The 72,089-nt window shown below is 48.3% G+C and overlaps 1 protein-coding gene and 1 pseudogene across 1 annotated transcript; one reads left to right on the forward strand and one right to left on the reverse strand.

The window, feature by feature from the left end:
* Window positions 1-25,371: 25,371 nt before the first annotated feature.
* Window positions 25,372-51,899, reverse strand: LOC119406650 (myristoylated alanine-rich C-kinase substrate-like). Its single transcript, XM_037673381.2, has 6 exons — window positions 51,739-51,899; window positions 48,051-48,252; window positions 42,228-42,413; window positions 34,014-34,084; window positions 33,231-33,432; window positions 25,372-25,446 (listed from the first exon to the last, which is right to left on the reverse strand). The coding sequence occupies exons 1-6, from the start codon at window positions 51,897-51,899 to the stop codon at window positions 25,372-25,374; spliced, it is 897 nt and encodes a 298-aa protein (XP_037529309.2).
* A 1,772-nt stretch (window positions 51,900-53,671) lies between these two features.
* LOC125760290 (uncharacterized) lies at window positions 53,672-54,611 on the forward strand (annotated as a pseudogene).
* The last annotated feature ends 17,478 nt before the right edge of the window (window positions 54,612-72,089 follow it).

A 72,089-nucleotide genomic window follows, 5' to 3' on the forward strand; every position in this document is an offset into this window, starting at 1 on the left:
CCTCAAGCCAGCGCTCGCACGGGTTCGCGACGACTGACGGTGCCTCTGCACGTATGTTCGTGCTGATGGTTTCGCTTTTGCTACGAGCGTGTTTTGGCACCGCGCTGTGAACTTTAGGCCGCAAAATATGAGAATTTGTGAGTACACAAACAACTAATGTTGCGCGGACGCTATCAGAGCTGTTCAAAAACAATTTCGTTACAACTACGGCTTCGGTGCGCATGGCAACTTTGTGATGTGCCGTCTCGACGATTCACTGTTTTTTTTGTCTAAATTCGTGTGCGTTTCAACGTCATTTGACAAGTTGTCTTGCACTGCGTATTGATCGGTCTTCTCAGCGTGCAAATGCCGCTGCTTCTGTTTCTTTATTCAGTGCATTCGTTTCGTATCGTGCTCACACAAAACCTGAGCAAATGCGACTCTTTTTTTTAATGCTCCTTAATTATTGTTCCCTTTGCATGTGTTTGCGTCAGGGGAACGCAAGCTTGACTGAAAAATGCTATTGCCAACATAAATGGAGCACACCGCCGCAGCATTTCACTCTTTCGTTAGGTGCGTCCACCAGCAAACGTCGCGTAGCTTATGAAGGCGAAAGCCTTAGATGCCTCTTCCAACGGGAAGATTGACCGTCGGCGGCGTCAAGACGAGTGACGCAAAATATAATCGTCACGTGATGACGTCACCATATGACGTCACAGATCTCGTAAATTGGTAACTTCATTATGGCATCACCATGACGTGACATAACGTGATGTCACATGACGTATTCACACGATACGGTCCCTTTGCATTGCCTCCGTGATCGGTGGGCCGATCACTGAGGCAATGCAAAACGTCGTGTAGCTTATGAAGGCGAAAGCCCTAGATGCCTCATCAAACGGGAAGATTGCTCGTCGGCGTCCCGCGTCGGCGGCGTCAACACGAATGATGCAAAAAATAATCGTCACGCGACCATATGACGTCATAATGACGTCACAGGTCACCAAAACATGTAGCGTCATTATGATGTCACATAACGTGATGTCACATGATGACATATTCACATGTCATGGTCGCTTTGCATTACCTCCGTGATCGGTCACGGAGGCCGTGCAAAACCGCGTTAGGTGCAGAACGCTTTTGGAGGGGGGCGCGTGGGAATCAATGCATCGAGTGATAAGAAGATGGCTTTCGCCTTCTAGTCCTCTTTGGCGAATGCATAAGGGACCCTGTGAGTTTTTTCACTGAACGTATCTAAACAATGACTCGCGCATCTGCAGCCGATTTTGTGGACGCTGAGCACGGGGCCGACGATCAAGAGGTCACACGGGAATGTTCTGAGATGGTATCGCACGTGGTAAAAGGTAGCGTCTTTTCCATCCTGTGGTAGATAAGCATCATTTGCCGGCAGGAAGCGCGCGTGAACCATCGTCTCAGTGCACGCTGTCAGCTACTCACCGAACATCGCAGACCCGACGCAGTAACGAAAGTCTTCGTCGCGGAAGTGCTTGTTGCACACAAGACTCGTAGCCGATGGCTACTTGCCGGTTCTTAGCTTTACAAGCCATGCTTCACGCAGTTTCTTGTCCCGCGGTTACCGGGGCAGGCTGACACTGGGCTCCGTTGCGTTAGACCGGCACTGCGGCACGACCGAGCGGTAGAGCCCCATGTTCGTCGCCTTCGGAGGCAGCCACTCTATTACAATGGTTTCAATTGAGCAGAAAATGCGAGAAAACTTCCGTATTTGAACAGACCGCAGCGCATGTGAAGCTTGAAACTCGTTTTCAAAGCACGCGGCAGCGCTCCACAAGCAGCCGACGCGGCCGCTGAGACCACGTGATCCTGCCAGGCACGTCACGCCGACGGTGGCGCCGGCGTTTCCAGTGGTGGGCCTCGAGGCCAATATATGGCTCCGATCTCGAGTAGGGTGCCTCGATGGTATCGTTCCGGCGTTCCTTCGTACAGGGTGGTGACAGCGTCCAGTGTTTTACCCAATAAGGAGCAACATCACACATCGCCATAACTCCACGTTTTGACCCAATATGACGGCGACGCGGTCAATGGGTACCGCCCTGTGCGAAGGAATGGTGTAATCGAGATGCCCTACTCATGTCCACTGTTACACCCAATATGACAACATTACACAAAGCGCTAGCTCCACTGTTTGACCCAATATGGCGGCCAGATGGACAATGGGTGTCACCACCCTGTTCGAAGGAACGCTGGCATTGAGGCGCCCTAATCTCGAGGCGAATAGCGTCTGCTGTCCACAAGGCAATGATCGTGTGTGGCGGCGACATGGACAATGGGTGTCACCACCCTGTACGAAGGAACGCTGGCATTGAGGCGCCCTAATCTCGAGGCGAATAACGTCTGCTGTCCACAAGGCAATGATCGTGTGTGGCCAGCACTTGGTTGGTTGAACGTGTGATGGGTGGCAAGTGGTGTTGCCAACCATCGTGGCCCTGCACACGATTCGCCATATACCTAGAGTAACAGTCACGAAACACCCTCAGCTAACGATTACCCTGTATCGATATTAGAAGTGCTTCGCTAGCAATACCGGTTTACCGCAGTGAATGTGCGGTAATACCATACCGGCTGAAGAGTGCACATGGGCGAACATTACCGCACGGAAACACTTTCCGTAATGTATACATGGTCCACAGTGACCGGGTTTATCCTATACGGTAGGCTGCCCGTCGTGCGATAGGTAACTTGTACTTGGCTTATAGTAAATTTCATCGACCCTACCGACACAATGTCAAACGCCGCTGTCCACGAACTTTTGCACTCTTCCTATGGCAATACTAAAAATTTTAGTTTGTCCGCAAGCTTCTTAGCGTTAGCATTTTACGCGATCGCGGCGGCCACTAACTTCAGCCAACTGGACAGGTGGTACCATCTAGTGGTGGAATGCGCGACCAGGCGAGCATATAACTAAAACAGGTGTGTTCTACTTCATCGAATATGAATGGCGATACTAGTTAGCCTCCAAAATCGTCCCAATCGCAGCTGTCGTTGTCCGACAAATCGGAGGAGCTTGTGCACGTGCCATGGTCAGTCACCGACACGGTACGGCTGTGGCGACGTAGTCACCTTTCCGCTGAGCGTCTGCTCTTCGCCGCTCTCTCAGTTTTCAAACTCGGCGCTGGCGGGACTGGCATGTTTAGCACATTTTCCGGTACTTATCGGCTTATACGTCACGTGAGGACAGTACTGCTGGTAATTAGAGTTGCTTGTAATAGGTGTTATACATATATATATATATATATATATATATATATATATATATATATATATATATATATATATATATATCTGCTACCAAACTCTTTAGGCCAGGTTTTCCTATTCTTTTCATAAGTAGAGATACCCTGGCGAATCTTTCAATGTTCACGTGTTCCCTTCTATTCTTCAGCAATGTACATGAAACGAGGAGACCCTACTCACCTCTTCGGTTTCCCGTGTTCGCTGACAGGAACGGATGGCGTCTCGTGCGATGCTACGGGCTGTGGCATGGCCTGCGAGCATGCCGGTTCGAATGAAGTACGAAGATTGCAGCATGCGCGCTGAGCTATGGTTTTCTACTCTTAAAATATAGGTGTGCGCGTGCGTGCATGTGTTGGGCGTCGTAGTAATCGCGACATTGTTAGGTGAACCAGCTCGTACAGGTACGCTGCAACGAGCTGAATTAATACCAAGCAACATTGTGCTAAACAAAACAACCACGCCATGCGATAAGTTCATGTCACTAGGAGTAGCAGTGCTCCTACACACTCAATGTCATACTCAACCCAAGAAGTTTATTTAGACATGACCGAGAGGACCTCCAGGCGTAAGTTGGCAAAGCTGTAAATAATGAAGAGTTTGGTAGCCTCTTTGGACAGAAAAATGAGGCATCGGACATCTGAAAGTTACAACATTTATTGCCGCAATCCTACCAGTTCTTACAGATTCTCCTACACATAGGTTATATATTTTGAATGAGGTTAAAACTGTGTGCAAAAACGAGCACAGGTGAAAGGAACGAGCAAGACACAACTGTCGCAGTTCTTCCCATCTGCCATTACTTCATTTTGTATACAACTGTACAGTCTCAGTGAAAATCTGCTAAAGCAAAGCGTATCACAGTACCAGCACTTTGCAGACTTGAAATTGAATTTTGTTGCATAGTGCATTAAAGGCAAAAGCGTGGCACTTTCACTATAAATGAATGCGGAAACTCCCAAAATCATGATTTTTTTAAAATGCAGCATCTGGGAAAGCATAGGAGTGCGCAAAGGGGGGGAGGGGGGGCAGGAAGGCGGCCACCCCCCACCCTCCTAGTCGCCTAAGAAGAGGGGGGGGGGCAAAGTCTGCCCCATACATTGACTTAATAGAGAGGGAGGCGCCGCGATGGACCTTCGCCCCCCCCCCCTTGAAGGGGAATCTGCGTACGCCTATGTGGAAAAGCGTTTCTCTCTCTCTCTCTCTCTCCGTGTGTGTGTGTGTGTGTGTGTGTGTGTGTGTGTGTGTGTGTGTGTGTGTGTGTGTGTGTGTGTGTGTGTGTGTGTGGTGTGTGTGTGTGTGTGTGTGTGTGTGTGTGTGTGTGTGTGTGTGTGTGTGTGTGTGTGTGTGTGTGTGGGTGTGTGTGTGTGTGTGTGTGTGTGTGTGTGTGTGTGTGTGTGTGTGTGTGTGTGTGTGTGTGTGTGTGTGTGTGTGTGTGTGTGTGTGTGTGTGTGTGTGTGTGTGTGTGTGTGTGTGTGTGTGTGTGTGTGTGTGTGTGTGTGTGTGTGTGTGTGTGTGTGTGTGTGTGTGTGTGTGTGTGTGTGTGTGTGTGTGTGTGTGTGTGTGTGTGTGTGTGTGTGTGTGTGTGTGTGTGTGTGTGTGTGTGTGTGTGTGTGTGTGTGTGTGTGTGTGTGTGTGTGTGTGTGTGTGTGTGTGTGTTCCTAATGTCGCCTTTCCATATCTATTGCGGTTTACTGCGTAGTAGTTACCTTAGTACTACATTGCATAACACATCAATCCTGATAAATGGCCGCAGGCATGGACCGGCGACTGCCAGTTATCTTTTCGTCCGCTTTACTTTCTTCACATTTGTATCTTCATTACTACAAATAACATCCCGTACACTTTCCTTGGCATTTATGTCAGTTAGTTCTGATTAATTTTGTGTTTCACAAAGAAAAACGGAGCCCTTAAAAGTCCTCTTGTTTACTTCATTCATAGCGAGGGTCTCGTTCTGGCAGACTTGGTGCCTTCAGGTAATATGCAAGGGATTATTGGTCATCTGCCAGCTCGTAAAAAGATTGCGTGCTACGTGACGCCAACAGGCAGAAAAAGAGTGTAGCACACTCGCCGCCATGGCTGCGATCGACGTGACTAGCACTCCCAGGTTTAAATGCACATATATACCCCATAAAGAGGACGGGAGGATGACCGCCGTAGCTCAGTGGTGGAGCATCGGACGCGTTATTCAAAGGTCGCAGGTTCGGTCCCTACCGGCGGCCAGTTATCTATTCGTCCTCTTTACTTTCTTCACATTTATATCCTAATTACTACAAATAACATCCCCTATACTTTCCTTGGCATTATTTTCTGTCAGCTCTGCATATCTTGGTATTCTGACAAAGGCTAATTACTCCCATATCCCACCATTACTAACGGTGAAATGCAGAGCTGTTCGTGGTATCAATGCAAATTCGTCAAAAGTTCTGCTTACCTTGTCCGAACGAGGGGACTTGGAAGGAGCTGCATTCGGATCCGAGCCTTTCCTCGGTGTCGAAACCTTCCCGGCCGATGGCTCAATTCCACCAGCTTTATCGTCAGATGGTGTCGCCTTAGTAGTGCTGCCGTGAGCGCTAACCTCGCCAATAGACTTCTGAGGCATGGAGTGGTAGGATTCAGCCTCACTGCCTGGTGCACTGCGACACAAGTGTTTTGCGTGAACGGTAACGGTACCGTGCGTCCGAGGCATCTGATGTTCTGCCGCGAACGGTAGAGCATCGCACGTGGGTTCAGATCCAACGTCCGATGCACCACCGATGCTTTGCGGATTGTGGGTTCAGATACCAACGACGAAGAGGGTGATTTTTCGTCGACTTTAATCCACTTCAATTTACGTCATAATTATGACACTACAGGAAAAGACAACAAATCATTTGTCCTATGCTTTCCCTGGCCTAATTTCCTGTTGGATCCATTTGCTTAAGCGTGACACATGGGTACGGGCAGGTTCCACTATTGATCCGTTAAATCAACGCAACAGGATAAGGCTGACAGAAGAGATCGAACGCCTATCTTTCGTTGTGTCCATCTTTTGATGCGCTGATTTACTTATTCAGTAATTCGAAACAAACTAGCCCAACAATTATCTATTCGAGACCACTAAAACGCATGCAGGCGTGATACAGTGGTCGCTTTCTGCACTGAGTGGTTTGCGCAATCCAACAGAGGCAACCACATGGAAACAGACACAAGTCGCGTAATCAGGAACACGCTGCCTCAGACAATATGGTATATGGTGCTGGAGGCCTGGTCAGGTGACGTTTTTGTAACGTCACCTTTTGCCGCAAGCACCATGACAATCTTGTATTGTTGCACAAATGAAGAAATAAAAAAAAATAATCATATGCATGACACTTATGGGAAGGGAGTCGTGGCTGAAGTCGTCCATTTCAGGCAACCTGACAACGCTGCTTCTAAAGAAACTAGAGATACTGTATCGATACGGCAAATCCACGCGATAGCGGACGCCATAATCGGCTTAAAAATGTAGATTTTTATGCTATGTTATAGACTCGTGAAATCCGACCTATTTTTGCGTGTTTGCCCTTTCTGTTTTGTTGCCACGCCACGGTGGTCTGGTGGTTATGGTGCTCGACTGCTGACTCAAAGGTCGCGGGATCGAATCCTGGCCGTGGCGGCTGCATTTTCGATGGAGGTGAAAATGTTTGAGACTCGTGTACTAAGATTTAGGTGCACGTTAAATAACCTCAGGTGGTCGAAATTTCCGGAGGCCTCCACTACGGCGTCTCTCATAGTCATATTGTGGTTTTGGGGCGTTAAGCCCCATATATTATTACTATTTCTGTTTTTTTCACGATGAAGCACTATTTACTCCAAACACTGCTGTCTCACCTGTTCGGTTTCTTCTTCTCGTTGTCGGCAGTGGCTGGTGACTCGTTCAAGGACGCCGGCCTTAGGTTTCCCTGGGAACAAGGGGTTCTAATTAAGCCCAAATTTTGCAAGGAGCAAGGTCCGCGCGCTTTCAAATGCGGCCCGGCGTACAGCCTCACTTGTGTGCTTACACTGAACTGCACCATAGACGAATGCAAAGAGAACAAAACAACCAGGATTGTATTTAAACGAAATAACGAATCATTAGCTGTCAGTGTAAGAAATGTTTTTTAATGAACCTTAATATCGGTGTACTAATAAAGAGAACACGAGCGGTGGTCGCACCCTTCCTACTCTCTCGTATTTTATTTACTAACACGTTAACCCACAAGCTAGTTCAACGTGTTTTTACCTTATTCGCGCAGTAAATCCTGATATCATAATGTTTATAAGGTTCAATTGCATACATCGGCATACGCCCAATGCCAGACATTCCACAAACCTTTGCGACAGTAGAAGCCCACACGCGCAAGCGGTTCAGGACCTGGCGGCCTGAGACTTTTCTGTAAATGTAACGTCCTTACATTCTTTTAAGATGGTTTTTACAAGTTTATAGCACTGTAAATGAAGTAGGGCGGCGCGCGATCACGAAGCGTCAGTTGTGTCCGTAATAGACGGCACGGCTGCGAGGTGCGAAAACAGTCGATATCTTTACCTCTCCGTTACGTGCCTGTCCTCTTGAGCAACTAGGCCTTCGAGCGAGAGCGCACCGTCCCTGCGCAACTAATGCGGCTGGAAGCGTCCCTGCTCACGGCATGTGACTCCGGCTAATTATTTGATCCGGAACGTGAAATACCTGCCTTTGTAAATGCGCGGCGAAATGAAATATAAATCAAATGAAGACGATTCATGGGAAGGAGCGCGCTCTTTTTTGTCTTGCTCGGGTGTGTTGCCTTATCAATAGAACAGAAATGGGCCTTCCTGTTGCAGTGTCAGGCCACCCTGTCATATGACGTCCACTACTCCCGCAGCAGCTGTGAAACACCTGACCATGGCTGCGATCACGTTTGCAAGGCAGCGAAGGGTAAAGAAAGGACAGGCTGCTACTGGAAACGGAACTAGCCAACGTTAGTCACGCACACACTCTCCCATGGAGCTAGGCTAGCAGAGCTACTTGAGGAGTTAGGAGGCGTTAAGTGGGAAGGGGGCACCCAGAAGTCACCGGAATAGCACGGCGTCAGGCGGAGTACGCAGTTATTCCGCTGGGCGTTGCCTTTCTGCAGCGCCTATTACAGCAGTTTTATTAGTCGATGCTATCGCACTCGAAGCAATCGGCGGCGGAGAAACACTGCAGCGGAGAAACACTGCCGCTACGCTAACACGAAGCGAAAGGAGGAGAACGTAACGGCGTCTAGGGCGACTCTCCGGTGGCAGTGCGGCCAGTGTTCCTCGCTGGTTTCGAGACGCTTTAGGCATGACCTCCGCGATTGCGTACCATCTCGGAGGCCATGATTTAACTGCGTCGTCGCCAAATCGTTCCCTATCGGTGCTAGTAAGTGTCGTGACGCATTACTTCACATCACCACTCACAGTCGGCGGCACCGCCTCACTCCGCCTAGCCCCGCCAACAGAGAGCACCGTACGAGAGAGAATGTATGAGCGATATAAGGCGCGTTTGTGAAGTGTTGTGCGTGTGCCTCTGTAGCTTAGTCGGTAGAGCGCCGGGCGTTAATCATCGCAGTCCCGAGAGGTCATAGTTTCGATTCCCGGCGGCTGAACTTTTTCCTATACATTTTCCTTCTCATCCGTTAGTGTCCATTTTATCAACGTCGTACCCGTGACGGAAATACGTCACTGAAATCTTGGTGGACTTTCCCACAAAACACTTTCGTGTTAAAAAAAGTGTGCTCATTAATCGTGACTTTTTCTATACAAATTTCAGCTGGCGTTGTAAGGTGGCCTCCAGCTATCCGGATATTGGGGCCGTCCCAAACGTACTTCGCGGTGAACGGCCCACTGACGATTGAGTGGTTGGCTCCGGTGTCCACAATAGCGGTGAAAACTGTGGCATCGAAGAGCACGTCGAGGTGGTGGTTCGTCGTCTTGCATTTCACCTTCGTCGCGGCGCCGGATCACGGCTGCGTTGGCTGGCTCCGCTGTAGTGACGCTTAGTCACCAGGTCTCGTAATTGCAGAGAAGTTTTCCCATGAAAGCTTTGTTTGGCTTGCGGCGTGTTCAAACGTTGTAGGGATCGTTCGCTTATCATTATTGTCGGTGGCGGAGGATCTTCGGCCCAGCGACGAGCACCAACCGCACCTCCGTCGGTTGCTCTTTTTAGTTTTCCGGATATGGGCTGACAGACTGGCCCCAGGTGGAGTCATTGTATTGTCGATCCTGAGGCGTTCAGACGCGTCCTGGCGAAAGCCAACGCGACGGACGTCGATGCCGCCTTTGAGTTGGGGCCAGGTAGTCAGTGATGCACCGTGGCGGTTCACGGCGCCGCAGACACGGCGCTACGACGGCGAAACTATGTAGTCCCATGGCGGTAGGTGCGGCCGGCTTCCCCACCGTGGTGGCAGAACGGGCTGCGTTCAGGGTCGCGCGAAATGTCGGTTTTTCTTGGACGGTAGCGCTGGCTGACAGGTGGACGATGTCACGTCGGCGTGGGCGGCGTCAGACGACGAAACTGCGGCGGTACGGCGCCTTGACGCGGCTGTGGAAGAGCGTTGCGGCGAACCGCTTGTAGCTCAGGCGGCGTTGGTTCGGCTACGCCCAATCACTTGCCGAATTTCCAAGTGTACGACGGGAGCAATTGAATACACTTGACTCTGCGATGAAGGCAACACTTTTCGCAGCTTCTCCTGCGCGATCTGTCTGATGGTCTAGCGCAGGTCGTCGCTTGCCAGCGCTTGAATATCCCCGTAGCTCGCCATGGGCATGCGGCGGTTGTATTGCCTGATGCCCATTTCTAGCGCCTTTGCGATCTTTGTGGCCTCCGAAACAGATTCCGTGACCGTCTTGGGTGGTTTGCGTACGTGTCCGGCGAAGAGTTCTTGCTTCACTTCTGGCATGAGGATGCGAACCTTCTTTTCCTTGTGAATAGCAGAGTCGGCATGCCAGAATAGTCGGGAATACTCGAGTCAAGAAAAACATGCCGATGTTTTTGTTCAGAAGCCGTATGCGCGTTTCCAGCAGGTTTTCGGCTCGTTCGTTAGACACTGCACCCGTGATGTGGTCCAGGAATGGGACGCAAAAAAGGTCCCTGGTCTTTAGCGGGGCCTCTCAGTTTTCAAACCATGCCCTAGCGGTGTCTTCCGAAGCAAGCTAAACATGGCGTAGCCTGTCCTTGCTGGTCCAGTTATTGAAAACGGCAGTCCGGTCGTACCCTTCAAGTCAGGTTTCCGGGTTTTCGAGTAATGACCCACGGAAGGTCGGGGGATCCCTGGGTTGCTGTAGCAGGATTGATGTCGAGGGCACTGGAGCGTTCATCGTCGCTGCAGTAGAGTTCAAGGCCATGGGTTGCTCTGTGTTATTCGGAAGGGGCCCGCACCGCGGTGGTAGTTCCTGGCAGTGTTGCGGAGTTACCACTGCGGAATTGGAATGATTCCGGAATAATTCCACGTTTTCGAGAGCCCGGAATGGAATGGGGCCAACGCTTGGAGGAATGAAATGGGAATGGAATTAAGCGCATTTCGCACGGAATGGAATGGGAAAGGAATTACGTCTTTTTCCTAAAAGTAGAGCACGTTTTCGTCTACGCGCTGTTTTTCAAACTTCAAACGTTAGTAAGTTAGAGTCTCGAATTCAACAATAAAGCAAAGAGGGCATTGGGGAGGAAAGTATTTTCCTACATCCTTAATTGCTTCTACTATATATGATGCTCATATTAGTCATGTACGCCTGATTGCATGTTTTTTCGAAGTCGAAGGCCACAACGCATTCTCTAGGTCCACCTTTAGTTAGCCAGCGCCAAGGGTAGGCGTGGTGTAAAAGCGTGAACGATCTGCCAATTTGTAAAAGAGAAACCGAGGCATAAGTTAGTGTACCTAGGAACCTGCGCGTTCGTTCCCATTGATACCCCCAGACGATAGTGGCGAATACTATATGCACAGCCGAATCTTTATCTCCCGAGCAGTGTAGTACCAGACGCACGTAAATAACCTTTGCGACAAGGAAGACATTACATACGTGTGCACACGCGAACATAGAAAGTTCTCACCCCATCCATGCTTGCGAGGCGTGCTTTACAAACGTGAGTGCTGACGAGCAGTGCGGACCAGTGTTCCGTATTCGATGCAAAGGCACAAGGTGCCTGAGCGGTGCAGTGTTCCAACTAATACCAGCAGATCTAGAAGGTTTTGTTCCCCATCAATCAAATTTTAGTTTACTCCATGTTCACGACCGCTCCAGACGCGTGGCAAAACTGCTTAGTCTTCTTGAACACTATACTTTTGTCAGCAGAAAAATACGCTATGTCGTCATTTTAGCATTAACACGTTTAAGCTTAAACAATAATAAAACATCACCATTCGTTCAAACATGCTGACCATACAAATACTATAGGTAGCGGGCGAACTGCCCCTATGGGAATTACAGTAAAACCTCAGTAATACGATCACGGCTCGTACGAATTTCGGGGTGATACGAATTTTTCTGTGGTCGTGACCAAGGCTCTTTAGCCTGCAATGTATCGGAGTACGGTTGCTGCGAACCGACTTGCACCCCGCGACGTTTGATACGAACGTACGCTAGCGCACAGGTACGAACAGGTGCTGCCCGCGCTGTCGCGGAAGACGCGGTGCGCGAATCTTGGAGACCTTTAGGCGCCTTCGCGTTTAGATTACAGATGACGTTGACGTCGCGCTTTTTTTTTCCGACGCATTGACACGTGCTCCTGTGCTCGAGGCAGCAGTCCCATGAAAGTTGGACGAAAACCAAAAGAGACGAAGCGGACGGTCTTGGCGAAGGAGCTTGGCCTCTATCTGTCGTGTGCAAAGCGCTTCTTAAGTCACATTCGTCGCAGTGCTTTGATGTCATGCAAAAAAGCGTAGTAAGATTAGGAAGGGGCTACTAGCGGTAACGGTCAAAATACATCTGGTTCAATTATTACACACACGCGCATGCACCATATATTTAGGAGTACAAGTATGATCGTTGACGTCTAAAAACTTTACTGGCAATCATTCAGAGCTGTTCATGACGTCACTGCGGCCCTGAGAAACACTGAATCAAAACGTATGCCAACTTTCTTTTGTCGCATACTAATTTTTCATGTTTTCTGGTGATACGAATTTCGGATGATGCGAATATTTTCGGTAACCCCGCGAGATTCGTATAACCGAAGTTTTACTGTAGTAGGGCGGTTGTACTGCACGAGATATGTCACCAAGCTACTATCCCTCGACCTTGGTAACGTGTTTTGCGTGTTTTTGCAGCTTTTAATGCATCTGATGACATCGCCTTGATGGGGCGTTCATTCTTAACTCAATAAAACTATCAAGATGTCTTTCCTATGTTGTGGAATTACAGAAATAGAATTGAACTGCCCGGCCATTCCCGGAGTGGGATTGGGCTAATTTTTTTCATTCCGAGGAATTGAAAGGAATGGAATTGCGGTAACTTTTAATTCCCCGGAATGGAATTGGGATGGAATGGAGGCGCCCATTCCGCAACACTGGTCCCTGGTACCTGCGGCTAGTTCAATGATCCGGAATGTCCTTAGAATCTTCTTCATGGCTTGGGCTGGCATCAGTGCTTCGCAGGGGCGTCCGGAACATGTATAAAGCAGCACTTCCAAAAGACGTCAAGTGGTCGTGACGGGAAGGATTGTGGTAGTCAGTCTGCTAAAGATGGAGCTCTATATTGGGCGAGCTTGTGCCCGGCAAACCAAACACAAAAGTTCGAGCGACACTCGCTGCACAGTGATATCGCCGAGCATGGACGTCGGGCGTCGACAAATGTGATCGTTGGTGGAACGCGTAATCTTCTTTACGTGACTGATAGAAATGTCAGAGTAATTGTTGTGGCTCGCGTCAGCCCCAGAATAAACTGCGCTGCTCGCGTTGGGCGCGCAGTGTGATCAAAACCGTCTAAAACAGTCTCGAATATTCCCAAACATTGCGCCGTGGCTTGTGCCGAGTGGTGGTAACAACCCCTTGCGGGTGAAGCCCGATCACGTAACAATAAAGAAACAAGAGCGCGTGTCGATATCTACCATTCAAATTTAACACGACACCTGCAACCCTTTCACTGAGGGTGTGAAATTCCTCAACGTGGCCCGCAATATCTTCATGGAGTAAAATGCCCGCGTCATACACTCTCTTCTCTGTAAGAGGGTACACGGCTATTAGTCTGCGATGTGTACGCTTCGCCAGTTCTCCTCACTTCACTAAGGCCACTAATAAGTGTTTTGACACGCCATTATATGTGTATACGGAGTGTCCGGTAACATAGGCCTGCCTACCTTATCGAAAGCGAAGTCTACCGGTTCTTTGCCGGTAGGCTTAAAAACAGGTGCATTCCGATCTGAGCCCTTCGTCGGTTGCGAAGCCTTCGTCAGCGACGGCCCACTGCCGCCAGCTTTTTCACCGGGCAGTCGTCGCTTTAGCGCTGCCGTCATGGCCGTGAACCTCACCGTGACCTCTCGAAGACTCAGAGACTGGCGATTCATCACCATTGCCTGGGGACCTGCGGAACAATAGATATGCTGGTGCGTTTTTATTTGTCGCTTCCACCAGCGCGCACGTTCGCATGATTCTCTGTATGATGTATTTTGACGCAACTCTGATGGTGAAGAAGGCAGTAGTCACCATCGGTAACGAGTTAACTCCTTACTGGTCGGACTGATTCTCAACGAAGAAAGAAACACTCAAAATAGCACGAGAGCAGCGAGCACAGCCGTTGGTCGTCGGTGGTATCGTCGGTGAAACGCTTCGGCTTTGATGCATGCGTTATCGTACATTTCAGCATTATCGCTTGCGCGTTATGGCTGGTTATCGAAGTGCTAGAGCTGGGTTCGGGAACCTGAGGCCCGCGGCCCGCGAGGCAGTATTATGAGGCCCACGGCACGACGTCCGAACCACCCGGCCCTCCCCTTGTCACTTCCTATCTGAAGGCCGACATGGCATTTTTATTGCGATAGCAATTATATGGACAGTCTCGGCTGATTTTTGCCGTCGCCGTCGCCGCCGTCATGCTGCGTATATGTATAAGTATGTATATATACATCAATATCACAAAGAAAAATAAATCAGAATAATGATTCCGAAGCGCGGAATCGAACCAGCGACCTCGGAATTCGCAGCGCGGTGCGCTATGCACTACTCCACAAAGCGTACATCACTCTGGCAGCTAACGGCGAGCGTTATATACACACCCTTTACCGTTTGCAGTCCTCCGAGACGGAGGCGCTTATAAGCGTTTCTTCATTACCAGCGAGATGGCGCTAGGAGCACGCGGGCGCACTTAAAGGCGCCGGCCACGCCGGCCAGCTCTCTCGCTTCTTATATTTGCGCAGCGAGAACCTTGCCCTTCCACTGTCTGCTCGCGCGGGCGCTCGAACAAACTACCGCAGTGTTCATGATTCTCAGCAGATCGAGATACGTGGTAGCTCTCACCGCGCGTCGCGTGCGTCTAGCTAAAAGCGTTTCAGATGTCGTGCACGCAACGTACGTGTACTTTTCACGTTTGCGTATGAGAAGTCCCTACGTACGTGAAATTAAAACTGTCTAGTAGCTGCCGTGTAGTGATGGACGCACGGTAGTCGCAGCGCGTCCATCACGGGCCGCTTTTCTTGCTATCGCATTCATTGCTTCGCCCTTGCGGCGAAACTGTGACTTTTTTTATCTCAAAGGGGTAAGACAGAGATACATTATTATCGCTTCCAGTTGGCATTGCCCCACATTTTCACACTTACGTAGAAAATGTCTTCAGTTCCTTTCTTTGCACAGGGACAAAAACGGGGAAATAAAGATTCTTTGTGGAAATACTAGGTTAGGGAAGGATTTACATCCAATATTCTCCAAGTGTACGTCAAGGGTTAATTCTCCGCCCCAACACAATGGGCGACTGTCTTTGTCATACGCGAGTGAGGGTAACGGTGAACTGAAGTTCATCAAGAGAAGCTTGCGTTCCCGACGAACCAATGAACAGCTCCACCACTTCCGCGCCTGTCGGTGAGCAACATTGATGCACATATTTGCGAGCTGGCTAAGAATTTTGAGCACCATAAGTCGCACTGAAAGTCTTTTCTTTTTTCTTTTCCTTGTAACTTATCTTTTTAAATTACAACTTTGTGACATGCGTGTTGAAAATAAACAGAGTTTCTATGCCAGTTTTCTACAGTATTGTCATTTCGCCGTAATGTCCCCTTTGGCTGCAAAGCTCCCCTTCGTGTCGAGAGCACAGAATGCACAAATGCATAAGCCGTCTTCATATCCCTGTCAAGATAAGGCGCTCAAAGACCGCAGCTTCAGCCGGAGCCACGCAGCCCTCCTCCGGGAGTCGCCATAGGCCCTTCGCCCAACTACCACCTCACTGACAAGGGGGGTCATGTCATCGGCCAGGAGATATTATGAAGCCTCGAGGTGACGCGGACGGCGAAACTGCACCTGGAGTACGTATATATGTATTTCTTATCACCGTAAAAGAGATAAACAACGATCTTCGTAAAATGGCTTACCGCGACGCCCATTGTATCAAAGATACGAACGCTAAGCCCTTGTCGTTGTGCCCTATTTTACAGTACCAAGTTGCAAGTATATTGGCCTCGAGGCCCACCACTGGAAACGCCGGCGCCACCGTCGGCGTGACGTGCTTGGCAGGATCACGTGGTCTCAGCGGCCGCGTCGGCTGCTTGTGGAGCACTGCCGCGTGCTTTAAAAACGAGTTTCAAGTCCCACATGCGCTGCGGTCTGTTCAAATACGGACGTTTTCTCTCATTTTCTACTCAATTGAAACCATTGTAATAGAGTGGCTGCCTGCGAAGGCGGCGAACATGGAGCTCTACCGCTCGGTGCCGCAGTGCCGCGCTTACGCACTGGGGCCCAGTTTCAGCCTGCACCGGTAACCGCGAGACAAGAAACTGCGTGAAGCATTGGTTGTAAAGCTAAGAACCGGCAAGTAGCCATCGGCTACGAGTCTTGTGTGCAACAAGCATTTCCGCGACGTAGACTTTCGTTACTGCGTCGGGCCTGCCATGTTCGGTGAGCAGCAAACAGCGCGCACTTAGACGATGGCTCACGCGCGCTTCCCGCCGGCAAATGATGCTTATCTGCCACAGGATGGAAAAGGCGCTACCTTTCATCACATGCGATGCCACCTCAGAACTCTCCCGTGCAACCTCTTGATCGTCAGCGTCGTGCTCAGCGTCCACAAGATCGGCTGCAGATGCGCAAATCATTGTTTAGATACGTTGAATTAAAAAACTCACAGGGTCTCTTATGCATTCGCTAAAGATGACTAGAAGGCGAAAGCCATCTTCCTCTTGTCAGTCCATGTATTGATTCTCCAGCGCCCCCCTCCTAAAGCGTTCTGCACCTAACGTGGTTTTGCACGGCCTCCGTGACTGATCACGGAGGCGATGCAAAGCGACCATGACGTGTGAATGCGTCATCATGTGACGTCACGTTATGTGACGTCATAATGACGCTACATATTTTGGCGATCTGTGACTTCATGATGACGTCATATGGTGACATCATCACGTGACGATTATTTTTGCATCACTCGTGTTGACGCCGCCGACGCGGGACGCCGACGGGCAATCTTCCCATTTGACGACGCATCTAGGGCTTTCGCATTCATTAGCTACACAAGTTTTGCATTGCTTCATAAGCTACAAAAATTTTGCATTGCCTCCGTGATTGGCCCACCGATCACGGAGGCAATGCAAAGGGACCATGTGTGAATACGTCATCATGTGACATCACGTTATGTCACGTCTGGTGATGTCATAATGAAGTTACAAATTTAGGAGATCTGTGACGTCATGATGACGTCATATGGTGACGTCATCACGTGACTTATTTTTTGCGTCACTCGTCTTGACGCCGGCGACGGTCAACCTTCCCGTTTGAAGAGGCATCTAAGGCTTTCGCCTTCATAAGCTACGCGACGTTTGCTGGTGGACTAGCGAGAGAGTCAAATGCTGCGGCTGTGTGCTGCATTTACGTTGGCAATAACATTTTTTCAGTCGAGCTTGCGTTCCCCTGACGCAAACACAAAATCCCAAATTTATTTGTGCCACTCTTAAACTCACGTTGGGCCTCTCCAACCCCATGTATTTTCTTGGAGCCTCATTTATTTACGTGGGAAAGATGCCACCCTGTTGGCGTTAGACACGACACGGCTGCCAAAATTGCTGGGGTACTCGCCAAATAATTACTATCCTGTATTGCGGCTGCTGGTTGCTGCAATAACTTCTATTTTATTCACCGCTATTTCAAGTTAATGTGGGTCCTAGTTCACAGCCGGCGTTTGCAGAACAAATCCGGCAAACGTTACTGCATTTTCTTTCTTTTCCTTGGCGTTGCATGCTACTACATGCTCGGTCGCGTAGACTGATTCTCCTTCCACCAGCAATCTCGAAGGGGTGAAGCTTTGGTCTACCAATTTGTTGAAGACAGAGAGCGGCAAGTTCACTGGAATGCAAAGGGAACGATAATTAAGGAGCATTTAAAAGAGGCGTCGCATTTGCTCACGTTTCGTGTGAGCACCAAACGAAACGAATGCACTGAATAAAAAAAAAAAACAGAAGCAGCGGCATTTGCCCGCTGAGAAGACCGATCAATGCGCAGTGCAAGACAACTTGTCAAATTACATTGAAACGTACCCGAATTTAGACCGAAAAAAGAAAAGCACTGAATCGTCGGGACAGCACATCACAAAGTTGCCATGCGCACCGAAGCCGCAGTTGCAACGAACTTGTTTTTAACTGCTCTGATAGCGTCCGCGCAACAGTAGTTGTTCGTGTAGTCACAAATTCTCATATCTTGCGGCCTAAAGTTCACAGCACGGTGCCAAAACGCGCTCGTAGCAAAAGCGAAACCATCTGTACAAACATACATGCAGACGCTCATACATGCAGAGGCACCGTCAGTCGTCGCGAACCCGTGCGATCGCTGGCTTGAGCCTTCTTTCTGTTATGCTCCGTTTGGTTATACAGGCAGTCTAATCTAACGAGATATTTCACATAGTTTGCACTCAGCCAGCGACTACCTTTCACGCAATAAGCCGGTTCAGGAGTCTCCAACGCGGTGACCGCGTGAAGCGGGTGCTCGGTTTTCTGCAAAGCGACAGCGGCTGTAGACTGTCATCTTGCGCATTCAGTTCGTCGAAAATGATTATTTTGACTGTAAAGAACACATTTCCTTTCGAAAGTACTTACAGAAATGCTCTGGAGGGCTTCCGCGAGGTGTTTTTGTGGAGCGCCGACAGCAAAACCTATGGGGAGCGCGCCGGCGGTATCCTCCTAGCACGCAATCGAGGCGCGTCCGATAGAGGGCGACTCCGTAACTCCTCGCGGCCAATAGTCGTTTCCGCATTATTCTTCACGGTCTGGATGTGCTGATGAGGGTCGTTACTCACTTTTCATTGCCCTTTGTCGAACCCTTGGAACTCTTGCTGCGTTTCTTGTGCTTCTTCCCGTCGGGGACGACATGGGGCGTTCCTGTCGAGCTTGGGCTTCCAGCGGTGGGGCTGGCAGTGGTGGGGCTGGCGGCGTTTGCTTTGGTTGTGCTCACGCTTCCTTGGTTGGCCTATTGGTTGTAAGCAAACTACTGTGACCCACCATCGGAAATTGTTGTCATGCACGTGCCAGTAGCAACTAGATTAATATAATATTTGTACGAGTGAACACAAAGGATCAGTAAAATACCTCTATCGAGAAACGCAATAATAAAACATCGACATAATGAAGTCCTCACACGGAAATCAAAACTAATGGTTAGTGGATATTCTGTGCTTACCTAAGCATAGCAAATTGTGCAGAAGTGCTAGGTATACACAAGGTCATTTGTTGCAGCCTAATCACGTTAAAGGAACCTTAAACAGTTTTGGCGATTTTGTAGAAACGCAATGAGCCACTAAAGCTAGTCTTTAGGGTCACTTGCAGACCAATGTGTAAGTGTGTAGATAGATAGATAGATAGATAGATAGATAGATAGATAGATAGATAGATAGATAGATAGATAGATAGATAGATAGATAGATAGATAGATAGATAGATAGATAGATAGATAGATACGTTCATAGCCGCAGAAAATGCTTCGCATTTAATACATGCCGACAGCCGGGTTAGTACGCGTGCGTGCGCATGTAGGGAAGTGAAAACTGCCGCTATTTCTTTCTTAATCAGTTAAAGAACAACGGCATGGTTCATTCGGGGCTGCAAAAGCACACGCAATGCTTAAGAAATGCGCTACTCCGCGTGAAATCAACACCGCGCTGCCGCACCTTCGGCCGCGCTAGACCAAATATGGCGGCGGGCAGGACGGTCGCGGTACTTTTCGCGCTCCAGTGATTTTAATTGTCCGCAAAGGAGAAAATCGCTGCGCCGGAGGAGGAACGCAGCCCGTTGCTCAATTTTCGCTTCCTTATAGATGCGAAGTATCTTATGGTGGAGTTCAATCCGGTGGTGGTGGTGGTGGTGGTGGTGTGCGGCGTGACCACCCTTACTGCGCATGCGTATACCCTCTCCACTCACCCTCTTCCCCTTCCCTCTCCACTCACCCTCTCCCATCCCTCTCCCCCTTTCCCCTTCTCCACTTTCTCTCTCCCCTCCCCTCTCCACTCTTCCTCTGAAACTCGGGCTAGACATGCCGAAATTCTCTCCTGCGCAACGCCGCGATGAGCGCCAGCGCATTCGCGTCCCCTCCTTCTCTCTCTCCTCTCCAACGTTGCCCCCCTCTCGCACGCCAGTCCACCGCGTTTCCCGCTCGCCCTGTGAGAATTAACGGCCAGGCTAGAGGGAAGACAAGACGCGCGTAGCGTTCCTCTTCGCGTTCCACGACGCGACGTCGGTAGCATGCCCAACGAACGCCAACGGAACGCGATCGTGCAAGTGCTCCGGCTTCGCACCGCCTCATGGTCCCCTTAAGCGGGAAATGGTGTAATTTTTCTTAGAGTGTATATGTCCGGCGTCGTCACTGCACTGCGTCGCCACCGGCTGGGAATGGCGGCCGAGAAGCCAGTAGGCCTATCGGATTCATTATTTCTGATTGACTCTGGGCACAAATGCGCGCTAGATTCCTTCAAAAGTAAGTGGTCGCTCTTTATTCTGCCATACCTATCGCGTGCGCGAAACTGATCGCGATTGCCGCTAACGGACTCGATCGCGTTGTATATTGCGCGTACGAAATGTACCGCGAGGGCCGGCTTGGGCGTCAGCTCGCCTGTGCTTTGTGACCACCTGGATATTGGCCGCCATTGGCGTCGGCCGCCCGGACAGTCGCTCACCGAGGATTCGCCGTGGTGAAGAGCTGCGAGCTCGCGATATTGGGCAGAGGCCTCGCCGCTGTTCTGCGACTCGTCCAAAACGCATTGCGATCGCCGGCAACGAGCTCGATTGTATGTCGCGCGCTTGAAATGCACCGTCTTGAATTGGCGGGTGCTTTAGCTAACCAACTTTAGCTGCGCTTCGGAACTCTGTGGACATTGGTCGCCATTACCGTCGGCTTCCCCATCGCTTGCTCGCAAGCAGCTCGGCACCGTTCGTGGGGGCGGCCCCGCGTTCGGTCGCTTTTCTGCTCGAGATTCGCTGGCGGCAGCGGCGGCTAACGGGCTTGCTCCAGCTGTACGACGTCGCTCGCAGAAAACTCGCCGACTCTTTGGCGGCACGGTGGTTGGAGGCGCCTCGGCGTGATGGCTGAGATTGCCGCACTTGAACTGTAGCGCTATGTGCCTCGAAATGCGTCTTTGATGAAGTATGACATCACGGTGAAATTATTTACATGCCATACTTTAGACATGTGTTTTTATTGCGCTTTGCTCGTATTTGCCATGCGCGTGCGTCTTCATCCTGTCTGTGACGTGTCACTATTTCCAATATTTTTGTATTTTACAGGGGTGAAATTATTAGCATACCATATTTTAGACGTGTGTTTTAGATCACCTTCCACATATTTGTCATGTGCGTGCTTCACCCTCTCTGTGACGTCTGACTAACTATTTACAATACGTTTGTGCTTTCCAGGATGTAGCCGTTGTCCACAACGTGCAGAATGCGGTGTGTAGTGGTACGTGCAATGCCAGTCATCTATCGCTTCCGTTGTAGCAGCTTCACAAAAAGGACTGTACGAGATATGAAAACGCGGCTGGACCTGGGGTGCTATGCAGGATGGCCCGAAACTAAGAATCTTTCCGAGTTCTGGCAACACCCCCTTTTGAACGAGCTAACAGTACCAAAAGGTCAAATCCATCCCTAAGCACGCGCTGCGTTTCATTGGTTACGGTGGAACGCGGCGTCACGTCAAGGGCGGTCGACAAAGTTGGGTGGTGTCTTCGAACCAGATGCATCTTTCATTTGTTTATCGTTACATTGAGTGCAGAAGTGCGCCCATGCAAGAAAAGTGTCAGAAACATTTTCTAACGATATTTTTTAGAGGTACGGGCTGTTTAAGTTCATTTTAAAGCGTTTAATGTCCGCGCTAAGTATCCTTCAGAATAAGCAGCACCATGGCCTCTGAGATTAGCTCCGGCCGAGCGCCTTACAACACCGCGGCCGAAGCTAATCGCCGAAGCCACGTGTGTAATCATCATGGTCACCCTGTACATTCAGCGCGTTCGTCCTCTTATTCATCGTCCGCTTGCTCCCCGAGCACGTGCGCCCGGCTGATTAGCTAATTGGCTAAGTTAGGACATGCTATGACCGCGCTAATTAGGCCAAGTCATACGATGACCGGCCACATCTTAAAAGACCATGCTAATGAACGCCGCGTAAAGCTGAGACCCAGCTCATTAAGATATAGTTAATTAACACAACGCTAATTAGGGGCGCTAGTTACAAACTAATTAGGACCTTACTAACTAAGGTAATGCTAATTGGAATTGTGCTAAATAATATTATGCTAATTAGCCCCGCACAATTAAGACCTAGTAAGTTAAATGTGAGTAATTAATGTGTTAATTCTGACACTGCCACATAAGACACAACTATTCAATGTCATGGTAATTAAGTCCTAGCTAATTCATACAATCAGAATTGAGACCGAACTGGCGTGGTCCTCACTGAGGCAGACTGAGTACACTAGCCACGAAAACGCTGGAAGAAGCTATAGTGATCACAAGCTCCTCTGAAGCCTCCAGCCTTGCACAAGTAGTGCAAGCTGACCAATAATAATAATATCTGGGGTTTAACGTCCCAAAACCACCATACGATTATGAGAGACGCCGTAGTGGAGGGTTCCGGAAATTTTTACCACCTGGGGTTCTTTAACGTGCACCTAAATCTAAGTACACGGGCCTCAAACATTTTCGCCTCCATTGAAAATGCAGCCGCCGCGGCCGGGATTCGATCCCGCGACCTTCGGGTCAACAGTCGATCGCCATAACCACTAGACCACCGTGGCGGGGCTGCAAGCTGACCAAGTTATTTTATATGCAAAGAAGCTGCTGCTTAGCGTTCACCACATGAAACACTTGACAGGTACACCGGCACTATGACAGTCACGAGTTGTACTGGGGCCTTTTCAGAATCAACGAGTTTGTACCCGACTTCGCGCGTCAATCAGTTTGATCGACAAACGCCCACAGCGAAGATCGGGTCCGCCCACCGCGTTTGCACTTACCGAGGAGCAGTGCTCACGCAGCAACGCCAGCAAGCGGCACAATTCATCTTTGAGCTTAGTCGCGCAGAATATGCAGACACGCACAATGAACTAAAGGTTATATTATCACGTGGCTACGATGTCTCGCATTCAATTTCACCGCGCTCGCGACGTACCACTCACAGTCATGAACAACCGCCTCTGCTCGCATTTGCGTCGAGAAATGTTACTATTTACTTGTTTCTGGAGACACTGTTTCTAACGATTCGTTACTGCATAAAAATCTTCAGACGTGTAATGTAAGTAGCAGTCACCTATCCTTTTATTTATCTGTAATATTCGAAAAGCGAAACGAGCTGCACGAGAGTGCTGCGTAAGCGCCTTTGTTGCCTTCGAGAGTGGAAATTTCCAAGCTGCAGGCGAAACGAAAGAACTTGCCCGAAAGAGGACAAACGCCCATGAACATGCCTGTGGGAGGCGCGATGTTCAGTTGGCAAAACGATAGCGCGACAGTCACTCTGACGTCGCTGCACTGTTGAAATGTTGACTTAGTGGCGGCGCCGGCGCGTTCGCATGCGGTGTTCCTTTCAAAACCGCCGTAAATGCCGCACATGCGTTTGTGACGCCATGATCGTTCTTGTAGCAGTTTTTATGAAAGCTGCTATCGCGCTTCACACTTTCTTACTATCATGACCGCCGTAGTGCGAGCTGAGAGCAAACTTCTGTTCCCGAGAAGCTCGGGCCATCCTGCATAGCACCACTGTATTGGACATTTTGCAGTGAATTCAATGAAAAAAGCGGAAACTTCATATGTATAGAGAAAAATAAAACGTTTCATTGTTTCACTCTTGTCTTTCGTTGTCGCATTGACTGCGAAAGCAGGGACACACGCATGGCTAAATATTTTTTTCGCGTGTTCTTTTCCGCGGCATTCGGTGCTCACCGCGGGAAGAAACACGCGAAAAAAGTATTAGGCCTTGTGGAGAGTAACTGTAGAAAATCATCCCAGGGAATAAAAAGTTCATCCGAATGGAGTATTTGAGTGGACCGACCGTTCTTCCGGCGAGGTGGCGGGGATTAACGGTGGTCCAGTAAGGTGTGAATGTGAGGAATAAATGTTAGTCCACTGAGGTGATCTGTGGGGACTAGCAGTTGTCCGGTAAGGTGTAAATGTCAGGACTAAATGTTAGCCTATTAAGGTGATCTTTAGGGTCTAACAGGTGACCGGTGAGGCATAAATGTCAGGACTAAATGTTAGTCCATTGAGGTGATCTGTGGGGACTAACAATTAGCTGCATGCGGACTAACTGTTCGACTCAGTGCCGATAGTTCTCAAAGAATTAATGGTTGTGGCAAACCCATTAGTCCCCAAAGGGACAAACCACACAGCCTTTTAACACCCTTTTACCTTAGAGTGTATATCACAGATACGCTTTCAATGAAACCACTGCCGATTTCTTCACCGCTTTTCTTGAATAGAAGCAAAAAATAGCGTTATGAGAATAATAAAGCACACAAATTTCAGCCGTTGAGTTCAACGTTGGGCAAACATTTGAAGCACCAGGTGGCAAGAACTAAGTTCAGGCCGTCGTTACGCACGAAGAAATACGTCAGATATGCACCAGCAAATATCTTGGTATTCTGATATAAAGGCACAAATCTCCCACATCGCGCCATTACAAACGGTGAAATCCACACCTGTTCGTGTTATGTATGCTAACATCGACCAAATTAGTCGAAAGCCATGCTTACCTTTTCGGAACCAGTGGACTTGGAAGCAGCCGCATTCGGATCCGAGCCTTCGTTCGGTGGCGAATCTTTCCCGACCGATGCCTGAATGCCACCAGCCTTATCGTCGGACAACGTCGCCCTAGTACTGCTGCCGTGACCACTAACCTCGCGAGCAGACTTCTGAGGCATCGAGTGGTAAGACTGAGCCTCACTGCCTGGTTCACTACGACACAAGTGCCTTGAGTGAGATATGTAAGCGCTCAAGTTTCACTATAGTGAAGCGTTAAATCAACGCAAGACCATCAGGCTAACAGAAGAGATGAAGACACAGACGCGTTGCACGCCTCCTTGTCTTTTGCCAATGTATTGTTGCGCTTATTTACTTATGCGAAATGATTCCACCCTACAATTATTTATTCCAGATCACTATACCGCATGCAGGGGTGACGCAGTGCTCGCTTTCTAAACTTAGTCACATGAGCAATCCAACTGAGGCAAACAGATGCAACGGCAAGCGCGAGAGAAGCAGGAAAAAGCTGCCCCATACAGTCGTACGGGTGACACTTGAAAGAGGGGAGTCGAGGCCTGTAGTTTCAGTTCACTTCAGGCATCCATTCTTCAAAAGAAACTGAGGATGCTGTGTCAATAGAGTGTTACCGGCCGCCATATTTCCGGTCACCTTCGAAATCTTGGCTCTTATTGTATCTTAGAGGCTCCTGCCTACTTTTGTGTTTACCGTTTCTATTTTTTTTTCATGACTAAGCACTATTTCACTCAAACACTGCTAACTACTTACTCACCTGTTTAGTTTCTTCTGCTTGTTGTCGGCAGTGGCTGGTTCCTCGTTCAAGGGAGCAGGCTTGAGATTCCCCTGCGAGCACGGAGTTCTAATTAAGCACGAGCTTTGCAGAGAGCACACAGATAGATAGATAGATAGATAGATAGATAGATAGATAGATAGATAGATAGATAGATAGATAGATAGATAGATAGATAGATAGATAGATAGATAGATAGATAGATAGATAGATAGATAGATAGATAGATAGATAGATAGATAGATAGATAGATAGATAGATAGATAGATAGATAGATAGATAGATAGATAGATAGATAGATAGAAACGCTCAAGTGCCTTTGGCTCGCTAAGAAATGCTTCGCATTTAAAGACCGTCACCATGTTCACTTCAACAGCCGTTATTTTCGCTATTGACTGTCTCGTACTAGACTTATTCTATATGCTACCTTTAGGTAGCAGAGTTGCGCCAAAGTACGCCATCGCGGGCTCTGTCGCTATGCGGGAAAGCCACTCTACGTCCACGTAGGAGTCGCGCTCGCGGGACGTTGCGAGTATTTTCTTTTTATTTTATTTTTTTGCTTTATTCCTAAGTCTTTATTATATTAGTAAAACTCGATTGCTCACCATATCTTTACGAGCCTCTATTTTACGGATACTCTACTAGTATGTAATCGTTGCGCAAACAGTGCGTGCGACAAACATACACACCGGTGCTATAACTCTTACAAAATTGTTTATCTTCGCAGTTCCAGTTACGATCGAGCCAAGTCATCATGGTATATCTCGGTCGTGTTTGGCTCCCTTGCGCTAACTGTGGAAGGAAGCAAACTGTAGTCGAGAATTTTTAACCGCATCGGCCTCAATAGCGATCGAAATTGGCCGTGCGACATCCGTATTTCGCGTGCATGTATGCGATCACAGCTTGATAAATTTGAAAGATGTGAATTCGCGATTCAACAGCGCTGTCAAGGCCAACATTGCTTGTGTTTAATGCATGAAAGCTGAATTCAATTGACGTAACTAAATTGATGGATTGCATGGACTTTTACATTGTTGCCATTGCGCCAGCTGCACTATGGTGTTGATTCGAATTATTCTAGTACAGCTTCCTGGTCACATTTTACTCGTCATGGACCAACCTTGTTACATGTCTCAGGCAGCCACCACAACGCGCTGACGAAAGCTGCGGATACTAAGCATTTATTGCACCTGTAAAATTATTGTGTGTTCGTTAAATTGTGCGTCTTCTGCAGTACCGTTGATGCATAAAAGGAATCCACGCTTTTATTTCTTGCTTATTGAAGACGCTACAATCTTTATTTCTATAGCAACGCCTGCTGCGCAAGATGCGATTACAGAGTAATTGCACAGCAACAAAGGGAAGTTGGTGCTTTGCAATTAATTCGCAATATTTATAGCATATTGACAATAAAATTGCAGTCAGGTTTTATTGCGCTTATCACATGTAACAACAATTACGGCTTGTCACGACCCACATGCAGCCGCCACTGGAGTCGGCGGCGTGTAGATGATTTGGCTCGTTGTACCGTGCAAAGCGCTTCACCATTTTCACTGCGCTTGTGACAGTTTCGCGCGCAACAGCCGTCATAGCCCGTGCGCCGTATCACGTTGGTGCCATTGTAGTGCACGTTCAAGATCACTAGGCAACCGAAATTATCCTGAGCCCTCCGCTACGGCGTCACTTCGATTCGCTTTGAGACGTCAAAACCAACCATTGGTTCTACAGTTCACCAAAGAATGCGCCTGCGATTACAAGGATCTCCACAAGCCGCATCGAAGAATCAGCAGTAAGAATTATAACAGCGCCGACATTATTATGCTTGGACAGCCAGAACCCTGCCGAGTGCTGGCGTTGCCTGCGATGTGTTGGCTTCTCCGCAGTGCAGAGGAGCAGCACAGAGGAGGCACTTACTGAATCGTAATGATGGAAATCTTCTCTCGTCCTACGTCCTTTGGCCTCATTGTAAATAAGGCTTTCGTATAGAAGCCGAGACGTTGTTTCCTTTAAAGGGCCCCTCACCAGGTTTGACAATGTTTAGCTGACGAGCGCAATGCATACATTAGGCGTTCACGCTCACGTCTGCCAAAATTTTGCTCACGTCTGCGGAAATGGGTCAAATTTCAAGCTGAACGCAGCTTGCCATTCATCTCACGGGCTCGTGCCCAGAGAATGAGGGGATGACGTACACGAGGGAATGGCCCTACGTAGATGGTAGTGCTGTGACGTCGGTCCTCTACGTAGACGACCGTGCTCTGACGTCGCCAACAGTAGCATGTGACACTGCGATAATTATTTGACACGACGTGCAGTTCGTGTAATTTGTTGCTTGAATAGAATAATAAAACTTGAGAGAAATGATAAAACACACAAATGGAATGCGTGCGTTAATTTTTACTGCGAATCGCAGAGAGACGCGAGAACAATCTACCTTGTTTCGCATGCGTTCGTGTTCTTGCGCTTTGCGCATCGTGCATAGGATACCCCTTACAACGAAACTAATTTTCCACCGCGTTCCAGTGCTCATTAGGCTCATTTATCATGCGGCACACCGCTAGACTCGCGTCCGTACAAATGTCGCAGCTTTCGTGCTAAGTCATAGGTTGAAAGCCAAGTGATCGGCGAGGGCGCATTCGGCATAACTTCAGAGATGAAGCGCAGAGAACGCCGCCACAACACCGCTCGCGTCTCGGGGGGCTCGGGCTGGTTCGGGCTCAGGAGGTTAAAAAATGCTTGGTTTCGGGCACGTCATGCGCTCGTGACATTGTGTGCGCATGACGTGTTCATGCGTATACGTTATGTGATCCTCCCGCTCGCGTGCCGAAGAGGGCAGGGAAGGGATTTGGCTTGCGAAGGTTACACGGGGCGAGCGGCGAGGGTTTGCAGCTCGCCTGCTCGCATCATGGTTTCGCGCCGCTACAAAATATTGTTTTTCTCGGCTTCTACGGACCAATTAGAAAAATTCTTGTGGCATAATGCTTCTTATTGGGCTCGCAACAACTTCAAATGTCTAACTAAAATTCGTTATGTTACCTGGTGAGGGGCCCTTAAGCTTTTATTAGGTCGATGTATTCCTTTATTTCATCACTGTTGACCACGTGATAGCGCTTGGAGAATAGTGTCGCTGGAACCACTGGAGGCGGAACGAGCGGCGCGAGGAAAACAGTGTCGCCACTATGGCTCCTAAAGAAGCCATATACTCTATCTCGTACCTACACTATAAAGCAAAATTACCCGACATATTTACACAGCGCTACGTGGACGAAGGCGTATGAAAGGTATGGTTGTATCCTTTCATACGTCCTCGTTCACGTAACGCTGTGCAAAGATGTCGATTACAAATCACCAACTAGCCCATGCTGCCGTTCTCTCAAAATTACCCGAAAGAGGAGTAACGGAGCCCAATAGGCGCGCGCGATAATCGATAGACCGTTGAAGAGGAACCGCAGAGGGATGCGTGCAGTGTGCAAACCAGTTTGTCTGTAACGGGATCAACCGAGCGGGAGATGCAGGCCTTGTACATAGATACGTTCCGTGTGCAAACGGTTGTCAAGGAAACTAGCCGTCCTCCTCGCTCTTGGGCCCGTCTTCCCACTTGTTTTCGTGGTGGCGTGTTCGCGGTTGTGTCGCGCTCGGAGAGTTCGATAATTTAGAAGCTACGCCGTGGTTCCCTCGATATACGCATATGCGTGGATGAGCGTGTGGTGCTGCTTTTACGTTTCGCCGCACCCATCAAGTCTGGAGTTCGTCTCGACATGTCGGGACGCCGCGCTGTATATCTCCGGCGTAGTCACGGCACTGCGTCGTCACCGGCTGGGAATGGCGGCCGAGAAACCAGTAGGCATATCGTATTCATTATTTCAGACTGAGTCTGGGCACAAATCGGCGCTAGATTCCTTTACAAGTGGTCGCTCTTTATTCTGCCATACCTATCGCGTGCGCGAAACTGATCGCGATTGCCGCTAACGGACTCGATCGCGTTGTATATTGCGCGTACGAAATGTACCGCGAGGGCCGGCTTGGGCGTTAGCTCGCCTGTGCTTTGTGACCGCCTGGATATTGGCCGCCATTGTCGTCGGCCGACCGGACGCTCGCTCACCGAGGATTCGCCGTGGTGATGAGCTGCAAGATGGCGATATATTGGGCAGAGGCCTCGCCGCTGTTCCGCGACTTGTCCAGAACGCACTACGGTTGCCGGCAACGAGCTCTCTTGTATGTCGCGCGCTTGAAATCCACCGGCTTCAGTTGGCGGGTGCTTTAGCTAACCAACTTTAGCTGCGCTTCGGATCTCTGTGGAAATTGGTCGCCATTACGGTCGGCTTCCCCGTCGCTCGCTCGCATGCAGCTCGGCGCCGTTCGTGTCGGCGGCCACGCGTTCGGTCTCTTTTCTGTTCGAGATTCGCTAGCGGCAGCCGCGGCTGACGGGCTTGCCCTAGCTGTAAGACGCCGCTCGCAGAAAAGTCGCCGACACATGGGCGGAAAGGTGGTTGGTGGCGCCTCGGCGTGATGGCTGAAGCTGCCGCACTTGAGCTGTTGCGCTATGTGCCACGAAATGCGTCTTTGATTATGTGTGACACCACGGTGAAATTATTTAGATGCCATACTTTGGACATGTGTTTTTATTGCACCTTGCTCGTATTCGCCATGCGCGTGCGTCTTCATCCTCTCTGTGGCGTGTCACTATTTGCAATATTTTTGTGTTTTGCAGGGGCGAAATTATTTGCGTGCCATATTTTAGACGTGTGTTTTAGTTCACCTTGCACGTATTTGCCATGTGCGTGCGTCTTCAACCTCTCTGTGGCGTCTGACTAACTATTTACAATACGTTTGTGCTTTCCAGGATGCAGCCGTTGTCCACAACGTGCAGAATGCTGTGCGCGCTGGCGCGGGCAATGCCAGTCATCTATCGCTTCCGTTGTAGCAGCTTCACAAAAAGGACATTACGAGATATGAAAACGCGGCTGGACCTGGGGTGCTTGCAGGATGGCCCGAGTTTGACGAAAGTCGGAATCTTTCCGAGCTCTGGCAACACCCCCTTTTGAACAATCTAACAGTACGAAAAGGTCGAATCCATCCCTCAGCGCGTGCTGCCTTCCATTGGTTATGATTGAACGCGGCGTCACGTCAAGGGCGGTCGAGAAAGTTGGGTGGTGTCTTCAAACCAGAGGCATCTTTCATTTGTTTATCGTTACACTGAGTGCTGAAGTGCACCCATGCAAGAAAAGTGTCAGAAACATTTTCTAACAATATTTTTAGAGGTACGGGCTGTTCAAGTTCATTTTAAAGCGTTTAATGCCTGCACTAAGTACCCGTTAGAATAATCAGCACCGTGGCCTCTGAGATTAGCTCCGGCCGAGCGCCTTACAACACCGCGGCCGGAGCTAATCGCCGAGGCCACGTGTGTAATCATCATGGTTGCCCTGTACATTCAGCGCATTCGTCCTCTTAGTCATCGTCTGCTCGCTCACCGAGCACGTGCGCCCGGCTGATTAGCTAATTGGCTGGCTACTTAAGTCAGGACATGCTATAACCAAGCTAATTAAGCCACATCTTAAAAGACCATGCTAATGAAAGCCGTGTAAAGGTCAGACCCAGCCAATAAGGACCAAGTTAATTAACACAGCGCTAATTAGGGGCGCTAGGCACAATCAAGCTAATAGGGACCTTGCTCATTAGGATAATGTTAATTGGAATTGTGTTAAGCAAGATTATAATCATTAGCCCCGCACAATTAACACCTAGCAAATTAAACTTCAGTAATTAATGTCGTGATAATCCAGACATTGCCCCATAAGACATAACTATCAAATGTCATGGTAATTAAGACCTAGCTAATTCATACAATCAAAATTGAGACCGAAATGACGTGGTCTTCACTCCGAAGCAGACCGAGTAGACTGAGTACACTAGCCACGTAAAAAGCTGGAAGAAGCTATAGTGATCACAAGCTCTTCCGATGGCTCCAGCCTTGTACAAGTAGTGCAAGCTGACCAAATCATTTTATATGCAAAGAAGCTGCTGCTTAGTGTCCACCGCGCATGGGGCCTTTTCAAAATCAACGAGTTCGTACCCGACTTCGCGTTTCAATCAGTTTGATTGACAGACGCCCCCAGCGAAGATTGGGTCGGCCCACCGCATTTGCTCTTGCCGAGGAGCAGTGCTCACACTGCAAAGCCAGTGAGCGGCACAATTCATCTTTGAGCTTAATCGCGCAGATTATGCAAACATGTACGACGAACTAAAGGTTATATAATCACGTGGCAAAGATGTCTGGCATTCAATTGCACCGCGTCGCGACGTACCACTCACAATCATGAACAAACACCTCTTGTGGCATTTGCGGCGAGAAATGTTACTATTTACTTGTTTCTGGAAGCACTGTTTCTACCGATTCGTTCCTGCAGAAAAATCTTCAGACGTGTAATTTAAGTAGCAGTCACATGTCCATTTATTTATCTGTAATATTCCAGAAGCAAAACGCGCTGCTCGAGAGTGCTGCGTATGCGCCTTTGTTGCCTTCGAGAGTGAAATTGCCATGCTACAGTTGGAACGAAAGAACTTGCCCGAAAGAGGACAAACGCCCATGAACACGCCTGTGGTATGCGCGATGTTCAGTTGGGAAAAAGATAGCGCGACAATTACGTTGACGTCGCTGCGCTGTTGAAATGTTGACTGAGTGGCGGCGCTGGCGCGTTCGCACGCGGTGTTCCTTTGAAAACCGCCGCAAATGCCGCACATGCGCTTGTGACGCCATGATCGTTCTTGTAGCCGTTTTTATGAAAGCCGCTATCGCGCTCCACACTGTCTTCCTATCATGACCACCGTAGTGCGAGCTCAGAGCAAACTCGTGTTCCCGAGAAGCTCGGGCCACCCTGCATAGCACCCCTGTATTGGACATTTTGCAGTGAATTCAATGAAAAAAAAAGCGGAAACTTCATGTGTATAGAGAAAAATAAAACGTTTCATTGTTTCACTCTTGTCTTTCGTTGTCGCATTGACTGCGAAAGCAGGGACACACGCATGACTAGATATTTTTTCGCGTGTTCTTTTCCGCGGCGTTCGTTGCTCAACGCGGAAAGAAACACGCCAAAAAAGTATTAAGCCTTGCGGAGAGTAAATGCAGAAAATCATCCCAGGGAATAAAAAGTTCATCCGAATGGAGTATTTGAGTGGACCGACCGTTCGTCCGGCGGTACTAGATGTTAGTCCACTGAGCTGATCTATGGGGACTAGCAGTTGCCCGGTGAGGTGTAAATGTCAGGACTAAATATTAGTCTATTAAGGTGATCTCTAGGGTCTAACAGTTGACCGGTAAGGTGTTAATGTCAGGACTAAATGTTATTCCATTGAGGTGATCTGTGGGGACTAACAGTTAGCTGCATGCGTACTAACTGTTCGACCCAATGCCGTTAGTTCTCAAAGGGACTAATGGTTTGGCAGCCCCATTAGTCCCCAAAATGACGAACCACACACCATTTTAACACCCTTTTGCCTTAGAGTGTATATTACAAATCCGCTTTCAATGAGACCATTGCCGATTTCTTCACCGCTTTTCTTGAATAAAAGTAAAAAAATAGCTTTATGATAATACTTAAGCGCACGAATTTCAGCCGTTAAGTTCAACGCTAGGCAAACATTTGAAGCACCAGTTGGCAAGAACTAAGTTCAGACCGTCGTTACGCACAAAGAACTACGTCAGATATGCACCAGTAAATCTCTTGGTATTCTGATATAAAGGCACAAATCTCCCACATCGCGCCATTACAAACGGTGAAATCCACACCTGTTCGTGTTATGTATGCTAAAATCGACCAAATTAGTCGAAAGCCATGCTTACCTTTTCGGAACCAGTGGACTTGGAAGCAGCCGCATTCGGATCCGAGCCTTCGTTCGGTGGCGAATCTTTCCCGACCGATGCCTGAATGCCACCAGCCTTATCGTCGGACAACGTCGCCCTAGTACTGCTGCCGTGACCACTAACCTCGCGAGCAGACTTCTGAGGCATCGAGTGGTAGGACTGAGCCTCACTGCCGGGTTCACTACGACACAAGTGCCTTGAGTGAGATATGTAAGCGGTCAAGTTTAACTATACTGAAGCGTTAAGTCAACGCAAGGACATCAGGCTAACAGAAGAGATGAAGACACAGACGCGTTGCACGCCTCCCTGTCTTTTGCCAATGTTTTGTTGCGCTTATTTACTTATGGAGTAATGCGAAATGATTCCAGCCCAATAATTATTTATTCCAGATCTCTAAACCGCATGCAGGGGTGACGCAGTGCTCGCTTTCTAAACTGAGTCATATGGGCAATCCAACAGAGGCAAACGCATGAAACGGCAAGCGCGAGAGAAGCAGGAAGAAACTGCCCCAGACAGTCGTATGGGTGACATTTTAGAGAAGGGACTCGAGGCCTATAGTTTCAGTTCACTTCAGGCATCCATCCTTAAAAAGAAACTGGGGATGCTGTGCCAATAGAGTGATACCGGTCGCCATATTTCCGGTCACCTTCGATATCTAGGATCTTATTGTATCTTAGGGGCTCCTACCTACTTTTGAGTTTACCGTTTCTATCTTTTTCACGAGTAAACATTTTATTCAAACACTGCTAACTCCTTACTCACCTGTTCGGTTTCTTCTGCTTGTTCTCGGCAGTGGCTGGTTCCTCTTTCAAGGGCGCAGGCTTGAGATTTCCCTGGGAGCACGGAGTTCTAATTAAGCACGAGCTTTGCAGAGAGCACACAGATAGATAGATAGATAGATAGATAGATAGATAGATAGATAGATAGATAGATAGATAGATAGATAGATAGATAGATAGATAGATAGATAGATAGATAGATAGATAGATAGATAGATAGATAGATAGATAGATAGATAGATAGATAGATAGATAGAATTTGTTAGAAGGCTTGGAAAAACAGCCTATGCAGGCGTAATGTCGGTGCAACGTCAATTGTGTTTGTAGTGCTGGCTATCTAATTTTTCAAGAAAGCAATAAGCACTACATATTTACTCCTACGATACAGCCGTCATATCAGATGAACGTCTGTGGTTCCGGCGTTGGCTGTGCTTTTATAGCAGTCTAATAAACGTTACATTTGTATTTCTATGATTCGGCAAGCTATATTGAACCATTGCTCGACCCCGGAAGAATACATTAACAAAAGTTAATGATATTCACATGATTGCACCATAAAATGCATTTAGTTTCGATAATACTGACGTATGTACTCTAACGTGAGGGCTTACGTTACGTCGCACCGTAAGTTACCCTTTAAACGCCAGTGTTGTCGACGTCCCTGGTAAGCCCATGATGTGCACACAGCTACTACACTTACAAAAACACGTCGATCCACCTCGTAACGCTTGGTTCAAAGCCATAAAGTACAGCATAGAAGTACTCGCTGACTGCTTCGCATGAAACCGATTCCCACAACGCGTGGGATCTGCCGAATTTTATTATTATTATTATTATTATTATTATTATTATTATTATTATTATTATTATTATTATTATTATTATTATTATTATTATTATTATTATTATTATTATTGTTGTTGTTGTTGTTATTATTATTAACAATCATTATTATGATATAAGAAAACGAAACGGAGAGAAGAAAGAAAGATAGGCAACAAAAAACAAAAGAAATTGCCAGATCAGGAAAAGAAAGATGTAACGATGGCATGCTTACGCACGCGTCACCGGGCAGTGCGATCTCCACTGCCTCAATGATATCCCTCAGACTTTGATCCGAACTACGTGCAAGGTCCACAGTGCCTTCAAAGACAGGCCTACACTCGCAATTCCACATGCGAGTGCCGAGATGCCCAGACACCGTTTGGATGCTGTAACGGTGCCCATGCAGCCTCTAGTTCTAACAGCGTGCCGTCTGGCACATGCATACATTGTACCGCACGTCAGAGGGATCGCGTGAACCACTGGCACAAACTTCTGCCTATGGTCTTGCTGCAGCCTCTTCTGTCATTCATTCGAAAGGTGGATCCGCACAGGCCAGAAAAGGTAATCAGGGGCTGAAAAGCCACCCGAACTCCAGCACTTTCTCCTACCTCCTTGAGTCTGTAAAAGACGTCGTGCAGGTAAGGTACCACAGCTGTCTTCTTTCTAAATTCTGCCTTCGACCTGGCCCCACGGCAATCTTTAGGCCAGTAGTTAGAGTGACCAGTTCGACCCCTGACAAGCCTTCTGGACTGTGCACATCCACCTCTCGGGTGGACGAAAGAAGAGGCTGCAGCACAGACCATAGGCAGAAGTATGCGCCATGCGTTAAAGGCCTGGCTTATGCGCTCGCCTAAGTTCTGGTATGGCCACCTTTTGATTATCCGTTGGTTGCGTCGGCCGTTCTTGGAACAAAGCTGAAGGAAATGGGGGGAAATCATGAGTAATGATGTTTACTTGGGCCACATTTCGAGCTGCCTATCTCGAACACGTCAGCTACCTCTCGTGGCATTATAATGATTCTTTTAAATTCATTTATCTCATAATAACGGTTCTGCAAGGCCTTGTATCGAAACGAGAGCTCTCGAGAAGTCCAAGAAGGATCTAAATACACTTTGAAAGAAGGTAGTGAAAAAATAAGTAGTTTAGGCGTAGATATTTGCAAACTAGCATATACTGGGTAAATAACTCCAGAACAAGCTCCGTAGAGGGCAGAGTTCTGAGAGAGGCTTGAAAGTATTAACATTGAACATTTTGAAGCATGCATGTTATTCTTATTCGCAATGCCCACGAACTATAGGTGGCGCGCCGTGCTTTTCAAGATGGCGCCAGGAGGAGGGTCAACCCGTTTGTTAGCATAGGAACAGATAGGACGTGCGGACGTACGGCCCGTGCCACTTTCACCGGATGAAGTCATGAGCTGCGCTGAAATGGATATGAGACTAAAATACTTTCCCAAACCATGGAAAGTGCTAAGTACTCGCCACCTAATTATTTGCTGCGGTGTAAAAGGGTATATTTCAGCTCCGTTACCGTGCATAACGATGCTTTGCGAAATCCTGTACGTGCTACATAAAATTGCATGAACTAGAATTGACGTATGAGCTGAACGGCACTCCGAGGCAGTACGTACTGAGCCTGCCTGACGGATTTGCGGCAGTAGTAGGCCTCCAGGGAGTAGCGTCATCGCTGCTGCACGGGACCACACGCTTAACGTGGTGATGGTTTGCAAACATTATACGCCGTCGTCATTACTTGCGCAGTCGGGAACGCGGAGTTACGTCTTCAACGGAACACAAGCATTTAACATCCCATTCAGTAGCGCTTGTGTCACAGCCATGCTGAGACTCTAGCCGTGTGCAATCCACTTCACTCGCATGTTGCAGGTTCGATCAGAACAATCGAAACATGAATATCGAAAAGAATGTACACGTATGCTTTTCGCAACGTCGAAGAAGTTAGCCGAGAGGCGTGGATTGTGGCCGTGACTGCACGTTCCATCGCTCTAACCATTTCGCTCTTCGTTGGTCGAGCTCGAGCGTGTTGGCGGCATGCGGCGCTCCATAATATCCACAATAATCGTGATACATGCAATGCACAAGAACAACTATGCTTTTATTTTGATGTCGCTCAAGGATATTATACATTAAACACAATCAAAGTGACTTACGAGCGTGAAAGAACATTAACGCACGAGGGGACGTGAAGTGCAACTAGCTCCTCGTGCAGTTATCAGCTGGTGGTTCATCGTCGCTGTCACTCTCGGTGCTTTCACAGTCTTCTACGTCCAGTGAAAAATCCTCGTCGTCAAGATGGTTTCTTTCAACATCACTGCTGAAACCAATCTGAAGAATTTCCTCCGCCGAACGACTTCGAGCACTCCGCGTCACCACGTTTACAATTAGACAGACGTCTGGGCGCGGAGAACGTTTTGCTCTCAGACCGGTCAACAAGCAAATCGCTTGCAGTGTGCTGCCACCTATCAACAAACGTACAAAAACAAGCGGCGCAGCGGTGGCAATGAAACCCAACACACTGGCGAAGGACGGCGTGGATGGAAAGCGTTCGCTCCATGAAAGGCGTCGAGCAGACGCGTCCTCGAATGATTGAAACGTCGCTCGCACGATTCGTAACAGCGCTTTGCTGACAAAGGATAGAGGCCCTATTTTAATGTATCGCCAACTTGAGATCGCTCAGTTATACATGAGCACATCGCGAGCCCGCGCGACCTCCCTCCCGCGTACAGTGTTATGGGACTCATGCACTACAAGAAACACTTACCAATTATATATGCAAGTAAAACAGGGTGAGCTTCAACTGAAATATGTCAGACGATAACATTTAACTTACCTACGTGGCTACAGAAAGCCTCGCGAAGCTGATAGTATGTGTACACTGTGGGCTAGCATTGAAACGCGAGTTGCCACGTATTTTCAGGAAAACTTCGCGTCTCGCAAGAACGAATCAGATTTCTCGTGTCACGGAGGGCCCGGTTTGTTCACTGATGCAGGGAACATGCAAAGTCGTAGTGTTCCTTTCTTGCCAACGCGTTAACACTGAGGCTAGCACAGCCGAACAAGGGAGCGACTGCATAGTGCCGCCATTTTGTCGTCTACTAACCCTCCTCGAGAGGACGCTCCTGAATTCCGCTCGGTGGCGCGACAGTCTATGGGCATTGCGAATACAAGAGCACATCGCGAGCCCGCGCGACCTCCCGCGTACAGTGTTATGGGCGTCATGCACTAGATGAAACACTGGCCCATGCTATATGCAAGTAAAACAGGGTGAGCTTCAACTGAATATGTCAGACGATAACATTTAACTAACCTACGTGGTTACAGAAAGCCTCGCGAAGCTGATAGTATGTGTACGCTCTGGGCTAGCATTGAAAGCGCGAGTTGCCACGTATTTTCACGAAACCTTCGCGTCTCTCAAGAACGAATCAGATTTCTCGTGTCACGGAGGGCCTGGTTTGTTCACTGATGCAGAGAACATGCAAAGTCGTAGCGTTCCTTTCTTGCCAACACGTTAACACTGAGGCTAGCACAGTCAAACAAGGGAGCGAGTGCGTAGTGCTGCCATTTCGTCGTCTACTAACCCTCCTCGAGAGGACGCTCCTGAATTCCGCTTGGCAGTGCGACAGTCTATGGGCATTGCGAATACTGGGGGGACCGTTTGAAAGCAGCATTGTCGGGCAGTTCAGCGGCAATTGAAAACGTGTAGATGTCTTCTAGCACCAACATTATTTCAGCCAGTTGGTCATACAACACGCTAAAAATTTCAGACCTGGGATGCTATCCTGGACGTTGTCAAATTCCGCCATATTGTCAAACTCCGCCATCTTGCCTGATTTGATTGGTCACGCGAGCTCGTTCGTGATGTGGCGCTGCCGTAGCTCTACAACAAAGGATCTTGCGATGACGTAACGTGGTAGAAAATAGTTAATTTTTCCGAAGAAGCGTCTCGCCGTATTCTACGACATAGAAATAAAGATTTGCGCTCAAGCACGAAAGCGAAATATGGCACTAGGCTGTGCGTACGGTCAACTTGCAGTTTAGCGAACCTATTTCTCGCTTGACCAAGAGCCGCCATGTCTGCAGCACGATTGGACATCGAGCTGATGCTGCTCATTCCGTCACAGGACCTCATTTTTTGTACCGTCAATTTGACGCTGCGTGACGTTGCATCCTGCCAAATTTGCTGCTTAATATGCGAGGACAACGAAGTACCCAAAATTGGCCGCCATATTGTTGTAAGCTGAGTTGTTTGTTCGATGTGCCACCTCACGTCATACGCGTAAATGTCAGAGTGAGCAAATGGGCGTGTTGGTATTGCACGATTCTAAATAGTAGGCGCAAAGAAGACGACGGACGAAAAGGGAGACACACACAGGGCACCATGTGTGTGTGTCTCCCTTTTCGTCCGTCGTCTTCTTAGCACCTACTATTTCGAATCATGTAAATTTCATTGCGTGAGTTACTTTACAAGCATGTTTTCGGTTAGTAATATTATAAAGTGTTGTACATGAAGCTTGCCTGTAAAATAAGAGGTTGTTAGTTAATTTGACTTGTTCGAAGTTGTAGTCCTCGCCGCAAGAGAACGCCAGATGGACGAAAAAATATGGCGCTGCCCTTCATCGTGTAGGGGTTGGAGATGCAGGAAGAAAGAGAGTTCCGCGAGTACCGCGATGACCGGTAAATTGTTTCAACTGCGGTACCGGCTGATGAAGGATGGCTGGGCGGGGAGCTTCGACACGACCTGGAGAGGCGCCGTACGGGCACGAGAATAGCCCCTACTAATGAGCTGTAAGTGCTTTGCGCCTTTCACTTCTTTGCCACCGGCAGTTACCATGCAGAGCGCGATCACAAACAACAAGGACGTGGCGACGAGCCAGTCTATTGTGGGACTCACGATCCATGCTCTCGTGGAAGCGATCGTCGAGCGCCTCGGCAATGAAGGTATCGCCCTCCCTGCCAGCAAGAAGGCTTTTTCCACATAGATGAAAGATTTGAAAGTGGCGTCGAGGCTGTCGATGGCACGTTTGCGTGCATACGTGTGCCGTATGAGAATGACGACGGCAACAAAGCTGCCTACTTTTGCCGCAAGAACTTTTACCTCATGGTGGTGCGAACAAATTTCACCTTATTTCTTGCGCAGCCATTAGTAGAATGCAAAGGAGGAACCTGAAAGACTGCTTTTGGCCGTTTTCTAATTTTTTAATGACATTTTCCGTGGCTCGAACTGCAGTGATAGAAAAGAACGCAGTAGTCGCGGTAAACGGAGTTTCCGTCACTATTTAGTTTCGACAGGGAGACTTGACGACACAATAAAAGGTTCGTCGGGCTTCATATTTGATCGCAGTAACTGTCTTGCACTTAAGAAAAGTAATGGATGAAAGAAAACCAAACGTACTGAATGCGCTCTAATTTCATAAACAGTGATGTTCAGACATGCAGTAACTGCCACATGTGAAATAAAAGATAAAGCTCGCGAAGCTGCGCTTCGAAATCAACTTTCAAAGAAATAAGTGTGCTGCACCACACAGTTACAGTTGTACTGCATATAGCTGGTTGCATTGCTGTTGCCGACTTTCCTTCCAATGCACACAACACACTGCCGGTATGTGACCAACCCTATCGGCCACTACCCTCGCACCCGGGGTCTGTGCACGACGCCTTCATGCGGAGGAGGTTCAACGTGAGCCAGGACTTGGGCAGTGCACTCCTTGGCCCGGGTGGTGAATAGCTGCTTGGTATGCAAGCCTGAGAATTCTTGTGTGGTGTCGTAATGTAGCAAAGACATTAGTCATGGCAATTTTATTACACACTGCATGGTTCTTAACTACTTGAGTCTCTTTGTCCAAATTTCTGCCCCATATGTCAAAACTGGTAGCATACCTTGGTCAAACACTATCTATTTTAGTGGCACCGGCGTTCCCTTGAATGAAAATTCTCTCAGGCACTCATTTGACAAAAGAAGTCATACTGAGACCCAAGGCTGCACACAATAATCCAAGTTGCTTTCAGTGTGCTGCTGACCCGCAGGTCACCGAATTCAATTCGGTGACCTGCGGGTCAGCAGTCCAGTACTTTAACCACTAACCCACAGTGGCGGGTATCTTCTGAATGAGAAGGACAATAAGGGGTACCTTCTATTTGTCCCTTGTTTTCAGTTCCGCTCCTCGAACCAGTATTATCTATGAGCCAACTAAATCCGGTGAATACCGTGACGCTTTAATCTCAGCAATTCTGCTTTTGAATGGTTTGTGCTAGAATCATTTTCATTTCCGCCGAGAGGATTTTACATTTAGCCACTCAAATAGAAACGTCAAAGTTGTTTCCAAAGACGCGTGGCTACTTTTGGCTACTTTTATGTCTGTGGCTCATGTTGGCTACATGTTGGCTTGGTTTTCCAATTTTCTGGCTGTTTTTGGTGTTTTTGGCCTGACAATCCTCGCCTACGCCGAATGTTTTTCCCTTTGAGCCGCGCGTTACGAGGCGGTTCCACGTCTTCAAGTAAATTGAGTAGTTGTGCGCATATCGCGTGCTTACTAGGCATCTCTGCTTACCTCTGCTTGGGTGTTCAAATTTGAAGACAAAGAAGTTCTGTTTTGCTTCATCCATGTTTGTAATTCATTTCGCGTTCATATCAGCATCTAATACCGCACACACTTCCGTGTGCCATAATGTGAATATACCTGAACCAAATGAATGCGTCGTACTGGCGGTGCGAAACAAATGCAAGAGCAGAACGTGCGATCTGTGAAGGTTTCGTTGAATTCTGTGCTGATGTAATAAGAGTCCCCTTTAGTACAGCATGTAAAGCCGACACGGAAGATTCTACACATCAGGAAAATTCAATCTCAGTGAAAATTTGACACCACACACGTGTTTTCATGGTCGCAGCATGTACATGCCAGGGGGCCGTTCCAGCTGCCGACGCACGCTAGAACTAAGACGAAAGACGCCATGCCGATCCTGCCTGAAAAGACAGTCGTAGAGAAGGCCGCGACACGCAACGTAACTCTACACTTACGCATCACTTAGAGAACTGGGAAAGGAGATTCTGCGTTAATTTTTTAGAAAACTGAGTTCATTGTAGACGAAGTCATATACAATATATCAAACGCAAAGGTATTGCGCGTAAAGAAATGTGCTTACATGGGCCTCTTGGCCCAGTTTCGTCGTGTTTAGTCACGTTTTTTGTCATAGCCATTACGCAACTATATTGTGTGTATATGTGCGGTCTATTGTTCACTTATGATCTGTTGATAGAGGCCGCCTGCTTTATTGTGTTTCGCACCCGTTTTAGCACCGCCCCATCTGATATGGCGGGTCCTGTAACCTAGGCCAACCTTACCGAATGCGACGCTTACCGGTTCTTTGCCTGTAGGCTTGGACTCGGCTGCATTCGGGTGTGGGCCCTTTGTCGATGGCGAAGCCTTCGTGAGCAATCGGCGACTACCACCAGCTTTTTCACCGGGCGTCGTCACCTTATCACTACTGTCATGGCCGTGAACCTCACCGGGAGCTTTGGGAAATTCTGAGGATCTATAGGAGAACTGCACCATAGACAAACTCAATGAGAACGAAACAAGCAGCCTTGTATTGATAGGAATTGATAAATTATTAGGTGTAAGTGTAAGAAATGTTTCTATTGATGATTCTTAAGGTTGGTATAATGATAAAGAGAGTACGAGCAGTGGTTGCGGCCCTCCTTATATTTCGCACTTTATTTACTAACACTTTAGCCCACAAGTTAGTTCAACGTGTTTTTTACTAATTTGCGCAGTGAATCCGGATGTCACAAGGTTTACAAGGCTCAAATGCAGACATCGGCACACGCACAATGCGAGACATCGCGCAAACCTTTGCAACAGGAGAAGTCTATACGCGTTAGCTGTCCAGGGCCTGGCGGTCTGAGACTCTTCTGTAATTGTAACGTCGTTACATTGTTTTTAGATTATTTTTACATGTTTAGCACACTGTAAATGAAGGTTCGTAACGCAGCGAACGGTAAAGAAAAGCAATGGACCAGGACAGGCCGCTACTGAAAGCGGAACTTGCCAACGTTAGTCCCGCACTACTAAGTGGAGATGGGAGAGCAGAGATACTTGATGCGTTAGGAGGTGTTAAATGGGATATATACACCATTTTCAATTCGTCATCTTATCTTATATAACGTGCATATGCTGCACGTGCCTGTTTTTCCATACTTATTCTTGTGTATGAAGTGTTTTCCTCATGTTTTATTTTTTCGCGTGTTAACCACAATTACGCACGTATTCTTCCCTGTAATGGCTTGATTACTAAAAAAATCACGATGTGTTTGCTTTTCTGAAATCTTTCTATATTCCTTTTGTCATGTCATCATCATCATCAGCCTCACTACGCCCACTGCAGAGCAAAGACCTCTCCCATGTTCCGCCAATCAACCCGGTCCTGTGCTTTGTGCTGCCACGTTATACCTGCAAACTTCTTAATCTCATCTGCCCACCTAACTTTCCGTCTCCCCCTCGTGCGTTTGCCTTCTCTTAGAATCCAGTCAGTTACTCTTAATGACCAGCGGTGATCTTGCCTACGCGCTACTTGCCCTGCCCATGCCCATTTATTCTTCTTGATTTCGACTAAGATGTCCTTAACACCTGTTTGTTACATGACCTATCCTGCCCTGTACTTGTCCCTTAAGGTTACGCCTATCATTTTCCTTTCCATTGCTCTCTGCGTCGTCCTCAGTTGAAGTTGAACCCTTTTTGCAAGCCTCCAGGTTTTTGCTCCGTAGGTGAGTACCGGTAAGATGCAGCTGTTATATACCTTCCTACTGAGTGATAGCGGTAAACCACCATTCATGATTTGAGAGTGCTTGTCGAATGTGCTCTATCCGATCCTTATTCACCTAGTTAATGCAGTCTCAGCGTTCGTGTCCCCGGTTACTACCTGGACTATGTAGACGTATTCTTTTACAAATTCTAGTGCCTCACTACCTATCACAAAGCGCTGTTCTTTTCCGAGACTGTTGAACATTCCTTTAGTTTTCCGAATATTAATTTTCAGACCTACCGTTCTGCTTTCCCTGCCCAATTCAGTAATCGCGAGTTGCAATTTGTCCACTGAGTTACTCAGCAATGCAATGTCAGCAGCGAATCGCAGGTTACTAAGGTATTCTCCATAAAAACGTGTCCCTAACTCTTCCCAATCTAGGGCCCTGAAAACCTCCTGCAAGCTCGCGGTGAATAGCATTGCGGATATCGTGCCTCCCTGCCTTACGCCCTTCTTTATTGGGATTTTGTCGCTTTTTTTATGGTGGACTATGCTGGCTGTGGAGCCGCTGTAAATTTCTTCCAGTATGTTTATATATGGTTCGTTTACGCCCTGATTTCGTAGTCCCTGCATTACTGCTGGTATCTCGACCGAATCAAATACCTTCTCGTAATCTATGAAGGCTATAAGTAGGGTTAGGTTATACTCCGCGTATTTCTCTATCACCTGATTGATGGTGTGAATGTGGTCTATTGTCGAGTAGCTTATACGAAATCCTGCTTGGTCCTTTGGTTGCTTCAAGTCTAATATTGTCTTAATTCTATTAGCTACTATCTTTCTGAACTGCTTGTAGACGACGGGCAGTAAGCTGACTGGCCTCTACTTTTTCAAGACCTTCACGCGCCCTTCCTTATGGATTAAGATGATATTAGCATTCTTCCAAGATTCTTGTACCCCCGCCGTTAGAGACATTTCGTATACAGGGTGGCCAGTTTTTCGAACACAATCTGTCCATCGTCTTTCAACCGATCTGATGTTACCTGATCCTCACCAGCGGCTTTGCCTCTTTGCATTCCCTCTAAGGCTTTCTCAACTTCCCATGTCGTTAATGGTGGGATGTCCACTTCCTCTGGCCTACTACTATGCATCTTCGAAACGGGCGGTGCAAAAACAAGGACAAAGGAAAGACTGGTGCATAACTAATTCAACTAGTGCATAACCAATTCAAGCGCATAACTAGTTCCAACTTGCCCAGACATCAATTCTTCTGCGGCCTGCTACTACTCCGTATATTATCGTCCTGGTTGTCCCGGCTACTATACAGGTCTCCGTAAACTCAGATACTTTACCTATCCTATCCATATTGTTAGTGACTTTGCCTTACTTGTCCCTTAGTACAGACATCTGATTTTTGCCTGTGCTCAGTTTTCTCTTCACCGCTTTGAGGCTGCGATCGTTCTTTACAGCATGTTCAATTCACTCTACGTTATATTTCTTATGTCGGCTACATTACGCCTATTGATTAACTCCGAAAGCTCTACCACTTCTCTTTTGTCTGTCGTTTTTGACGCTTTCATGAGGTTTCCTAAGGAGGCTTTTCGACTCCTGGGAGATCTTGCCAGTGTTCCGTCTTATGACTGTACCTCTGACTTCCACTGCACACTCCGTCACGATGCTCGTCATACTGTCATTCATTGCGTCCACGCTGAGGTCGGTTTCCTCCGTTAGAGCCGAGTGTCTGTTTTGAAGCGAGACCCTGAATTCCTCTACTTTCCCTCTCAGCCCTACCTCGTTAATTGGCTTCTTGCGTATCAGTTTCTACCGTTCGTACTTCAAGTCTATGCAAATTCGAGACCTTACCATTCTATCGTCACTGCATCGTACCTTCCCAACCACTTCCACATCCTGCACGATGCCAGGATGTACGCACATTATGAAATCTATTTAATTCTTATTTTCGCCATTAGAGCTCCTCCACGTCTACTTACGGTTCACCCTTTTTGGTAGAAGGTATCCAAGATTCGTAAAGTATTGCGTTCAACGAACTCTACTAATAACTTCCCTCTCTCATTTCTAGAACCGATTTCATATTCCCCCACTGCCTGGTCTCCAGCCTGCTTCTTGCCTACCTTGGCATTAAAGTCTCCTATCAGTACAGTATACTGTGTCTTTACCTTGTTCATTGCTGAGTTCACGTCTTCATAGAAGCGTTCAACTAAATGGTTATCATGGCTGGGTGTAGGCGCGTAGGCCTGTACCACTGTCATCTTGTACCTCGTGTTAAGTTTAATTACAATACTTGGCAGCCTCTCACTAGTGCTATAGTTACCCTTTATCTTGCCTGCCAGCTATATTTTTAGGAAAAGGAATCCCACCGCTAGTTCTCTTCTGTCAGGTAAGCCGCGATAGCATAGGACGTGTCCGTTCTTTAGCAGTGTATAGGCCTAATCTGTCCTCCTAAGTTCAGTGAGCCGTATTACATCCCATTTAACACGCTCTAGTTCCTCGAATAGCACTGCTAGACTCGCCTCACGAGATAACGTTCTAGCGTTAAACGTTGCCAAGTTCATATTCCAATGGCATTTTGTCATGTATGTCTAGTTTTTTTTTTCATATTTGTGTAGGCGGGTAGACACTCTTTTTCTGCCTGTTGGCGTCATGTGCTACGTGACGCCAACAGGCAGAAAAAGAGTGCCCCACACTCGCCACTATGGCTGCGATTGGCGCTGACTAACATTCCTAGGTTTAAATGCACATATATACCCCATAAAGTGGACGGGAGGATAACCGCCGCCGTAGCTCAGTGGTAGAGCATCGGACGCGTTATACGAAGGTCGCAGGTTCGGTCCCTGCCGGCGGCAAGTTATCTTTTCGTCCACTTTACTTTCTTCACATTTATGTTCTAAATACTACAGATAACACTCCCTATACTTTCCTTGGCGTTAGTGTCTCTTAGTTCTCATTAATAATGTAATAGGAGAAGGCGCTCTATGAACGATTCGCTCAGTTCGATGGTAGTGCCACGTCCGCTACATAAATGCCGACACCACCCAAAAAGAGCGTTAGGCAGAAGGCCGCGATATATTCTATAGGCATCACTCACACAACTTCCAAAGTTGATTCTAGGTTTAGAAAACCGAGTTCATCATAAGGGGAGTTCAATAATTGCGAGAGAAATTATTAAGTATATATCAAGCGTCAAGGAATCAAGAGCGTCCCCACGGCATCCTGGCTTGTTCAAAAATTAAAGGATACACTTAGATGGGCCTCTTGGAGTGAATGGATCGTGTTTAGTCATGTCTCTTGTCGTAGTTATTACGTTCACCACGCAAGGACAGTGTGCATATACATGCACTGTAATCTTGCATTAAGAACAGTTGATAGAGGATGCCAGTGTTATTATATGACGGGGCATCCCAAAGTGACCGAAACAACGCTGCACTAGGCGCAGCAAGCGTAGCATGCAATTCTCCGGCTCGTCGAGTGTCACGCAACTCTTTTCTAGTAAGTTGCATTCGGTGGCTTCTCCCAAGAAGGCTTTCTCTGGGTGCAGTGATTTTTTTTCCGCGAAATGAGTTTCGCCCGCTCTCGTTTTTTTTTCTTTTTTTCATGACGACCGACAGAAGTTAACAACGGGTGGCTGTGGAACTTTGTTTCTTGTGCCAGAAACATGCCTCGGAAACTGCTGCGATATAAAATGCTGTTTACAAGGACGCTGCGATAGGAAACACTTAAGGGTCAGAGGGATTTTCTCTTTTTGAAGAAAAGCAAGATATCGATTCATGACAATTCTCGTTCTCGATGTCCGTCAACTTCACATACGTAAGAACATATGAAAAAACTTTACGAACTTGTGCCTGAAGACCGACGAGGGACCATTAAAGAGTTGGAAAAGTTATCTCGTACAGCTTGGAGCTCGGTTCAACGAATATTAACCGACGATTTGGGGGATGAGAAGAGTGGCTGAGAATTTTCAGCCTCGAATTTCGACAAACGCGCAAACAGATGGCCGAGTGAAAACATGCCGTGCGTTGAAATAGTAGCTCAAAAGCGACCCTGACTTTCGCTCCAAAATCGTTATTCGTGACTAGTCATAGTGTTCTTCCAACCACTCCGAAACAGAATTTTACACCCGCGCACTGTTCACTTAAAGCGGACATCGCGAGAAACTAAGAGTTCGTGAAACTGTATTTACAAAAAAACATCATTGTATCCGCGGGAAAGGCTTTCTGGGAGAATCCACTGGATGCAATGAACTCGATAGGTGTGGCGCGACGCTTGCCCGGCGGGAGAATTGCATGCTACAGTAGCTGCGTCTAACTCCTCGATATATTACGGTCATTTTGGGATACCGCGTTTTGGACCCGTCTTGACACCCTCACGTTTTAACTCTGGCGTGTCCGGTAACATAGGCCAACCTTACCGAAAGCGACTCTTACCGGTTCTTCGTCTGTAGGCTTGGAATCTGCTGCATTCCGATCTGAGCCCTTCGTCGATTGCGAAGCCTTCTTCAGCGATGCCCCACTGCCGCCAGCTTTTTCACCGGGCGTCGTCGCGCTAGCGCGACTGTCATGGCCGTGAACCTCACCGGGAGCTTTCGAAGACGCTGAGCTTGGCGATTCAGCACCAGCGCCAGGGGACCTTCGGAACCGAAGATATGCTCTTGAGCTTTTATTTCTACCACTTTTCACCAGCGCACACGTTGTAATGATTCTTTGTATGTGATATAATTTGACGCAACTGGGCGGTGAAGAACGCAGTAGTGAAACCAGTAAATATTGAACTCTTTACTCGTACACATTGAACACCACGGTACGATGCTTCTTGTATTTGATGATGGGAACCTTGCAGCGACACCATACGCCTTCGCTCATCGCCCACCATCACAGAGTGCAATGGCGCTTGATTTTTATTTTTCATAAAGTGGAAAATAAACGGGCGCCACGTGGATACATGAAGAAATATCTACAACACAATGGCAGAAGATTTTAATATGCCATGAATGAGAACTAACAGAAAATAATGCCTTGGCATTATTGTCTTTTAGTTCTCATTAATATTGTGTCTAACAAAGCAAAACGAGCCCTTAAAAGTAATCCTCTTTCCTTTATTAATATACCATGAAGTAATTTAGGTCAAACTTCCGCTCTTCGCGAGAAGGGAAAGGGTTCGTGTCTCATCTCAAATTCGAGACAATCCAGCCATTACACATAGGTGTGCAAAGCCAGCTGTTCGCTGTAACACACACACACACAACTCGCCATTAAACCCTTTTACTAAGCGCTCGTCGAGGTATTCCTTTTCTTTCTTTTCCATTTCTACAGCGACGCTCCCTTTGCCGACCCTGTGCCGGCGTAGTTCTCTAAAACAGGTCTCCTGACCAGGTGGAAAGGAGGAGTCTCTTGAGAGGAGAGGAGGTACCACTGAAGGGGAGAGTAAATTAATAACACAAGATAAATTTTCTTGAAGAGGCGGGTTTGAACCCGGGCCCTGAGGGTCCGAAAACAAGTGTCAATCACTACCCACAATGAATTCATGGGAAGCATATCAATGGGCTGTACCGACAACAGCGTGACCAGGAAGAAAGCCTTGTGAGAGGGGGAAAGAATCGACCGTGGAGAGGAGGTGTGAATGAAGGGGGTACGAGGAGCGCTGCCAGCGCGGCCGTGTATGCCATGCACAGCAGCAGTATCGCCGCGCTGCTTGCGATCCAGCCACGGAGCAAGAATTCTTGAGGAGGCGAAACTGCGCTTGCTCGGGTGTCCTGATACAGGCACGGAATCGGGCACGGCACTGAAGCGCCCTCTGTCGTTTTGCACTGCCTCTGTGATGGGTGAGCCGATCACGGTAGGCAGTCCAGGAAGGCAAGACCGACAGGTAAGGAAGGAAGGCAGGATGGACACATCGACTGAAGAAAAAGAAAGCTTTCGCCTTCGAGTCGTCTTACGCATACGGCACACTGTGAGTTTTTTCAAGGATTAATGAGACTTACTCTCTGAGAAGTGGTACTCGCAAACGCAATCCCAAGGTATGAGCTCTCGATCTTTCCTTGGTATAGCACGAGCCCACGCTTCCAGCCTCACCGGTTCACTGGGAACTTTGAAGGTATTACCTCCTCCTTGCAGGACGCACTTCGGCGCCACACATTTCTGCCCCATCCTAAAGGAGCACTGGTGGAAATCTGCAAAGTGCTCTTTTATGTTGCGGCATAAAAAGCGCGCGCCAAGATCGAGAAGTCAGCGCCGCCAGCGCAACGCTGAAGCCACTGAGCGCGTTAAAGAGACAGAAAGCCTGCAAATCGCGAAGGAATGCGCGACAGCTTGCTCACCCGCATTGGGAACTTTCCCTGCCAAGGACACCTACGCGGGCGTGCGCACAACATGCGAGCAAGAAGCAAGGGGCCTATGTATGCGGCAGACGTCTTCTGAGGGGCCACAACTAGCACTTCGTTTCAAGCGCTGTACGGCCTATACTTCGGGCAGTATCAGTAACTGCAGCGAAAATATCTCTCACATCTACTAATTGGCGTTACAGACCGAAATCTGAGAAATTTTACAATGTACGAGGAGGTATTACAATTTTTATCGGTCGCGTTCATAAAGAGCATGTAAACAATTGCAACTAAAATATCCAGGGACTTTAATTGCAACATGCTGGAAGCGTCATCTGTCGTGCTGCGGCGAAAACCGCATTTTCTCCGTGACGCTGTCGCACCGCCCTCGCGCGCTGCGCGGCTTAAAAGATTCTCCTCCTCAAATACTTGTACCTCCGTGGTTCAATCGCAGTCGTGACAGTAATAATGCGTTTTAGGCAAGTCTGACAGATGAATGGGTCATGACCGCGCTAGAACAGTGCCGTAGGATTCCAGCGCGGCCGCCAATGAGCATATCGTTGCGTGGGATCCACCTGGATCAACCTGAACAACATAGAAACAACCAATAAATCCTTAGTGAAAGCTTTGCCGAAACTTAGGAGCAAAACGCAATGCGTGACGAAAGGGGGCGACCGCTTCGCTATCCGACGTTTTTCACGGCGTGGAGCTGGCTGGAATTTTTTCCTCATTCTTTTTTCTCTACAGGGTGACACGACACCTTACCTCACTGTCGTCTCTGCTCGAGACCGCGAGTTGATTTCAGTCAATTATATCGTTACTGTCCAAACAAACGTAATCCCTCTTTTCTGAGGCTGAGCAACAGGAGCGATTAGAGGTTGCGCTGCTGAGCTCACAACCGGAAGACCAACTCCGGATCGTATGGTTGGGTCATAGGGGTCGCCCAAACACAAGAACTTTCGGCCACCTAAAGCGGCCTGGGAGCCAGTCGATCGTCTTCCTCTTCCCCGAACCTGGCGCATTTCATCGCGTCAGTAAAGTTGTTCCTCCTCCTTTCACGGAAGGGTTGTCATTACCAATAGCTGACCACTTTGTGATGCTCTTGGGCAAAGAGTCAGTTCCACCGTAAAGGCAAAGCAATGAATGCGATAGGAACAAATTGGAAAATTATACGAAGTAAGGCTTGGCATCCGCCGGCGTAGTGCAGCTCAAGAAAACGCTGCCGTAAGGAAACCCGACCGCGATTGAATCCACCTTTGTGATGCCTATCGCTTCGACGCCACTTGATAACACAGCATCTTCAAATCCGTCTGCTGATCCCTGTCACAATAAAGCGATCAAAGTGCGCAGATTCTACCCGAGTCCTCCTCCGGGCCTTCCCATGCGCCTTTCGCGCGACTATGAGTTAACTGTAGCGTGACGGAGACGGCCTGCTCGTCACCACTCTGATTTCTAGTCCGAGTAAAACCGTGGGAAGTCTTCCACTCGGACATAGAACATACCACACGTGCGGCGATCTCATTGCCCTTCGACGTTATATGGAACCTCATGGTGGGGCGCGGATGGCAATATTGTGCCTGGAGTACGTGTCTGTATAATTTCTATCGCCAAGAAAGAGACAAACAACGCTCTTGGTAGCTCTGATTGCTAACATGCCCATTCTGTCAAAGATAACAACGCCATAGTACAGCCCTTGTTCTCGCACCTTATCTTACAGTGGGAAGTTGCAAATAATACAATAGTCGTCCCCGTATTCATCTTCACAGTCTGATGTGATGATAAAGATCGCTACTCACTTCTCGTTGCCCTCATTGGCAGACGAACCCTTAGAACTCTGGTTGTGTTTCTTGTGCTTCTTCTCATCGGGGACGACATTGGGCGATCCCGTCGAGCTCGGGCTTCCAGCGGTGGGGCTAGCAGTGGTTGGGCTGGCGGCGTTCCCTTTGGTTGTGCTCATGTTTCCTTGCTTAGCCTATTGGTAATACGCAAAATGGTGTGGCCCACTACGTGGAACATGCACATACGTCACGCAAGTGTCAGTAGCGACTAGTTGAACATAATATTTGGAAAACTGAACATAAAATGAAAAGATAATACATTTCTCTAGAAACGCCATAGCAACAAGTACACTTTGAAATTCCTCTCACGGGAACCAAAACTGAAGGTTATTTGATATTATTTACGTAACTAAGCATAGCGAAGCATGCAGAAGTATGCACATGTTCATTGGCCGTAGCTCTCAAGTGCTCACCGCACTGCTCACCGCTACGCCTTTGTTCACTTGCCCTGCCACGGTGGTCTAGTGGTTATGGCACTCGACTGCTGGCCCGAAGGTCGCGGTATCGAATCCCGGCCGCGGCAGCTGCATTTTCGATGGAGGCGAAAATGTTTGAGGCCCGTGTACTTAGATTTAAGTGCACGATTTAGGCGGTCGAAATTTCCGGAGCCCTCCACTACGGCGTCTCTCATATCATATCATTGTTTTGAGACGCTAAACCCCAAATATTATTATTATTATTATTTGTTCACTTTTCAAGAACACGCCTGTATAGCGGTGTCTAAGCACTATGAAGGTCCGATTCCCGGCATGGAGGAAGGAATCAGTTAGGAGTGAGAAAGAAATAAAGAAAAGTACGTACCGCAAGTACACGCCAAGCTTCGTGTGGCCTGTGGCGTCCCTGCGTGCGTCACCGACCTCGATAGCGCTACTAGCGCCATTCCCCTTCCTCGGCCATACACTGACCGAATAAAGGCTCTTTTGTTGTCAGCCATCAACGCGTCCGGTTTGTCTGCGCGCTGGCTCGCTCAGCGTCCCACATGGTGTCAGAAGACCCGACGAAGTAGGCCTAGCTGCGTTCGCCTAACTAGAAGCCTTCCCCGGACAGCTACGCACCCGTGCCATGGCTACAGCAACAGTAGGAACTGTCACGTCCTTGCTCCCAGCACCAAAGCCCCTGGATACGACGCAAGATCTTTGGGTAGCGTGGAAACTTTGGGAGAGGGACTACAAGCTCTACGCCACTGCGACTGGACTCTCCGGTAAGCCTAAAGAAGTTCAGGCGGCAACATTTCTCGTCATAATTGGAGAAGAGGGACGGAGGATTTACCGCACGTTTAACTATTGTGAGGTGTCAGCCATCCCGCAGTGCCTATCTCCCGTGTCTATGGACAGATGGCAGCACTCATCCGATCCGCCTAGCGTTTCCTGCTCGACTCACCAGGAAGCGCCCAGTGTCAGTCGCGGGTGTCGCGTGGGAGACGCTAGCAGAGTCAGCAATGGACCGCCCGCGTTGCTAGTGTGATGCGTTGTGCTGGTGTTCTTGTGTGAGTGTCGCCCTGTTTGGCCGCTGAGTTTCATTTTTACCGTGTTAATAAACATGTAGTCACAAGAGACAGTGCCCGTTCCTCTTCAATATTCCGCCTACGAGCCTCACATCTGGCGCAGTCGACGGCGAGCCTCTGCAACTGTCTCGTCCAGCCCGCCTTCGCCCGAAGATGTTCGACTTCAGCCCCAAAGCCATTAGCAAGTAAGCGGAACCTTCCAAGCCGTGTCACAGCGTCACGAAAAGCCTTTTAAGCCTTTGCACCGCTGCACCGTTCGCAAAAGCCAAGCCTAAAACGCCGTTCGAACTTCTGCGACGCAGCTAGGCCTACTGAGCCTGCAACGTAGTTCGAGCGTTTCTGACGGAGCTAAGCCTACTTCGGCATTCCACTCCAGCCACAGTTACCATGCCCGGAATACTCTGGCACGAATTGGACACGGCGACAATGTCCCGCCTCAGCGTCGAGCTTCTCCGCGAAGAGCTCGAAAGACGAAGCCTGGAAACGACCGGCACGAAAGACGAGCTTGTGCAGCGCCTACACAAGGACATCCAAGAAAGCCGTGACTCGACTCCGACGCCTGCCCAAACGCCGCCGGCGGCTAACTTTTCCTTGGATGCCACTACTATTCAAGCGCTCGCGGCGTTGATGCAGCAGTTGCCCCGGCCTTCAACAGTTGTCACGACATTGCCTGACCTTTCGGCGTCGATTCCGAGCTTCGACGAATCTCCGCGACAAAGCGTCAACGCATGGCTTGACGAGGTGCGTCGAGTGCAACAACTCGCCTCTTGGGATGACGCCACTACCCGCCTCATCGCGGGCGGCAAATTGAAGGGCACAGCTCGGAATTGGCATTTGACGTTTGGCCACCAGCATGTGACATGGCAGGAGTGGAGCAACGCGCTCAAGAGCACATTCTCATCAGAGCTCTCCCTCATAGAGTGGCAGGAGCGCGTCCTGAAGGTTAAACAGCACGCCGATGAGAACCTCCGCCAATACGCCTTCGCCAAATTGCGTCTGGTGGAACAGTGCCCTGTCAATCTGTCCGAGGGGCAGAAGATCGACTACCTGCTTCAAGGCTTGCGTGAGCAGCACGTTATCGCCGCAATCGCTGCTAGCCAGCCCTCTACAGTCAGCGATTTTATGGCGACGTGCGTCAGTCTGGACAAATGCGCCCAACACGCCCAAATGCAGCCCTATTCCAGACCGTTGCCTGCCGAGCCCCAGCGTGAGACGCATCATTCTTGTTCGTCAAGGTCGTCATCACCCATCATTCCAGACTAGCCACCTCGGAACTCCAGCCCTCAGCCAACCACTCCTACGCCTTCACGCCCACGACAGCGCATAGCAGACATGCCTGTGCATGAGCAGGAAGCCAAGTACAATGCCATTACCGCTCAGTATGGTGCACCGGCATACCGCAGTGGCCAGGACCTCAGCACAGCAACGTGCTTCAATTGCCGACAGTTAGGTCACCTGGCGGCCAGGTGCCCTTCACCCCGAGCTACACATCAGCGACTCCCAGACAACACGCATCCTCATACCACGGCCATGTCTTGCCTAGAGGGATCACTCCTGCAGTGCGCCGTCATAGAAGCTCGTGTAGCAGCTGTTGGAACTGTCGACGCCTTCCCAGACAGTGGCTCTAAGATCACCATTTTGACTAAAGACCTTGTCCCGTCATCTGCCTTGACACCCTGGAAAAAGCCACCTATCTCTGTCGTGGGAGGAGGAACACTGATGCCCGCAGGTACACTGTCGACATGCATTTCAATTGGGCCCATATCTGCGGTAGTAGATGTCGCAGTGCTTCCCCATAACCCCGTACCTCTGATCATCGGAGAGGACTGGTTTAAAGCTGCACAGGCAGAACTCATCGTGAAGCCACCAAAGCCCACAGAAATTCACCACCCAAGCACACATACAGTGCTCTTCTGTCATCAGAAACTCTTCCCAAGAATGACCAATGCCGTATTTCTCCACAGCCTGCCTTCGTTGGCTTCAGATCATCTTACTACTGCAGGCCTGGAGCTTGAACCCATTCCTGATAACAACGAACCGCCATCGCTATCATTGGCACGCCATGAAGCTCTATTTGAGAAAGGAGTCAAAGACAAGCCAGTGGAGTTGCCCCACTGTTCAGCCAGCTCCACAACAGACGAGACAAGTTCCCTACTGCGTGAAGCACACAGTGGTCAACAACTCTCCAGCGAAGAGTCAACTGTCAGTCCCGACAGGAAGACGCGAGATGAAAGTCCAGAGAAACCAAGCCGAAGCCGGGATACGAAAACCAGCCGTAGCAGAGAGAGAAGGAGCCACAGCCGGGAGAAAAAGAGGAGCCACAGTCGTGCGAAAAACAGAAGCCTGAGCCCAGAGAAAAAGAGAAGCAAAAGTCGTGAGAGGAGAATGAGCCGTAGCCGAGACAGAAGCCGCCGCAGCAAGGAGAAGAAAAGACGCAGGACCCGAGATAAAGAACGAAGTCCCAGCCGTGAAAAGAGGCGGAGCCGCCACCGTGAGAAGCGGAGTCGCAGTAGAGACAAAAGGAGAAGCCGCAGCCGAGAGAAGAAGCGAAGTATAAGCCGAGATAGGCGCAGGAGCCGTAGCCGAGACCAGAGGAGAAGCCGCGCCAGGAAGCGCCCAAGTCAAGTTCAAGACAGGCGGAGGAGCCGAGAGAGAAGACCTCGCAGCAGGAGCCGTCCTCAACGAAGCTCGACCCAGGCCATGCTGCTGCAGCGTAAGCGGAGTGCCGAACAGTTGCGGAACAAGAGCAAGCAGAGCCTCATAGACCCAGTCGCTCACGCCGTCACATTCGTCAGCCCAGATGACTTGACGACTACGACGTCTGACGCAAACAGTTCTTACCTACGCCACTGCCACAAGCCCCATCACCAGCCCCATCCCTGTGCGGTTTTCAAGACTTTTCATGTACCGAACATTACGACCATGGGACTTGGTCGCCTAAGAGGGGGTGGGATGTGAGGTGTCAGCCATCCCGCAGTGCCTATCTCCCGTGTCTATGGACAGATGGCAGCACTCATCCGATCCGCCTAGCGTTTCCTGCTCGACTCACCAGGAAGCGCCCAGTGTCAGTCGCGGGTGTCGCGTGGGAGACGCTAGCAGAGTCAGCCATGGACCGCCCGCGTTGCTAGTGTGATGCGTTGTGCTGGTGTTCTTGTGTGAGTGTCGCCCTGTTTGGCCGCTGAGTTTCATTTTTACCGTGTTAATAAACATGTAGTCACAAGAGACAGTGCCCGTTCCTCTTCAATATTCCGCCTACGAGCCTCACACTATGAAGACGAAGCGGGCCGTAACGACGTAGACAAGCTGTTAAAGAAATTTGAAGAACACTGCAAGCCCATCGTCAACCTCGCGTACCACGACTTTGTTTTCGGCACGAGAGATCAAAAGCCGGGAGAGCGTTTCGATGAATGGCTCACAGAACTCCGAACGCTAGTTCGCAACTGCGAATATGGGCAACTTGAAGCAAGAATGTTGAAGAGTCGCATCATCTTAGGTATAAAAGACAAGCGTCTACAAAGCCAGTTAATCAACGACAACCCAGATTTCCACAAGCTCGTCGAAATTTGTCGGACGAGAGAACGAAGCAAATAGCAAATCGAAGAGATACAGAGAACGACCCAAGGAAGTCACGGCAACGCTGACAAACGCCCGGACTGCCCCGAAGAGGTCAACCTTGTGCAAAACGTCAAAACATGCACAAAATGTGGCTACGCGTTTCACAAGAATCAGTCCTGCCCCGCAGAAGGCAAGAAATGCAAGCAGTGCGGGAAACGCAACCACTTTGCGAGCGTCTGTCGGTCAAAGAAGCCGAGCAAGAGGAACCCGACACAGCCGAAGACTCGAAAACTTGATAGCCTAGAATGCGAAGAAAACTACTTTCTTCATGCTGTATCGCCGACCCACACGCAAACGAGTGGAGTTTGGAAGGCCGAGATTGAGATTGAGGGCAAACCAGTGCTCTGCAACTTAGACACCGGAGCGAACTGTTCAGTGATTTCGCTCAATCATCTGAAAGCAGTTACAAGCACGCAACCGGAAGCAAGCAACACATTGCTTAACACGTTTTTTGGACAGAAGAAAAAAGCAATAGGTCGAGTGACCCTGCAAGCTACAAGCAAACACGGATCTGCTCAGGCACATTTTTTCGTTGTGCAAGAACGCGTGCCAACAACTCTCAGCGGTGAACTGTCTCAGAAGCTAGGACTCATCCAACTTGTGGCCACACTCACAACGGCAGAGAACCAACTTTATGAAGTGGCAAAACCGTTCGCTGATACATTCAAAGGCCTCGGTGAGCTACGTGGTGTGGTTTACCACATGAACCTGCACAAGGGATTTCAAGGTGTAGTCAAGCCCGCCCGCAGCGTTGCACTAGCTCTCCGTGAAAATGTCAAGGCCGAATTAGACAGAATGGAAGCAAATGGAGTTCTCGCGCCTGTCACCGAACCGACTGAATGGGCAAGTCAAATGGTAGTTGTGCTAAAGAAAGACAAGATAAGGATATGCTTGGATCCCGTCGACCTTAAGGCACTCAAACGAGAGCACTACCACATGCCGACGCTTGAGGACGTAGTGACCAAAATAGACTCTGCCAAGTACTTCTCTACGTTGGACGCTGCAAACCGCATTTGGCAAATCCGACTTGACAAGCCCAGTTCATACTTATGCACCATCTTTGCGATAGGGCAAGGACTACTGATTTTTTACTGCAGAACTGTTATGCTTTTCGTTATGCCGTTAGACGTTCATAAAAACTGTCATCATAATGAATTGCCTCTACCTGTCTAGCGCGCAACGCAATACCAAAATAGACTCTGCCAAGTACTTCTCTACGTTGGACGCTGCAACCGGATTTTGGCAAATCCGACTTGACAAGCCCAGTTCATACTTATGCACCATCTTTGCGATAGGGCAAGGACTACTGATTTTTTTACTGCAGAACTGTTATGCTTTCGTTATGCCGTTAGACGTTCATAAAAACTGTCATCATAATGAATTGCCTCTACCTGTCTAGCGCGCAACGCAATACCAAAATAGACTCTGCCAAGTACTTCTCTACGTTGGACGCTGCAACCGGATTTTGGCAAATCCGACTTGACAAGCCCAGTTCATACTTATGCACCATCTTTGCGATAGGGCAAGGACTACTGATTTTTTTACTGCAGAACTGTTATGCTTTTCGTTATGCCGTTAGACGTTCATAAAAACTGTCATCATAATGAATTGCCTCTACCTGTCTAGCGCGCAACGCAATACCAAAATAGACTCTGCCAAGTACTTCTCTACGTTGGACGCTGCAACCGCATTTTGGCAAATCCGACTTGACAAGCCCAGTTCATACTTATGCACCATCTTTGCGATAGGGCAAGGACTACTGATTTTTTTACTGCAGAACTGTTATGCTTTTCGTTATGCCGTTAGACGTTCATAAAAACTGTCATCATAATGAATTGCCTCTACCTGTCTAGCGCGCAACGCAATACCAAAATAGACTCTGCCAAGTACTTCTCTACGTTGGACGCTGCAACCGGATTTTGGCAAATCCGACTTGACAAGCCCAGTTCATACTTATGCACCATCTTTGCGATAGGGCAAGGACTACTGATTTTTTTACTGCAGAACTGTTATGCTTTTCGTTATGCCGTTAGACGTTCATAAAAACTGTCATCATAATGAATTGCCTCTACCTGTCTAGCGCGCAACGCAATACCAAAATAGACTCTGCCAAGTACTTCTCTACGTTGGACGCTGCAACCGGATTTTGGCAAATCAGACTTGACAAGCCCAGTTCATACTTATGCACCATCTTTGCGATAGGGCAAGGACTACTGATTTTTTACTGCAGAACTGTTATGCTTTTCGTTATGCCGTTAGACGTTCATAAAAACTGTCATCATAATGAATTGCCTCTACCTGTCTAGCGCGCAACGCAATACCAAAATCATCATCATCATCATCATCATCAGCCTGTCTACGCCCACTGCAGGGCAAAGGCCTCTCCCATGTTCCGCCAATCAACCCGGTCCTGTGCTTTCTGTTGCCACGTTATACCTGCAAACTTCTTAATCTCATCTACCCACCTAATTTTCTGTCTTCCCCTCACGCGTTTGCCCTCTCTTGGAATCCAGTCAGTTACCCTTAATGACCACCGGTTATCCTGCCGACGTGCTACGTGGCCGGCCCATATCCATTTCTTCTTCTTAATTTCAACTATGATATCCTTAACCCCCGTTTGTTCCCTGACCCACTCTGCTCTCTTCCTGTCTCTTAAGGTTACACCTATCATTTTCCTTTCCATCGCTCGCTGCGTCGTCCTCAATTTAAGTTGAACCCTCTTTGTAAGTCTCCAGGTTTCTGCTCCGTAGGTAAGTACCGGTAAGATGCAGCTGTTATATACCTTCCTCTTGAGAGATAGTGGTAGACTACCATTCATGATTTGATAATGCTTGCCGAATGAGCCCCATCCCATCCTTATTCTTCTAGTTATTTCACTCTCATGGTTCGGCTCCGCGGTTACTACCTGTCCTAAGTAGACGTACTCCTTTACAACTTCCAGCGTCTCGCCACCTATCGCGAAGCGCTGTTCTCTGCCAAGATTGTTCCACATTACTTTAGTTTTATGCATATTAATTTTCAGACCTACTCTTCTACTTTCCGTATCCAGTTCAGTAATCATGAGCTGTAATTCGTCTCCCGCGTTACTCATCAATGCAATGTCATCAGCGAAGCGCAGGTTACTGAGATACTCTCCATTAACTCTTATCCCTAATTCTTCCCAATCTAGGGCCCTGAAAACCTCCTGTAAACACGCGGTGAATAGCATTGGAGAGATCGTGTCTCCCTGTCGTACGCCCTTCTTTATTGGGATTCTGTCGCTTTCTTTATGAAGGACTATAGTGGCTGTGGATGCGCTGTAGATTTCTTCCATTATGTTTATATAGGCTTCGTCGATGCCCTGATTCCGCAGTGCTTGCATGACTGCTGATGTCTCCACCGAATCAAATGCCTTCTCGTAATCTATGAAGGCTATGTATAGGGGTTGGTTGTATTCCGCGCATTTCTCTATCACCTGATTGATAGTATGAATATGGTCTATTGTTGAGAAGCCTGTACGAAATCCTGCCTGGTCCCTTGGTTGATTAAACTCTAATGTCGTATTAATTCTGTTAGCAATTACTTTTGTGAATAGCTTGTAGACATATATAATAGACTCTGCCAAGTACTTCTCTACGTTGGACGCTGCAACCGGATTTTGGCAAATCCGACTTGACAAGCCCAGTTCATACTTATGCCTCCATTTTCGCGATAGGGCAAGGGCTACTGATTTTTTACTGCAGAAATGGTATGCTTTTCGTTATGCCGTTACACGTTCACAAAAACTGTTATCATAATGAATTGCCTCTACCTTTCTAGCGCGCAACGCAATAATTCGGCCGGCGCACTCTCTTCGTCGTCGTCTTCATCTTCTGCTTAGCTCCCCGAACACGTGCGACCGGTTGCGCCGATTTGTCCGGCGTGGGATGCAATAACTTGGATGGGTGAGAGAATGATTACAGAGAGAGAGAAAAAGAAAGAGAGAAAGAGCTCTAAAGGAAGAGAAAAAAAATTGCGAAGCTTGCACTAAGCCGTGCAAGGCTTGAAACAGCGAAACTGGGCGATTCTGGAGACTAATCTGGTTGCTTCTAGGTTGTTTATAAACCTTTGCTAGATGATGCAGGTTGTTTCTAGGTTGCTTCTACGTCGTTGCTAGGCTTTAGCTAGGTGATGCTAGGTTGTTTCTACGTTGATTCTCAGCGCGAGTTAAACCACAGACAGTCACATACACGACACGGATGTCTAAACTGCAGAGACAGAACCTCGCGCTGAAACCAAGCGTTCGCACCTCCCATAGATCTACGGGCACGTCGTCGTTGACGTGGGCCTTCCATCGCTTCGGGTCTTCTCGCAGCTTTTCCCGTTCCCTAGTATTCCCTTGTTGTACGTAGTCGGGGTTTTCGGCACACCGTGGTCGCTTCGCAGCCATTTGTTGGGCTAAGAAAGAAAGCCTTCTTCAATATTAGTAGACTAGTGGTCAGTAGTGGGATTTGCACAATTTTAGTTGCACATGCCCGTTTATGATGATGACAATTGTTTTGGTTCCTGAACGGCATCCTGAACGCCGCCCACTTTGGACGACTTTCTGAATTCAATGAAGGGTTTATTCCTGCTGCCCTCTCTGAGGACGCAACAGAAGGTAAGCAGTAAAGAACACTTGCGCATCACTTACCCAGTTAGCTAAGCCGATACAGCCTGGAATTGTTTTCTTACATTGCATTTTCGTTTCCAAATTTCCACTTGAGTTGACCGCCCCCTTCTATGAGAAGTCACTCGTAATGAGATGGCGCTATTAGCCGAGGAAGAAGCGAGCGCGCAAACTATTCGTTTCTTGGCCAATCCCCCAGAGTGGGTGCGAGCCATTCATAAAGGCAATCATCATCATCAACAACAACAACAACTCGGCGTGTGCCAACGGTTCTCCACATATCCTAATCATGAGTGACCCGAATGCCACCAGCTCCGCGGCTGCCAGCCCGAGTGCGCCGCAAGCGGCCGACAGCGGCCACTCCGTGAAGTCGCACGAGACGTCGCACAAGAGTCATGGAAGCAAGCATTCCAAGCTTTCGCCCGAGGGCAAGGCCAAGTGAGTCACCGTTTAGCCTAGCTGAGGCCGTGGAGGAGGTGAAGAGTGCATTTAGATTTCGATGGTGATTTTCAGGCGTCGCTTTTGCGGCGCAGGTACGTAAGCGCCTCGCCAGCTAGTAAAACCAGCGTGCTTTGGAGTTTCGTTAACCGCTTCAGAAAGCGACGCACTCCGCGTTTCGTGCGCTTAGGATAGTGTTGTGTCGACGCGGCCGTACGCGACGCCGACGAAGCACAAAGGGCCCGGCGCCCGGAGCTCCGGCTGTAAAGACGGAGCAGCAGTTGTGACCAAAGCAGAACTATATATTAACAACATAGCGTCTGACATGGCCTCCGAGATTAGCCGGTGGCGCGCAACGGCGCGCCGCCGGCCAATCTCGGAGGCCATGCGTCTGAACATATACATTGGTACAGCGCCGCCTGAGGGCGGAATTACTGTGTAACAAACCGAAACCGAAAGGCCACGACACAACAGATAGGTGTTCCAATACTGGCGGACAACTTTTCTTGGCAATCAACTTGTTAAAAGCTTGCGCTTGCGTGCACACTTAAACTTTTTTCTTTGCTCTTACACCAGTTTTCATATATTCATTCTGATAATTTGCTACAAAATACAGGGGCAGTCCAGTTTTATTTGTTCTTCAGTAATAATGATAATAATAATAATAATAATAATAATAATAATAATAATAATAATAATAATAATAATAATAATAATAATAATAATAATTGATGGGTTTTAACGTCCCAAAACCACGATATGATTATGAGAGACGCCGTAGTGGAGGGCTCCGGAAATTCAGACGACCTGGGTTTCTTTAACGTGCATCTAAATCTAAGTACGTGGGCCTCGAACATTTTCTCCTCCACCGATAATGCGGCCGCCGCGGCCGCGACCTGCGGGTCAGCAGTCGAGTACCATAACCACTACACCACCGTGGCGGGTGAGTTGTTCTTCAAAGCACAAAGCATTGTATTCCTCCAATACTGGAACGGCGGCGCTTTCTTACCCTAAGTATGGTGAGCAAGTGTGACACTTATTTCGAAATCAGCAACGCCCGCTGACTTGATCGCGTGTGTATCAGCTTGAAAACTCACTAGAAATCAATCAGTCGATCAATCATCTGCAATATTTATCGTGAAGTAATTCGCGTGCGATTGAAAAATATTTTTTTGTGCACTGATTAGCGGAATTTTATATTTGTGAATGTCCGCCGCACCTGACAGCTAACTTTTGAACACATTATCCTCGAAAAGTTTGCGCTTAAGATTTTCTAGACAGTTTTATTTTATGCACTTCGTATATATTGCAGTCAGTGGTCCACGGAAGCACATCTGAATGTTTACAGCGATCACACCATCGTTTGATATCGAAAGTACTTTAACGCAGCATCCACCCGCAATCGCACGTTGTGCTTGCACGCATGTCAGACGAAGATGACAACCAGCACTGGCAGCTTGGCTAATGTCCTGCGTTAGGTTCGATGACGCGGGTACGACTCCCAGCCGCAGCGGCTGAATTTGGGTGAAAGCGAAATACGGGGACAACCCCGCACGTAGATTTAGGTCCACATTTTTCTATCACGTTTTGTACTGTCACTTTGATATTAACATAACTGAATACTTGTCAAAACTTATTTGGTTTCATAGCCTGGCTGGTGTTGGCACCAGGGATTAGCTCCATCCGACCGCTGCCACCAGTTGTTGAGGCGCGGTGTTACGTTGTACCCGGGCTCCATTTGGTAGCGTGATAGAGTCTTCGGGTTGAAGAAAACTGACGCCCGGAAGTTGGGACAACGAAAACAAACAAGTTAAATGGCACTTTTACAAACTTATTTACATGGTGAAAAAGAGTCAGCGACGAGCGACTGGATCAGCCATTTATTCAGGGCCCAGAGCCCCAGCGCTTGTCTCACTGAGCAGCGTCGTTATAACACATCAAGCCGGCCCCTCCTTCCTGATGGTTGCCAATCACACACACGACACCACCCACCAGGACGCCAGCCAATATCACAACACTGTCGCAGATGGCACGTTGGTGCGGCAAGGTTCCATCCGTCGATAGCACCCACATGGGGCCAGACCGTCAGAACGGGAGACGGAAAACTATGTGCTGTTTTCACATCAGTCGGTATCGAAAGAAGCCCAGGTGGTTCAAATTAATCTGGGGTCCCTCACTACGACGTCACTCAAAATTACATCGTAGTTTTGACACGTGAAACTGCACATTTTAAAAATAATGTCACGCGAGTGCAGAAATTCTGGATCACGTCACGGACTTACGAATGAGTAAATTGGCGTTTCGGTGGCCGTACTGGAACGTTTTTCACATATCGACACCCATTGTTGGAACAGTTATATGTGCGGATCACTTTACGGGCCCGGGCTGTCGTATGCTGTCACCTATCTCATGTCGTCTCTTGGCGTCACGCAGGAAAAACCATGTATAGCATTGCCACGTATGTCATAGTCATGTATATTGAAATATAGCCAGGGGGCGGTACAGGGAACTGAGGGTGATGAGGAGGAAAAAGAGGCGGGCAGAGGGTAAAGCATAGCAGAGCCGTGTGTAATATAGTCCAGCAAGTGTAGCCACCTATAATGCCGACATCGAAGATTGTCACAACACTTATAATTTGCGGAAATTTAATGCCAAGCTTGCGTATTCGTGGCCGCGGGATATACAATGCACCTTTCCAAGAGACCGTTCGAGACGCTGGAAAGATGAATGACGCCATGGCGATACCAAACCAAAAAAAGCATTCTAGGGACGGTAGCAACGTTGCAATAAAGCTATGCGCTTAATTATGCATCACTTAGACAACTCTCAAAGGAGGTTCCGCGTGGATCTTGTACTGTTCAATTTGGGACCAAGGGACTTGGCGTATATTGATGCAGTGAAAGCTTTCAAAACGTCTGGCTTTTACGTGCCCAAATCACAATGCAATTATGAAACATGCAGTTGTAAGAGACTCCCCGTTATTTTAAACCACCGCGGGTTTTGTAGCGAAGCTCTGTCATGTAGAGAACATTTACGGTCGCAACAGGTCTGACGGAGCCACCATGTAGTGTCGGGGCACGCAGACGCGCGCTATGGCAGACGCATTGAATGTAACGTCTGAGTTGTTTCCACTAAAGTTTTAAAGACGATAGTCTTTCTTGAGATATTGGAACGCATAAATTTTGGTCTATCTGTCTTTCTGTCTCTGTGGCTGTCTGTCACACGATTCACCCACCGGCCAAAGTTTAAGCACTTGCTGAACGCCCAGCCATCTTGAACTGGTAGCTGCGTTCATACTTGTGAACATTGTCGATCAAAATGCAAATATTACGCATATCAGAGGCGCAACATCAATACGTAAGTATTAGGTGGTGTGTTCCTTTACTAAAAAATACATAGATACGTAATTCTAAAGTCCCTAGTGTTTCTTAGGCTGCGCTGAAAATGCCACGCTATGCACGAAGAAAAAGCCCTTTGCCGACAATATGGTGCTTCCACGTGGCAGTGGCCCCGGATTCTGCACAAGCTCATGTTTCCCGACGCCATTGCCAGATGGCGTCCATATCTCACGCAGCGTCTCCTCTATTTTGTCAATGCCGCCAGCCAGTGCGGCCGATTCAACATAAAGGAGGCGCTATCTGAGGCAAGGCGAACCATAAATGGCCGTTTGATGAAATAATGTGGTAAAAATGAAATCTGTGCAAACAAACCTCCATTGCATTTATCATACCAGGACGGAAATTGTACAAGAACAGCATCACGGGTGGCCGCGGATGAGACCAGGTCTTATGTAGTACGGCCGGCACAAGACTATCGCCTTTCGACATTTGCAGCGAAGCACGGAGATACGCGGCCAGTTTTATTATTTCTGCAGTTTCACGCGCGTGCCTAACATGTATGCACATCACCTTAAACAAGAAGAGGCGGTGTCCGCGTCAACGACTTCGGCCCAGTACGGCGCTCGCCTGGAAAAAGGGTGTCGCAACCATGGAGGCAAAGGAGGGAGCATTACCTCCCGCAGCGAGCATTGGCAAGCCAACCCGTTTTAAGTGTCGGTGAAATCACGCAATAAACCAGATTTGCTGAGGCTTCGGGTATGGCGCCCGGTATCATTTAATCGAAGCGCGCTCGTTCGGCGTAGGGCGGCCGGCTCAGGGAGGAGGTTCAAAAACAAAACTCCACCGGTAGTACTGAAACGTACATCGCGCTCTGACGTTGTTCTCACGTGTTGGGCCAACACTATGGGCTTCAATCGCGTGACGTACTGCTCCCTAGTTCCGTTTTCTTTCCTCCATGGGCGCCACCTTGCTCTAGGTGGCACTGACTTCGAGGCACCCTAATTCAGACTAGAGTCGCTAGAGTTACTGCATATGGCTCCATGTGCTGTAACTCTAGTTCAGACTTTCAGACAGACACGTCGCACCATCTCAAGGCGTCATACGAAACGCCGGTTTGGCGGTGTTTTCAAACACACGATATTAAAAAGCGTTGCATTACACCGCGCTTTTCGCAGGGCTTTAGATTTTGCTTCTTCATCACTTAGCTCACAGTGGCGAAACGTGAGCGCCTCCGTGCTAGCACGCGCGCTGCGATTGGCGTAGCCGTTTTTAATAAAACGCCATAGTCTTTCTCCAATACGTCTGTTGAACCAATCGCGTTAGTCCAGTGTATCGTGACGCAAGAGGTCGCTCTAGCGGCGTCTTGAGTTGCTCTTTTTACTCGTCATGGGTCGGACGCCTGTCGTACGTTCCAAAGAGGAGCAGCGGTAGTACTAGGAACATCGGCGCGCCCAGAAGTGCGAGTGTGCGCGTCGCTGTCGAGGCAATGCCACTGACGACGATCATGCAGGTGAAACCAAACGCACGCGCGACGCCTCGCCGTCGGAACGCATTAGAGCCCTTCCAACTGCGCTGGTCTTTCCACTTCGCAAACAGTTGGTAGGTCTGTAATTTTTTTAAGGCCCACCTTATGTAAATGGGCATTATCTCACTTCGCTCTCATCGAAGTGCCGTCGCTGTGGTCGCGAATCAAATCAATGCTCACGCGCTGATTTGCAAAAAGCGAGCGAAGGCCGTACAAAGTGAGCATGTGTTCATCGACGAGGATCAAATATTTACTCTGTTGACGAATCCAACCGTGTTGTTCTTCCAGCCCAGTGTAATTCTGGGAGTGTTAGCCAGCGCCACTCGTATCCATGGCGGCGAGTGTTCCACATTCGCTGCCTTAGCTACGAATTTTTTACGCCTCTATTTCAGGGATGGTATTATTCCCGTTTTCTTTTTTTTATTGCGAATGTTCTCTTGCAGGCCCCGATACGTAGGCTTAGTTGCTAATTTGCCAGAGACATTACTCATTGCTGTGCCGTGACTTAATCTGGCCAGACGGTTCTCCGTCACACCGTTGGCTCCAAGACGTTCAGCGCATGAAAACATCTACAAGAATGCGATGCGAATGTTACGTGGTGACTGTGTAACATTTATCGCCACCTATGTAGGAAATCACTAACACACCTTTTATGTTCAATGTTGAGAAGTACGCACTGCTCCAAGTGCTGAACACCACGAAAATCTGGTGTCATAATGAGCACAATTTAACGGGATTCACCTCATTTATCGCACTGTTTGTGTCCATCTAGTGTACAATAATTGGTAACGATAAAACATCAGCAAGTCCTAAACTGCATTATTCCCATAAGGGGACTTGTGCTCTTCCCGTAAATAATGTCCCATAGCCGACCGCTGTTTAGTACATTGTTGTACATTGGAGTTAAGCAAATCTGAATAACCAAGCGCAACGACCCTGCGTTGATAGTTACGGTCGTCTAGATCACCCTGTCTGAAAATATAGCAGAGAGTCACTATGTCTGCCCATGCCGCTGCGGGAGCTACTCATTCATTTGTTAAGAATAAACGTCAACAACTTGCAGGAGCACAGAGAGCGCCGTAGAATCACCAAACCCGAAGCATGGGAAGTCTCATTCGGACGAGGCTGCCGGGCCTTCGGCTAAGGCCTTGCCAGCGACTGCTTCCAAGTCAGCTGGCCACGTATCGGTAAGCTTCACTTACTAGCACACAGTGATCGCAGGGCGTGCGATGAGCAGGTTCATGATAAATCCTAATACATTCTCGTAAAACGCACTGGCTACATCTAAAAATGCAAACGTTCAGGGGAAGATGGAAGCTTCTTCTGAAGAGATCGAAAAATTCTTGAACAAGGAACGTCGCTAGAGGCAACGTTTCGACAAGCGGACTTCTCTTCTCCAAGGCAGCCTTGAAAATGACAGGACGACTTGTCGAAACTCAGGCTACGGCGACACCCCATGTTCAAGAAATTTTCATGACTATGGCTCCCGCTAGGACTCAGGATATAACGCCTGCTTGGCCTGCGTCAAACAGCCCTTTTATTTATTGCCGCACAATTATGCTTCAACCTGTCGAGCGCAGCATTCACGCTCGCGTACATGCAAAAACAATTCGCATAGTTCTCTTGATCAGTGCCTTTTCTAAGGAAACGGCCACAGGCGCACAGCGGAAGGGGGGGGTTGGGGTCTTCTCCTTCCTGTATGCAGAAATGGTTTCGCAAAGAGTTCACTTTCTAAGGCTTTTAGATGCGAAGCATCTTATGGCGGAGTTCAAACCGGTGGTGGTGGTGGTGGTGGTGGTGGTGGTGGTGTGCGGCGTGACCACCCTTACTGCGCATGCGCGAACCCTCTCGACACACACCCTCTCCCACTTCCCCTCTCCCCTTCTCTCACTTCCCCTCTCTCACTTCCCCTCTCCCACTTCCCCTCTCCACTTCCCTATCCGCTCTCCCTCTCCACTACCCTTCTGAAACACGGGCTCGATGGTCCCCTTTAGCGGAGATGGTGTGATTTTTTTCATCGGGTAATGCATGCATAGGAGCTTTTCTCCAGCAGCTTCGTCATTGCTTGGGACTACAGAAAATAGCAGACATCCGATAGTCACTCTCACTTGCTCAGAGTCAGAATGCAGTCGTCTCAGCAGCTGTTCTGCGCATTCTGGTTCGATTTCAGAATTCTCGCGTCACTTCCGTTCCTGTCTGTAAATGGATTAATCGAAAAGATTTAGTTATTAAGCCGATTAAATGAAAGGATGGAAATCGATGACGAATAATTGTTTTGCGGGACACCTTTAAGTCATTAATTGTTCATCGATGGTAGCATTGCTTCTGAGCGAGCTACGTAACCTTCGTGATGTCTGTCGCTTCACTTCAAGTAGCGGTGAGAACAAAGCGCGTACAAAGTTATGAGCCGTCCGCTAATCTCTGTCAAGGTATGGCATGCGTGACCACGCCCGGCCAATAAAAGTGTGCAGTTCCCCCCCCCCCCTCCCGTGATGAAGACGATCGATGCGTTCCCTGTCCGCTTGAGCTGTAACAATCAGCTGCCCTCGCATGCTGTCACTCGCACATTTAACACACTTATATGCGCGCGCGCTTAGTTATCTTGTTTGAATGTGATTGGGCTTCACCCACAAAAACCTGTTACCACCACTAGTCACAGGCCACCCAGTGATGTTTGGAAATTTCGCTGTGTTTCAGACTGATTCTATTAAAGGGGCCCTGATACACTTTTCGAAGTAGCCATGGAATGGCTTCATTAAAGGAGCTTATTTCCCACGGATCGACCACCGCAAAGATTTTTAGAATCCGTCAAGTACGAGCGCAGTTGCAGAGATTTATCGCACGCTGTAATTGCTTTCTCTCTTCTCTCATCCTGACGAAAGCGCTGGAAGGTAAGCAGGGAGGGGTGGCACGGGGGAAGAAGGTACGTCACGAGCGCCTCGTGACCTTGAGCACTTTTTCTTCTTTTTTTCTTCGAACGCGTGACATATTCTCAGTGCGATGGCACGCGCGCGAGGGCAAGTGACGGCCTCCCGCGGCGGCCGCAGTAACTACAGAGCGCGCCATGTTCAAATCAGCCAATGGCGTGCAACTTGTGTCAGTGACGCCGTAACCATAATTTTTTCGAGAGAACAGGAAGCGCTTTTTAGCTGATTTTGAGAATTTATTTTAAATTCCAGGCCGCGTGCTGCGCTATAATGTTTGGCTCGCATGTTCTCGGGAGCCTGGACTGCCCATCGGCAGCGTTTTCTGACCATACTAAAAAAGTGTCGCAGGGCCCCTTTAAGAATACACGCAGGACACGAGGAGGCGAGTTTATTCTATAGAGCGAACGCGAGTACCAGCGATAACGTTGGAACGTTCGATAAAACACGTATAAAAGCTGACCAATTTCTCAGGCGAGCAGATTAGTCGACGTACGATGTCCATGTTCGCCGCTATCATTGTACAGGGAGTGTTGCCTGTACTTTGAGTTTATCTTTTAGTGGGCTCCCGTTAGCCCAATAAAGAGTTTTCAGAAGGGTTCAAAGGCGGGCTAGTTGGTATAGGTTCATACTGAAATGTTGGCAGCGCAAACTAACGGAACACACTGCGCTTGTTTGTGTTCCCTTTCTGTGTCCCGTTAGTTTGCGCTGCCAATATTTCAGTATAAAGAGTTTTCATATGTATCAGCTTGTGTTCTGCGTACTTCACCGTCGCACACGTGACCATACGGTACGCGGGGCGATGTTACGACAACTTTGTATTTTAAACGGCTTTATACGAAACCTCACTGCGACGCCTGCGGAAAAAAGTGCACCTTTAGGGTCCACATATTGTCCATCGCAGTAAATCTTATCAAATAACAATAGTTCGTTTATTTCGTAAAAAATTATTACTCGTATAAATAATATTTTCTGATAAAATATTACTCTGTAATTTAGTATATTTATATTTATAAATATTTTACAGAATACTGGACATCTGGTTTCTATAGCGCTTGTTTTGGGTCCCGTCGATACACAGTAAATATTGGAGTTATGAATTTGCAGCAACTTGGTCAGATGCCCCCTTCTATAATTTACACAAATGAGTGTTCACGATTGATTAAGTTGCAGAGAGCACGCAAAGATTTCTATTGTGTGCGCACCGTTTTGAAATTGCTGCTTTGCAGGCAAAGGCGCACGATCGGCACGAGGCCCCGGCCGTTCCCGCCAATGAAGAGAGGAGTCCGAGGAGGTAAATGAGGACATGTCATACCCACTGTTCGATGACCGCGTTCACAAAAAATGACGTCTTACACTGGAGTCGCTCGTATGAGAAATTTGTAACCAATAATAATGCTGGGCGCATCAATGGTGAAGCCTTCCAACCAATGACAATGAGTGCTCACGAACGGAACCTTCATGCGCCCTTAATGTTCCCTTAAGAGTAATAGCGACAGCCTTTAGCGCTTCGTGAACTTTGGAGGTGAAGTTTTGGTGAACGTTTGCTTAACTGATGTAGATTTTCGTTTAAATTTAGGGTTATGTTCACGGAAAGCAGTTTATGAAACTAAAACTATGTCTGAACTCTGTATGGGACTACGGTTAAATGAAGACACAGGGGACACGTGCATCGTGCTGTAAAGGTAAGGAAATGTTCTGTATTACATGAGGTGCAGTCTTGTGCATTGAATGCCCACTCGTACTACACCATCACTACTCGCACCGGGTCGCCACCGTCGTCCACTTCAATTGTTCATGTGGAGCTGTGCGCACGCAGCCAGAGGAGCTACGACAGCCAGAGGGGCGAGGGGGGGGGCGCCTCTTGCTTCGCACAATGCCTTCACGGGCATCGTCCACACGCATTCTGCATTTTGGTTTGGCGAGGTTTGATATCCGGCCAACAAAGTTGCTCAATCACTTACTACCAATCACTTACTCGTTAGCTCTACCTAATTGGCCTCTGTCGGCTTAATTGTCTATTTTCAGATAATTATGGCTCAGTGGCTGCTAAGCTGACTAGTCCTTGTTCGCTTTGGCTAATTTATGACAAGTTTTCGCTGGTTATCTCTTGTTTAAACACCATCGTTGCTTCAACCAATTTCAATGTTCCTTAGTTTCAATTCCTTAGTTAAGAATAGATAGCTGTACTAGAGGCCCACTTAAGATGTAATACACACAAACCGGAATAACAGGAAATTTTCAAAGTGTTACCAATTACAAGCGCGTGTTGCCGTTGTTACCACTCGCAGAAATAAATAATATTCGAGGAGAATATCTGCTTGAAATCTCACAAATT

This window comes from Rhipicephalus sanguineus, chromosome 10 (genome assembly GCF_013339695.2).
Source record: "Rhipicephalus sanguineus isolate Rsan-2018 chromosome 10, BIME_Rsan_1.4, whole genome shotgun sequence".
NCBI lineage: Eukaryota > Metazoa > Arthropoda > Arachnida > Ixodida > Ixodidae > Rhipicephalus > Rhipicephalus sanguineus.

Coding starts and splice junctions, on each gene's coding strand:
- LOC119406650 (XM_037673381.2), bottom strand. CDS start 51,899: ATGAGCACAACCAAAGGGAACGCCGCCAGCCCAACCACTGCTAGCCCC. Junction 42,414..48,050: donor AGCCTACAGACGAAGAACCG/GTAAGAGTCGCT, acceptor TCTATGGTGCAG/TTCTCCTATAGATCCTCAGA. Junction 25,447..33,230: donor AGTCCACTGGTTCCGAAAAG/GTAAGCATGGCT, acceptor CCGTGCTCGCAG/GGGAATCTCAAGCCTGCTCC.